Raw genomic sequence first — 60,948 nt, 5'->3', positions numbered from 1 at the left:
AATTTATATGCTTGTTTCGGCTTACTATGTTTGTTGCAAAGTTTTTCAAAGATGTACAACTCTCGTAAAACTAGAGGTCTATATATCATCCGTCGGTGCTCGTATCGATCCTTCAAAGATCTGAAATGCTTGTCGAAATGTCAAACGAACTTGATGATAGTTTGAAATCGCCATATTATCAATAATTCAATGTTTAAATAATTTTACAATTAATTTTAATATTTTGTAACCATTTATACATATTTTTTAACGATATGTTATATACTTTTACGCAATTATATTTTTTAGTTATTATCATTCATGCGCGTTTGGCTTATAGCTTCTTACTTGACGCAGTTTATCAAGAGGACGTCACAGTACGGGAAGAGTCGTTGCTCATCGACGATGAGATTATTATAAATACCAATCCAGAAGTCTCGGATATAATTTATTAAAGATTTTATATTATATCAACTATCGATATAAAATTTTCAACTATACCTAAATAATAACTGAATTTTTAACAATCACAAGAATTTTCATAAAATTGTCGGTAATATCTTATTGAGTTACTTTCTCAACTCTTATTGATGATTTTATCAACAGTGCTGCGAGATTCTACAAAACAGAAACCAACCTAGGTGACGTTTCACACAAGCAAATACACCGTTTTAGAATCTCAAATTTTTGCAAATGTATTTCTGAAATTTTTCAAATACAAGAAAAACGCTGAAAGGACGAATAATAGAAAAAACATTATATTTTTTTTAAAGAATATGTATTCAAAAAAGGAAAGGAAAAAAGAAGCTAGTGAGAATAATAACGATAATAATAACGAAGATAATAATGAAGATAATGATAATTAAAAAGAAGATATTTTTTCTGCAGCATTATTGAGATGCGTTAACGTCTAACGGAGCAAAAACGAGCATATGTCTATAGGACTTTTTTTCTTAGTTTTTTACTCCTCTACACGCTCCCGAAGTTTTGCCATTTAATTTGGAAACACCCTGTATATATATATATATAACGCTTACTCCTCTTCATGTGAATCTCTCCACAGAGACTCACGGGAGAGCGACGATATCGATTTGCCCTCCTTCCTAGTTGCGTATTTCTCTTCCGCTGTGTCGATACAGATTAACGTAGCAAAGCTCATCACGGTATCTCGTAGAGGCAACTGTTCTCGAAACGAGAAAAAAAACTATAGCAGTATTATTTAATCAAACAAATATAAACTATTACTTAAATAAACAGTACATCCGGCTCAAATACAATTTATTTAATATATAATCTATTCGCTTTATCTATTTATTATTTTTAAAAAATTTCTTTAAAAAATATTTTAAAAAATGATCGTTTATTTCGTATAATCATATCTCTTCTTCTTCTTTTGCGCTGAGACAATTGCATTCGAAAGATGTACAAAAGAGATTAAATTCTATTCGAGCAAAAAATAATTTGGCGACAGTGGACGATGGTTACAGAGAGAGAGGCGTAGGTGGGTCTATGGTAAACGGCGCGGAATGGTGCTGGTAGGTCAAAGTTTAAATTGACACACACACTCGGCGTCCCGACAGACAGCCGTTGTCGGGCAAAACCGATCGGAAACAACGGCCAGTTCTCTCGTTATCTAACGCAGCCACACTTGTGGACGTTAAGTAGTAACAACGTAGGCAGGATAATGGCATTCAAAGGGCTGTTTGCAGTTCAGTGGAGGGATGTGCGTTCTATGGAGTTACGTGGACGGGTGGAGTGGTATTTATACGCGTCCCTCGACGCGAATGAAAGAATAGATTTATACGGGAACTGGTACACAACGAAATACGGTCCTAAAGGGTCCTGGTGGACGGCTAGTAAAAGATATCTCCGGATGGTTTTGAATGTTCAAACTTTATTCACATATAAAAGAGAGACAAACATATCGAATATATATCAAACAATTAATAGTTCGCTCATATCACGCATTCACTCGCACTAAACGAATGGTTTTTTTATTCAATAGTTTGAAGTATAATGCGAAGAAATTTTACCTCTATCTATTCAGTTAATGTTCATCAATTATTTAGTTAAATTTTTACAGATATTGTTTAAATTTCCTACACATGATTAAAGAAAAGGAGATTAAAAGAGGAAAACTTAATTTAAAATTGACACACATAGTAATAAAATATCATCCATCACGCTTTTTAGATATAGTTTACATGATATATGTATAAACAAAAATCAAACTAAAAGCAGCTGTCAGATAAACGATTGAAATTACGGAGAAGCCTTCGAAGCGAGAAGCAAATGTTTCGCTCCAGTTCCCAATCATCCGGCGCGACGAGCTGGGCTTCGCGTATTTTATATGAAAAATACAAAGTTTATCTCATACAACTTACGAAAACAGTATATGCAAAAACGAACACAGCCGATAGAAACAAAAACCGGGAACAAACTGAAAGAAAAACGCGAATTATTCAAATCAATAACGATCTGCAAGTTTAGTTCCTAAGTTTTTACATACAAAATTTCTAGTTTAAATGAATAAGAAAAAGAACAAAAAGAAAAACGAGATCTAAATTTCTCTAAAACGTCATTTCATATTATCTAACTAACTTAATATTTTATTTAAATTTTATCTATATTACAGATATCTTCCATTAAATAACCTTTAAATCAGCTATATATAATATATAGTTAAAAGAAGATTTTGTTAGTTACACAGAAATCAATTAACTGTATTTCTAAATATTAATTTTTGCTTTGATAGTCGAAAATAAGTGTACATACATATTGAGACATTACCTTTCATTCTACTTAGGAAACGTGCAGCGGAATAACAGAGGATAAAGTAATAATCACTTTGTTATCTGCAGCTTGACAATTAACGGCCTATTGCTGTAACATATAGTAACATCATCCGATTAACCTGCAAACGGCTAATTTTCCTAACAAATCACGTTATAAAAGGAGATCAATAAATTGCTTCAAATTCAAAGAGAACTACAAACCTGTATTACATAGAGCGACATGTTTTCATATTTAGGCTGTGAAAAGACCAGTAAAAAATGTAATTAAAATTAATAAAAATATAAATAATAAAAGTACAAAATTTGTTTCAAAAATATTTAACCTATAAAAAATATAAATTATGAAATGATTGTGAAAAAGTATTGTCAACCTCTACACATCTATTTTATTTTCTACGAAGAGGAGTCGAAATACATACTATATACGTATTAACTTTAAAAGTAATTTACATTTATCTAAATAATTGTTTAATAATTACTTGTCGTGTGAATATTAATTTATGACATGCCATGATTAGCAGAATGTTATCTGTTATCGCGAGTCGTTATCATAAAACATTAAAAATTATTAAAGTGCGAACAGTATTTCATAATTAAACATATTTATTGAATTTTGTATTGGTACGAGTAATACATCGCCGCATCGACCAGCGCGAGACGAATATACAACATATGTAGGTATTTGGTTACGCATTTAACTGCATATAGACATTTACATACAATCTATAATTTCATCCATACCGTCATGCACGCAAAAAACTTGCACGACTGGTGAAAATGATCGAAAATTCTGTTTACCAATTAGTAAGTTGCTCAAGATACACGATTGACTAAGCTATTTCGTGTATATTTTAACAGTAATAATCATACTTCTTTAAATAATTGTCATTTTTAACAAACTCGGACTTCTTTTATCATTTAACAATTTGTACTCCAATTTTTTTTTATACCTGCTGCATATGTATAATTACAGTATCGATTACGTAATTACTAGGCAATTAGTCAATTGATATGTAAATAAAATTATATTACAAGTATAATCTTTCATCGTTAATTTTTAATCAGTGAAAGTAACAATCTTAAAGATTTATATATGGTAATCGCAATTAAATATCTTTGTGTTTTATCAGTTTGCTTTCATCAATTCATCGACACATAAAAAGAAAGTTTTCGCCAATATTATATAAATACAATTACAATTTATATCTTCTGCTTTTATAATTAATTGTTCAAAGCATTTGGCGTCTATAATTATTATAGTCGTAGACATTGGAGTAGAAGACGGTTATCGATTTCTTTACGCAAATGTTAGATAACATAATTAACGTTGCATAATCAGTTTCGAAAAGGCTACTAATAAACGGCACTAACAATCTGCCATTTACAAATGTGAAAGCAAACAAGTTTTTCAACAACATAATGTACAATATGCTTTGGATTTTAATTTAAAACTTTGTTAGAAAAATATCGAAAGCTTAAAAAGCGTCCAATATAATTTCTGTTTAATTCAACCGAAAATTTTTAATTTTAAATCATGTTAATTCCTAAATCTTGTTTAAGTTCTTTAAAAAATCGTTTATAATAAATTATTATATACATATAGCACGTAAGAATTTAGAATACAGATGTTTCTTTCACTATTCACTCAGTCTATTTTATATAATATTGAGCGGAAAAGTTTGATTTTTTTTAATTGATGTAAAATATTCTGTTATATGTCTAGATAAAAATTTACACAATTGTAATTAATTATCTGTATTGAAATTGGAAAATGATTTAAAATTCATATCTTGAAGAAAATGATTAGATTCAGGTCTTCGATTGATCATAGAATTCTGTGAAGAAAAATAAGCTTTTCCTTTTATTTTACTCTTAAAGGAACGCGCAAGTTCCGTCTTATCCAATGACGGTATCGTAAATGCGCGTGTAGTAACGTAAAAGGAACATATCGGATTCTTCGATCGTGAGCATCATACTGATAGGCGTTTGAACAGACTTCGACCTTTCTCTCAGGCGCTTGCGACAGGTCAACCGTAAACGACAAAAAGTATGATATAGTCATATAAACAACATCCCACGGGCCAAAATCCACGGGCCCGGCTAGAAAAATATAGGTATAGATACAGGGTGGTCCAATAGACTTTCAACAGCAGCGGGCATTATAGATCGGCTATAGACATGGTCGACCTCATTCTTGTCTTTATTAGAAAATGAAAAACTTTTTAAGAGTACATGAAAGCTTCTGCAATCTTCTTGTCGTCCAACTTCTCCCTCATAAAATAATATTGTTAAAAGATTGCTAAAATTAAAACGACTTCTTTGTTCATTTTGATCAATGTTATTTTAATTTAGTTCTAACATGTTCACAATTAATCTTGTTCGCTTAATTTGAGAAAATAATAACCGAATCAAGTTTTTAGGTTTATTTATTATTTTCTTCTATGCACACGTATGTGCAAAATTACGCTAATATTTTCCAACAAATAATAATATTTTCTACTTTTTTCTAACATGAGCATGAAGATATTATCAGAAGTAAAATATTTGATTTCTACTTTTTTAAAATTCCTTATTTATCTTTACATCTTATCAATCTAGTTGCTATATTCTTTTCTTAAAGAAGTCGAACTAGACTGGAGGAATTTTATGAACACCCGATACCGTCGCCCGATGCCGTTTTACCTAATCTAAACTTGGTCGCCGCTTTCGCGACGAGATTAAAACTTTTTATGACTTGCTCATCCAACTTTTGTCCAATTTTTATTCTTTTGTTCGAATAAAGCTTCAATCTCAACTTCACGAAAGAATCTCCTGACAAATACCATCCAAAAATTATGAAAGATTAGAGATATTAAAAATCCATTTTAGATATTTTTGTTACGTCAGCCATTATGGCAAATTACCAATAGAATATTTCAATTTATATATTTTGTATAAATAGCATACAAGTGCAGTATTTAAAAAATGGATCAAAACTGTAATACAGAATCTTTTTTTACTCTTTCATTATTCCAAATAGATAAATTCAGATATACGATAGATTCAACAGTGTCGGTTTGTAGCGTAATCAAACGTGATCCACTTGTCGCAGATATGTCATTAAATCTAACTGTGCATCCGTCGTCTCGTAAGAGATATGTAGAGAAGGATCGATCACGTGGCAAATCCTATGAAGCGCGAGCAGACACTTATATATGTTCGACTAATTCGATTGACCGCGCACTAACGTCAGACTTGCACAGAGCCGATAGGGAAACAAGTCGAGCAGCAAGATATTTTCTTAGGTCTCTCAACAAAGGATCTAAGAAAAGTAAAAAGAGAATGGAAGCGATAGCAAAAGAAAGCAGAAGGTTTTCGAGTCCACATTTCAAAAAATATCCATATGTGACATGTAAGTTGCAATTTCATATTTTCCTTATCTGTTCCTGTTATATTCTCTCTCTCTCTCTCTCTCTCCCCCCCTCTCCCTTTTTCTCCCTCCCTCTTCCCCCCCTCAAAGTTTAGATCTTTTTCATTATTTATTTTTTCGCTTTTGTATTCCATTTTCTATTTTTCGGTTCTAAAAATATATCCTTTTCGGAAACGTTTGATCAGAATAGAAATTCAATACTCGACAAGGTAAACAAGTAATGACTTGACCTATTTCCTTACTCTGGCTCTGCGTATTTGTAACATTAAGAATTAGTTGCAGTCAACAACGAAATCCTTTCACGGATCTAACATTTAGGATTAAATTAGGAAGATTGAAATCTTTGAGGAAGAGATACGAATAATGTTTTTTCGATAATTTAATTTTATCATTCAGACATCACTGTGTACTCGCTCAGAAAGGATTTATAGAAAAAAGTAACGTAATTATATCACCGAAGCGATATCCTTTCCATCGGAAGAATTTATACCTAAAAAAAAATTAACCTGGTAGCCTAAAGTAGAAAAATGTCATTGGATTCGTTGCTGATATTGATTTTGTCTTCCTACACTGACATTTACTAGTAGTTTGTTAACCATTTCTACTGCGCTTGTGTGATGCAAGATTAGTCCTCGATTTATTCAACGACTTTGGCAAGACGAAATGGACGATATGTTTTGGACTTTGACGAAGGATGCGAAAACTCACATTTTTGTGAGGTGGAAAATTGATCGAGTCAGGCAAGATGTACATTAACGTCATTAACGTCTTGCAGTTCCATTCATTCAAACATTTCCAGATCGAACACATTATATCTGAACATTCTCACTGAACTGTATTTTCATCGGTTACTTATTTCTTTTACTTTATTTCATCTTTTACGCGTGTCAAAAATTTAATAATGTCGAACTGTTAAACGTAGTAGCTCGAATTTATAATGCGTGGATATCTAAATACAACGCGCTCGACTAGGAAATACCTAAAGCGAAACTGAAAGGCATTATTAACTCGGTCATTAATTTAAATGAGGGATAAGCTTCCTTGAGAAAACGTTTCGCATTATTCTAAGATTATACACATCGACACATCCAGGATTAACTGCCATTAAGTTATTATATTCATTATCTATTATAAATAGGCATTCTCAATTATATGTCAAACGCAACTCACCGACGAATTGTCTCGACTGCCGCATCGAACGTAAAGACGCAAATGCGTCGGAATGTAAAAATACTATGTGGAATTTTCGTGAACATCCACTGAGAATGTTATCGTTTTTCTCAGAAGTTCAAACCGAAATAATTTCAGGCAAGTTCACGTTTCGACATTGTGAACGCACAAAAATAACTTTCTTTTATTTTTGTATCATCATTATGCCGAAAAATGAATCGCCAAAACCACATCAGTTTCAACTCTCGATTTTAAAGAGGTAAAACGCGGCTAATTCGCACGCGCGTATCGTCATTTAACGGAATGAAGAAGAGCCGTCGCAATTGGTCAGATGAGAATGATGTATCTTGCGTTTGACATTGGACACAGGTACAAGTGCGCCATCGTCGATCTGTTCCATTATGGAAAGAAATACTTACGCTTATTCTACGAAACGTTAATCTAATGTTTCGTGGAATTAGATAAATCCCTGAATTAATACCGTAGCGCTCGAATAAATCTTTGGAGAGAAACGTTGGAAACGTCAATATCTAGGACAGTTTCACAGAATCGATAGCAACACTTACAAAATATATACTAATATATAGACATTTCATTTTAGATAACAGTTTAGATATAACAGTTTAATATAAACTATTCTACTTTTATATGTTATGTATTTTTATCTTACATTTTGATAGAGCTATATATTTAGTTACGTCTTTCCATTAAAACATCATATTTAATAAATTCGACGTTTGCAATGTTTGTGGTCCGGGATTTCAATCACTTTACAATTTCACCGTCCCAATCTTGTAACATTTTGAATATGTGACGTTTAAAGTCGGTATTTTTAGCCAATAAAGACGCGCGTAAGTTACATCGAAAGCAACGACTATCCGATGGAAACCAATTATATATTAATTAATATTTAAATTACGTTGATAATCGTAACAATGAAATTCCGTTATTGTGAATGATAGATTCACAAATAGCGTTTTTCTTTAATAGACGCTTAAGTATTTCCTTCCAGTGTGTTTACGATTGAAACGACCAATTAACCACTAGCGGAAAATTCATTCGCGGGATCACAGATAAAACTATATACTGCCCTTGACACTACATCGTTTAACTCTTGTCGCTAAACATCTCGTAAGATCAAGAGACACACATAGAATGCGCGATCGAGAGAAGCTCGATTTATAATATTTAGTCGGACGTTTAAACGGGAGATTTCAGAAAGGGAATTTAAATGATACCAAACGTCCTTCACTCGCATTCCTCGATCCTTTCCTCTCGTCGTGCTTAGTATAACAAAATATAAATCTGAAGGCGATACATACGTACGCACAATCGCGAGCACGTACATACACGTGTACCAAGGTGGTTTGTTGCATCGAGTTGGCATGCATCCTTGAACGACGAAAAAACAATTCACGAAGCGTATGACCCAAAATAGAAAATTGTACAATAGAAAGATTTATTGCTTCCGCGAAGTCTTCTCGAAAAAATATCTTCGATCATTTTGTCGACTTTATATCAATGATAGACCATCACGTCCGCAGCTTAATAAGAGTGACGTAACAACAATAAAAGTCTCTTGATTGCAAGATCGCATGTAAACGGGGTAGAAAGAAACGTGACGAATTGTTCGATGACGAGCGATGAAACTCATGCGTTTCTCTCAACTCGCCATTTTATGAGGAATGTGGATGTATGTACACGCCAACACGATCCGACTAACGCCTCGTACACTCATATACAGGTAGATATTTGTCTAATGCAACATGTTCCTGTTGTCATAAGGGCATCCGGTATAATGGAATCGGTACTGAGAATTACGTTGGAGACTTTTTAAATCTCGTAATTGCGAAACTTACTGACAACCTCGTTGGACTCCTGATAGAACGGGACACCATGGCCCGAACGGTAGTAGAGATTCATGGCACCACCCTCTGAAGCCCTCCTGTGCGCATTTGTAGGGTGACCTTTGACGTGAGCTGGTGAACCACCTGCCTCTTCGGTCGTATCCGGCAGCATTCTGTCCTTTGTTTTCGGTGTGCTCCAATGCATAGTCTACAAATAGAAGAAGATCCGGTTAACTTCAAGGCAGTAGCATAGAACGTGAAATTAAAGGCCTTTGGTCCTTTATTGCTGTTACAGATCGCTCCTCCATTTTCAGTGAGAGAGAAAGTAGTCAAAATTGATAAAACAATCTACAATTCGAAGAAGAAAGTTTAGAAAAAGACTGGAGATTCATATAAAATCACTTCTTCTATTATATACAAAACAGTCGAGATATAAATTACTATACTTTCGATATAAAAATTATTAAAATATATCCAAAAATTCTCTTTTTAATGTACTTTCTTAATATAAATGGCTATTTAATATCTATAATTTATGACTTTTCTACATCTTGAATGAGAATTTTATAACAGCTGTTTTGCAAATTTAAAATTATAAATTTGCAAAAAAGAATTGACACGTTTCACAAAGACTCGCTCCATTAAAGACTGACTGATAAAAAAAATTAATTTTTTTCAACGTATATTAAAAACAAACAAATTATATTGTAACGAACTGCAATTTACCGTCCAAAATAAACAATAGGTGCATTAATTATTGCCCCTCACCTGCTGCACATGCTCCTTCATGCCGACCCATTGTTTGTAACTGATTTTGATACCACTATTCCGCCATTTATCATAATTGCTTCTCTTTTCGGGATCGCATAGAACCTCTTTCGCATACTACGATATAAAATGAAAAATGTCAAAGTTCTCTCTTTGCTTATGCGCTTAAAGAAATCGATTATACTACAAACCGATTAAAATTAATTAACTTTTTCCTGTGTAAGAGGCGTACCTTTAGTTGTTGAAATTTCTTTTCGGCCTCCTTGTCACCATCGTTCTTGTCCGGATGATACTGAAGAGCTAATACCTTGTATTCCGCTGTAATCTGCTCGACCTAATTTTTTAAATCGAATAAAAACTATCTACATTTATCCGATTGCAAAAATGAAAATTAATTTATTTTTACTTCGAGATTATATATTTTCCTGTGTCGGTCTTTTTTTTTTATCGCGTATTTAATACGCATATATTTAATACGCATTAAATGAAAAGGATACAAAACGTATCAAATTTATTAAAGAGTATATAATTATTTGATTCTTATAATGAGATTTTACAGAATAAACTTTGAACTTTAATTATACAAATATAAAGCTTTTACAGAAGAAAATTTCGACATTTTTAATTTAAATATTTTCGTTGTAATATATGATGATATTGAATTGTGATTTGTAAACACATAAATTGTCTGGATATCTCAATTGTATGTAGTAATGTCACATTCGTAGTGTCTCGTTGATGAAAATAAAGTGTCATGAACACGCTTACGTGATATATCGATTGAGAACGAAATTCTTATCGAAAATTTTCGATCAAGATAATAAAATGTAAACTGGAGAGTTGAAAGGCAAGCAACCTTTCCATCGTATATCTCTATTAAATCTTTTAATATCTACTACTATTGCTATAAAATGCACAATCAAATAAATATTGTAAGTAGATGTAAAAATTTATAATCTGTTTTAAATACGATCGAATTACATTATATCGTACCGTGGTACCTAATATCGTAACAAATATGATTTTTTTGTGCATCACCAAAATTTTTTTGTTGGATAAAACGGCGTATGAAATAACGAAAGCGTTTAAATCTATCAAGATAATTTCGCACTCGATATGACACAAGATTGATTTGATTTCAGCACGAATATTGTTGTGCACAACTGCAACATACCGTAAACTAGGAGCAGATGCAACTACACATAATTGTGTTGATCGAGAATTCAATTAATGGCGAGTTTAAATTGCAATTTCCTTCTGGGATCTAATTATTACAGAAGCAACTCGACATTTAATTTAATCATTACAGTACAGATGTAGAAAATTAATTTTATATACGTATCGTTAAATGTCTCAGTATAAATGCGTTATAATAAATAAAATTATCAGATTATATTGTGTGTTTACGAATTTTATACTTTAATGACCAAATTTTAAACTTTCATGAATTAAGCTATAATAGAATTTGTAATATAATAGATAAATAAAATATAACAGTTATAATTCAAAATTAAATTCCTATTAATAAATAAGCAAACTGAGAAACTGTTGCACAACGCAGAGTTCAAGAATCAAATTTTAATTAAAATTAATTATTAGTTCAATAATTAAATTAAAATTAATTATTAATTGACTTTTCTAATCATTTGAATTAATTAAGATAATGATTAGATAAGTGATTAAATAGATAATAATTATAGATAAATGATTGAACAGTATGTTTCTAAGGTCTTTACATCCTTTTTTACTTCATATTTTATTTCATTAACTTTAAAAGATGATATCTTTTTAACTTAATTAATACAATTTTCATGATGGACTCGTTTCTTAACACGAATATTTCAAACATGAAAACTTCATTAGGTGACGCCTACATTACAAATGATTTAATAGACGGAAATAATAACTGCGTTCATTTCATAATGAATTAAAAAATGAAAATTATCTTCAGTTCTCTGAAAGGCAGACATAATTCACCTAAAATAATAGTTCAAATAGCAACATATAATAGCCTGAATGCACTAATATTGACGGTCACTAATTAATTTAAAGAAAATTTCTTGTTAAACGTAAGGAAGGAAACAGAAAATAATTAACTTGACTTAATTATCCAAAACCCACGCGACGTGGCCTGAATAATTCGAAAGCAAACATTTCTCACAAGACAACAAGTCGCTTCAGAAAATACGCTGATTTAATTTATGATTGATCTAATCTAACAGGTCCAATAGTTCCATAACAGAAAGATAGAAATAAATATAAATAATAACAGAAAGATAGAAAAAAAAGAGCTTTAATTTTTAGAAATGTAATTTCGCTTTCATAGTGAGTAACTCTTAGTTTTTCAAGATTTACTTTTTTTATTTATGAATATGTATCGGTCAACATGGCATAGAATTCAAATGCTGCACTAGTAACGATCAGTCCATAACAAAGACACAGATTTCATAAGGCGCAATAAAAATTCCTTTCAACTGGGTCTCACCGTGGAAGACTCGTCGCAAGATAACAGAGCGTAATAGTCCTCCTCCTCACTGGGCGAGTAATTGATGGCGTCCTCGACACTCATTTCGCGACTCTTTCCGAAATCCCCTGACGCTCTTACCACCCTACTTCCTTAGAGAGTAATTCCACGAGGGCGTTTGCACGCGGAAAAAGGTCGCAGCCGCTACCCGGACTTCTCGTTGAAGATCTCTCGTCGCTTTTTAAACCCAATCAGTCGAGATTCCGTCACCTGTTGCGAGAGCGAGCAAGTTAATCCGTGAACGTCGCCGTCGCGTCGTCGACTACCTCGGACGCCAAAGTGAACCGAGTCAAGGGAAAACCGTGTCGCAGACCCGGAAAGACCCGATTCCCGGGGAATCCCGCGCGACTGCGTACTCGCCATCCCGAGCCGGCACCCTCGTTACAAAACGCGCAATTCGCACCATTGCGCAGTTGCGGCTTGCTATTCACCCTTGCGTCCCGTTGCCTTGTCTCGAAATGAGACTAAAATCGTATTTATCCTCTTTAAAATTTTTATGTAATTCATTATTCTTCAAATTTATATCTCGTTATTTGAACTGAAAATATCGAATTAAATTTTAAGCGAAATTTTCGAGCATGAGTTTCCCAGTCGCAATTATTATACAAAATTATGATGTTAGGAAAGCAATAAAATTACCGCGAGAAATTGTGGAATCTTTTGCTCAATGTACATTGAAATAAGGCTTCTTGCTACCAGTTTCTTCGAATTAAACCAGAATCTCGAAGGATATAAAGCAAAACTCATTTTCCTCTCAATATTGAGTTAAGAGTGCGATTTAATTCTGCGCCTTTTCTTGCGCCACGCACCTAGCCATCCGCAGAACGAAGGTCATTTCGTAGAACGAGTAAATGCATAAATTTACAAAAAGTAATTATAAACTTTACGACGATACAATCGCAGTTGTCCATTGCGTCATTTTTCGTCAAAAGTTTTTAAAATTTCCAAAAGTATTTTCCAATATACAGGGTCATCGAAAAGTATCGGACCCCCCTAATATCTTCAGTTAGAATGCATTTTGGAGAAAATGTCCAATAGCAAAGTTGTATGGTTTCAAGCGAGGAGTAAGATGATGACCTTGACTTTGATCTTGACCATGTCCTTTAAGGTCATTTCAAGGTCAACCTTATTTTTTTAAATGGAACCCCTTACATTTTATTGCATATTTTTATAGCTTATCTCGAGAGCTTTCCAAAACACTATAATAAAACATTTTTTCATTAAGTACTTTTTGAGTTATAAAGGTTTGAAGTTAACAATTTGTTAAGTAACTTACTGAAAATATTAGGGGGATCCGACACTTTTTAATTAATGTATTTTCTTTAAACCAATTAATTGGTCTCATTATTCCGCGCACAAAAGGTATTAAGGTTATGATTACTGAAAACTAAATAATATTTTTACAAGATTTACATTTTGTGTCAAAAAATTGTTAACTTCAAACCTTTATAACTCAAAAAGTACTTAATGAAAAAATGTTTTATTATAGTGTTTTGGAAAGCTCTCGAGATAAGCTATAAAAATATGCAATAAAATGTAGGGGGTTCCATTTAAAAAAATAAGGTTGACCTTGAAATGACCTTAATGGACATGGTCAAGATCAAAGTCAAGGTCATCATCTTACTCCTCGCTTGAAACCATACAACTTTGCTATTAGACATTTTCTCCAAAATGCATTCTAACTGAAGATATTAGGGGGGTCCGATACTTTTCGATGACCCTGTATGAATTATCTCTAAAGATTTTTTAGTGTTTTATTATGAACTGCAATATATTACGTTGTCACTTCGTGAAAGTGATCATTGTGATATTAATATTGGTAGAGAGGGACTTCCAGGAACTTCCATTTAAAATAGCAGTAAAAAAACGTGTGATATGAGAAATTTAATTAATAATTTTTTGCCTCCATTTTCATGAGAAAACGAGAGGAAAAGAGAAAGTAAGACGGAGAGAGTCCCAGGAAATTACGTTAATGCACGCATATTTGTTTGAGTACATTTTAAATGCCAAATCGAAATAAAACGCGTTTATCAATGCTTGTCAATAAATGATGCCGACAATATAACGATCATACATTTGTTTGCTCTTACGTAAGCACCGTTATCGCTGAGAGTCTTGAGGTCGCTTTTGAGGCTATAACGTTCTACAAAATCACTTCTTCTTTCGAGAAGCCGCGTGTGGAGACTGTGGAGGAGCACTTACGGACATGAAGACCAGTCCCGCTGATCGAAGATTCTCCGCAATAAGACAGCACGTTACCACGTTTCGCTTCGGAGTACACACGGTCGTACGTTGTTGCAAGGAGCACCATGGAACATTGAGCTCCGCAAGACTCTAGAGATCCGCGTCCCGCCACAAGACTCTGGAGACTCGCGGCTTTCACTCGCGGTTAAATAACCTTGAATCTCTGTATGTATATTGCTACTTTACCGACCGTGGAAGCGAGATTAAGTAGTGCGTCTTATTCATTCTCTGATATTTCTATAATGGAAAATCAATTGTTCATTGAGATTGAATTTTATCGAGCGTCATCGAGCCAGTGGAAGTAGGGAGACATATCTCACCGACGCTGCATTGAATCGTATGACTTTAACTTGTCATAGAAAAATATAAGACTATTAAATGTGTCATTGCTGTCTGATAGACTGTTATATATATATATTTTTCTACTATTTATATATTTGTCACCCCAAAGAAATTCGATTTATATGCGAGACACGCTAAGCACGAATGTTTGTCGTTGAGACGCGGAAACTTGATTGGAAATTCAAATTCTTTGAAGAATCGCAAGAAGAGGCAAACGGGAGAGACACGTCGAAACGTGAATGAATGTATGGATCAATTATGCATTCTTGCTTCTGCACGAAGACGAGAAAACAGTCGCCTGCACTTTCATTTACAACTACTAATGCTACTCTTTCAAATTCTCTGGCGCATTCTCTGCAGTTAACGATAAATAATAAAGTTCAGCAATTTTACATACGTAAAAATAGAAAATAAATTTATAATATAATGTTTATTTCAATATTTATTTACAAATAAATCTTCTTGTATTCAATAAATATTTATTCGCGAGATAGTTGCATTATGTTAAAAAATATATTAAAATTATATTATATATAAAATATTATATATGATATATATATTAATGTTACAAAAGATATACATATGTATATCTCAAGCTACGCAGGCCATACCATGAAAATGCGCAATAAATATAATGTGAAAAAGAAAAATAGAGGTGGACAGCATTCACAATAGTTTGAAGAAACCATTTGGTTGACACGTGTCAGGCGCCTATGTCATGAAGCTATAGTTATATACCTAAAGTTGCTCAAAGATAAAACGGTCAAATTCAGGAAAAATTTTTTGTGACGAACTTTTCTCGATTTACAATTTCTCCATGACGGAATAAAAATATTTCTTAATAAAGTAGCAAATATTGCCAACAAAAAAATATGTGTCAATTAAAAAAAATTCTTTTTTTCTGTTTGAAGAGTTTAAGGATTTTTTTCGACGAACACGAGCTTATAAATCGATGGTATAAAGTTTGACTCTTGCTGGCAGAAGATCACGGCAATTGCGGAATTAATTTCCGGCTTTATGAATATCATTAATTTGATTAGATCCGATGAAAATGCTGCAACACGTGTTCCTTGCGTCGCGGTTAAATCGAGCAATCACTGACTCTGTCGGTGAGTTACGGTACGGTAATCACTCAAAGGATTACGAGACATGGCTGCGAGAAATGTGTCGAAAGGGTCGAACCCTTTCGCTGCTCAAGGAGATGCGTATGCTTTCCGAGGGCAGGAAATACATGCTCCGCTCGGCTTCCGCACGCATATGCGTGACAGACACGCAAGCGTGCACGCGTGGCGCTATTCTTACCTCAATAGAAATTAAGGTGATCACCGAGAGATACACACGTATACGTATGTTTTGTAGGTATCACAAAAACATTCATGATCTTTTTGAACTATTGACTGTTGAACGACGATATCTTTCAAGGAAAAATGTTATTGAATTCTTATCGGAAAAAGAAATGAAATTTTATATCAATTTTCGGAGAAACGTGCGCTAATCTATTTTCCAGAAAGAGTGCCTCAGTCATTATTTTTCTTTTTTCAATATTTCAAGAAAATATAAGAAATTTTTTATTAATTTTTTATACGTTGCATGATAATAGTTTTACATTCATACCTCGATAGATCTATATATACGATGTTATTGATGACAAATCTACCGAATATACAGCATGTGTACAAACGTGAGATTTGATTAGATTTTGCTTTCAAATACCAGGGAAAAACTCATGCGAGGAGGGTCAAGATGCACGTGAATTCGTTTTTCTTTACCGTTGACGAACCGTCCTTCGGCGTCTCAGTTTTGCCGTCCTTGTCTATCCCGAAATAACGTTTCGTACGAAGTATGGGCGTTCCTTCGCACTACTGCCAGATGCGTGGGTGGTGGCAGTGAAGAAGAGAAGGAGAACGTGAAGCGAGCGAGCGAGCGAGCGAGGGAGCGAGCAATCATATGGTAGCACCGACGATAGACCTTCCTCCTGGTCTGGCTTGTCAGTGCTTCATGAAGTGTTGTGCAGTACCCGTGCACGATCCCTGACCGAGCATGACCCTGACAGAGTCCGAAACCTTCGAATCCCTAAGTGATAACTGAAAAGTCCTGAAAAAGACCACGAGATCTCTTCTAGCGATCTCCTCTTCGCGATATGGCTACGACGGAGGTGATAACAGTGCCCGAAACGTGAGGAAGAAGAGAAAGCTGCTATCATAATGTTTCTATCTTAATTGCTGCATGATCGAATAGACCAGAATTGAGATCTTGATGATCGGTCGTCGTCAATGATCTCATGAATCATGACTGACTATGTTAATTAAGTGTCAAACGGACGCGGATACGTTCTTATCAATAAAAGACACTTTAAGTCTGCAATGCAATTATCGATCATCCTAGGAAATAAAATAATTTGTGTATAATTTGTAGACTGTCTTATTCTGATCAATGAATAAGATGCTTATCTCTACAATCTTCATAAAGAAATATTTTTTTAATATATGATGACACATTTTTGTGTGGAGAATATTAAAGTCCTGAAAAAGTATAAAGATGCGTGAAATAATTACGGATTATAAAATACAGATGAGCTATGCAAAGAAGATATTATGAGTTATGTACAGTTTAGAAGAAAAACAAGAAGAAATAAATTGGCAATCTCTTATGAAAGATACATCGTTTATTCGGTAGTGTCAAACTAACATGGCTTGAAGTTCATCATAAATGTCTTCTCTTTTAAATATCGTTCCTTAAGGATCATCTTAAGTAAATTATAGAACGAACAAAAATTGAATAATGAAAGGCTGTATTAACGATGAGACATTGAAGGTGAGTTTGTAAGCCGCGTGATAAATCGATTAGACTTATATTTGCATACTCGTACTCTCCAGCGTACTATACAAAATTGACTTACGTCGAAAGAGTAAATCTGTCTCACGAAAATTCTACTTTTATACCGACTATTTCCATTTTACATTTCCACAATGAATATTTTCAGGGCCTGTAAAGAACGGTTTTTATATAAACGGATATTCCATTACTGATATATAAAGCAATCTACATATATTATATTTGATAAATCGATAGTACATATAGCGTATATTAAAATGCCTCTTCTATCTTTCTGCTCTTTCTTTCTATTATTTAACATTTAACGATATATGTTATTATGATTAACAAGCTATTTTTGATTAATTTGTTCATTAACTATGTCGGTTGATATGGTTTATAAAACTAGAAACATTAAAGGTTGTTTTAATGAAATGAAATTAAGAAAAAGAACGTAAACTTGAATTATTTTAAATAAAAATCGTCTTCCAAAAGTTCTAATCTAAAAATAGGTGTAGATATCTTAGATCCCAACAATAATTTTCTCCTTCCATCCATTTATATACTTATATATAATTTTCTTATATATTTTTCCTCGCTTTATTATCCTAGGAATTATTAGAACCAATCTTGGATAGCAAATAAATTTATCTTTCCTTTAAAAGACAAAAAATTCGAGAAATATAAGTAACAACGGGATGAATTAGATGTAAAAAGTAAGCAAAGAGGGAGAGTCGAGTCGTTTTTCCAAGCAAGAACCTCTCGATTGTGCTCGCGTTAAGCTACATCTTTATAGCCTCGAACAACGCGCTACATTCTGGATATAGCGTGTGCCACACATGTGCGCGTTTACAGGGGCACGTGCACATCGCCGGATACAGGCTTCTTTTTATCGGACCATGCGTCGCTGCAGGTGCAGATGCAAGGCGCGACGCAGCGCGGCGTGCACCGCGACGCTCGCAGGAACAGACCTCTATTAATAGCAACGAATGTGCGTGATTTGTTCGGGAAAGCGCGTTTAACTTTGGAAGCGGTACTATTCGACTTTCTGCAAAATATGACAAACATTCGGTATTTTCGAGAATTTTGTGAGTCAAGTGAATGCGATACAAAAAAAAATATTTACGAAGATGCGGAATATCTGAAGTATTTTTGTGAAACGATCGATACGAGGAACAATCGAAATAAAAGACATTGTCACGCTTAATAGATTTCTTATTTGCGAGGTACGTCATTACCTACACACGTAGCAATCATTAATGTAATATATTATTTCCGTTTAAAATTATCTCTTTCAGAATAAACAGACTGTAAAATGCAATTAATTATATCTTCTGATGGCAATCTATGAGTGTATAATTTTTATTAACTTTTTTATTGTCGCTTTCCCGACATTTAGTAAGTAAATTTTTAATATAATTAATAATTCGTATCTCGAATCTTTAATTCTATTATATTAATTTAAAAATGTACATTTTTACAATAATTAATTAATAATGGATCCTCACGTTATTTCACTATGTTACAAATTAATATCTGATTCTGTTAAAAATGAATATTATAAAATTTCCGTTTTTTTAAATTTTATAGACACATAATAACAAAATTATTGCCTTTATCTTAAAAAAAGTTACATCCTGATAATCCACAGTATTGTGTATATTAATGTACCTATACTGATCATAATATATATCGCATATTTCATTCCTTTAAACGCATAATTCGGCAAAAAGTGTTTATATCAAAACATTCGACTTTTCATGGGTACAATCACCCTATTTCCCTCTCTTTCTCTCTCTTTCCCTCTTTCTATTTATCTCTACCTCTACCAGGCACACGTTCTGCCTCTCCTGGTCGTACGAAAATAGTAACCGTTGCGGCAACTATGAGAGCAGAAAATTGTCGCTGCATCGCATATTTGCTGAACTAAATTCGAGGAAAGGCAGATTCCCAGCTAATATCATTAATCACAATTACGTGAATTGACAAAAATAATTGTAATGTATGTCTAATAAAACGCGGGAAAAAGTAGACTATAATTTGACATGAAAATAAGCTCCTTATACGTTAAAGATATCGAAATTATGAATTTTACGAAGTTCGTAAACTTTGGAAGAAATAACTCAAGTGAAAAGATAAATTGTGTCAATTAACAGATACTAGGATTTTAATTATTACGACGTGCTTGCGCATGGGAAGAAATCTTTTCATAAAGAAGAGATTCCCTCGTAAAGCAGCTTGATAGGTAGATGCTATTATACGAATAATAACGGCGGATGCGAGATACGGGGGACAACGTGATAATGTCGCGTGTATATAACACGTGAATGAATCGTATTTGCACTCGACCCCCATTTCTTCGTTCTCCACCCCCTTCTGCAGACAAGTGTAAACGGGTCGTGTCCCCCGTGCGCGCAATGCGCGCCTCTCACCATGCTAAATATAATATTCGCGTGTATTTTCAGCGATGAATGAAAGTGTCCGGCGAACACTTGCACTTTCCCGCGTGTGATTTTCTGAATTAGCAGAGAGATAATTCGCGATCGCGGTAACGAGCTCTTTCATCGAAACTTCAGCATGAGTTTTCGGTAGCAAGCGCCGCGGGATCAAACGCGTAGGGAACGTACTAATAGAATCTGTATCTGAAAAGCAGAAGATTCTAAAAATTCGGTATTAAGAGAAATCTGCAAAGAAGTTATACAGAATACCTCTTTTTAATTAAATTAAATAATTTTTAATTAAAACAATGAAAAATAGATGTCTTCGTGAACTAGTTATAAATTATTTGTCAAATAATCTTAAAAATATCTTATATCTAAACTTTTTTCGCGTAAATTTTTCTTCTTGTCAGATACAGAAATATTTGTGTAATAAAATAGTATAAAAATAAATTATAATATAACATTTTATATTGCAGATATCCTTGGCATTCAACTAAGTCCTTTTATAAAGAAAGTTATCATGGCAATCGGTGAGTTTTATTCTTTCTTGATACAATCGCAACGGAGATCGCAGAGATCGCATACAGATTTCAGAATTGTATTCGGCACGCGGGACACGTCGTTCACGCACAATTGTGCATCCTTCACATCTCTCATTTTCACTCGCAGACAAACAGTAGCCTGCTCGTAACATTTGTCAGTCGAAATCGCAAATGTAATTCGTAATGTGATTTTGGCACATTTTTACTAGATTTAAATATGCAAAACATAAACCATAATATAATTCGAATATTTTTTTGCTCTTTATATTAATGATAAAATTTTTCAGTTACTAAAATAAAAAATAAACGTATATATTTTTAAACACTTTACTTAAAATTTTGAGGCTTACGTCATTTATGCGGACAAAAAAAAGAACGTGCTAGTGACGAGAGATAAATAATGTAATTAATGGATAAAATTTTATCCGAATAGCGAGCTAGACAAATTTATCCCGATAATGCCCACCGGACTCAGCGAAACGGCTCACACATCAAGGTGCATTTCCGGCGCAGCTACCGCGTATTTCTGCCGGTTTATCGAGTGGGGGAACAATACAACGTCCGGTCCGATGTATCCCCCCACTATGGCCGAACCCAATGGTCGTTGTAAGACTCGTCCATGGTGTCCCATGAACGTAACACGAGTCTCACAGTCACAGGTGGACTCGCTATTAGCCTAGTCGTGGCTGTAGCATTAACTCGGGCCTCAATAAGAGCAAATGTTACTTTAAATGACATTTTAATCTCAAATTAAACGAAACGTTTCCTTTAAATCACATGTGCGATGCCAATATTGCAACGGTCGGCAGATCTTGTTAAAAAAAAACAAAAATTAAAAAAATTAAAAATACGGCATTTAATATCTAAATCTTCATTTAGATTGTAATTCATTTAGGTTGTAATTCGCGATGTGAGTGAATCAAAGATCAGATTCTGTGATTCAATGAGACATTAAAGAATGCTACATTAGACTAATTACTTAGACTAATAATTATCCCTTGCTGTTGATGATTTAAACGCGGTTAAAGTGATTGCGCGTGTAAGTGAGAGATTTGTTAATTAATATAACGATATTAATTATACAAAACACATAGAATCCTTGTGTTAATTATAAGCTAATGGTAGACATCTCATGAGGATGTATACCATCTCATGTTTTTTCCAACGCCGATTTACCTTAACATAGCGTTCGCTGTAGCAACATGTACGAAGATCACATCACAACAATGATTCAATAATTCTTCGTAAACGACCGAAGAAGAAAATATTCAGTGCGTGAGTTAAGGTCGTGACCTGGATCCGTTCGATACATATGTTTACAGATAATCCATCGTACTTTTCACTATCTGGTGGGGCATCGTCGTCGAAAGCGGCAACGACGACGACGTCGGCATCCCCGACGTCGCCCAGGAGTTTTTCCGCCTTATTTCGTCGAAGGATCTGCAAGATGGGCGCGGCGACTTCATCCCAGAGTAGCGTCCTGATCTCGGAATTTACGTCTAACGTGCATCATGAGGGTCGCGGCAACGCAACAGGCACGTCAACACCGTCGACACCAACGGAGGAGCGCGTTCCGATGCTGTCGCAAAACGGCGCGATCCATCCCGGATGCGGCAAAAGGAGGAGCTTCCGCAATCTCTTCCGGTCCGTGAGCGCGAATGCGGAACATGAACGTACGCAAAAGTTCCTCAAAGGCGACCCGAGGCCGTCCGATGTTGCGCCACCGTCACCGTATTTACCTCACAGGTAAAATCATTTTTTTTTCTCATGAATATCGAGAAACACACAATCTAAATTAATTTAATTTAATTTGTTCAGCTATTTATGTTTTAATTTAGTTATATACATTTTGTTATTAGGAGTACGAATTTTGAATTGTCTTCTCGACGCAGGTCACATTCGCACTCCGAGAAGGATCGCCGTCATCCAGGTCGGACCAGACGAGTCTTGAAATCTGCCAGCGAACTTCTGTCTAATGATATGATTTATTGCGGTGTAGAGAGTAATTCCAAAAATCAAAATGATGGCGATAATGATAACAGCAACGACGATGATGATACTGCAGAAGTTTTCTTCAGTATGGATGATGCCAGGTTAATAAGACAATTATTACTTTATTTTTCTGAAGGAAGTCGTCTTTTAATTTAACGATTTAACCAGTTTTAATATAATTAATTTATATCTTTGTAATTAAGCTCCAAGTTTTATTCGTTACATCTTCAGTTTTATTACCAAATAATTTGCCGTTAAAAAATAATTTATAAAAACTGAAACATCCTGTATATCCTAAATATAGAATAGATGTTTCAAAAAAAGGAAAGCTATAGAATAATGAAAAATATTTTACAGATATTACAATGTTTCCTCTACTCTTCCTACAACGACCAGTCGAAGAAGGCATTCGATTGGCACTTTTCTCGGAAAAGAAACAGGAACATCCGGTAATATTGTGACTCCTGAACGACAAACGGGAGGATCCAGAAATCTGTTGGAAGCAGATACAGTGGCAGCTTCAGTACCACTCGACGATATCGATGGTGTACATTGCAACAAGGACAAGCAACCGTCTTGCAACAGGACCAAGCGAAGAAGACACAAGAGCTCCAATAAGGGTGAGTACCAATCGAATATAGATCTCAATTCTTCGTGAAGCTCTCGTTATTAAACCTCGCTATTCTGCTGTTCAACATATATTAATAATGTTTATAGATTGTCACTATTGTTAGAATTATAATTAGAAACAGAACAAAGTTTAACATAAATCCGATTCAATTTCAATTTCAGTCCAGGTTTCATTTGAAAGTATTTTATTTCTTATAAAAAATTTGTAGCTATCTTTAGACTTCGACATAATAAAAGCGGAAATATTTCCGCTTTTTGAAATTATCGTGAAAAGTCAAATCTCTCTGTGAGATATTCAATTCTATCTTTAGCAATCTCCTATAGCAATAATCCTATTACCAACAATCAAGTAAGTTTCTCTTCCTAGCATTTTTCTTCGAATTGAAGACGCCCTTTGATATTCAAATGCCATAGAATCGCTGAGAAAATCACCAAGTTGCGCGAGTCGCACGAATTCTTTCTCTATCATGAACATTGATTGCTATTCCTATTCGAGAATAGCGCACTCGTTTGAAGAGTTCTCGCATTCCCACGTTCCATTTGTCGCACGCCCGCATAAAGGCGCGAATCACGCCTGCTGTGTCATAAAAGTCGGAGCACTACGATACAATTTCGATCGTTCCATCGATTGTTCTCCAATTTCTATTCATATGACACTTTCGGATCACTCTGGCTTTAATTACGGCGCTGTGAAGTGACAATTGTAGACAGTATTAAATTTATTGGACAACTTTTATAAAAGAGCTAAGTACCTCTATATGAAAAGAATAAAATGACCTTTATTGCATTTAAATTGATTTCACTAATCAATCTCAACTTTCTGTTAATATCAAGTACATCAAATCTCTTACTCAATGAAAAAATTAATATTATAGAAAATATTATTTCAATAAGTAAGTAACTTCTAAATATTTTAGACAAAATAAAAAATTTCTTTTAAAAAAGATTTTCCTATTATAAAAATTATTTACAATTATCTAATATACTATAAATCTATTTACATTTATACTAATTTTCAAATTATATTCAGAAAATCTAAAAAAAAACGCGTATTTTGTTGACGATTATATTATTAAATTTAATCGTACATATTTTATCTAAGAATAGATATCGTACACGCGACGTCAGTATAAATTACTTTATTAGTTAATTCAATTTGCCTTTAAAATTCAAAGTGAAGTTAACATAAATAGCATATAAAGGATATCCGGCGATCTCGCGATCACGTAACGGATAAAATCCGGGACCGGTTCGCAGATGAACGCGCACATAAGTCAGATGAAGTCCGCCCCGGAAGTTTAAAATCTTTAGTATTCGGCGAACAACTTCATTGTTTTCCAATGGTCGATCGTGCCGGTCGACACACACGCGATAATAAAACTCCAAAATTTACGATGTTACGTGAGTAAAGAATTTTCCAATGCATATAAAACGTTCTTCTAACAAACAAGTCGAGACCTTAACTTTGTAATAAATGATATATATATATATGGTATATATTTTGTAATAAATAAACAATTATAAACGTGAATAAATTTATAAACCAAGCTTTTAAACACCGATAAAACGAAAAATCTCATTATTAACTTTAATCCCAATAAACTTAACTTTCTCAAAGTTTAATACCAAAATATGATAGAATAAAAAAAAACCTAAATGTATTAAATATTAATGTTAAAGAAAACTTAAGAAAAGTAGTGCGATTTACATTATTTCACCGTAAATCTATTAATTTTAACGAATCATGTTGTGCAATATAAGAAGTTTACAAAACTTTTTAATAATTATCCAGGATTAATATTTCGATTAGAAGAGAAGAACATCGTATAAAGAATATCTAATAAAAGCATGAGCTACTGAACCATCTCTTAATTAAGAAAGTCAAGCGGGCGAGGTTGTAGCACATGTGCATTTAACAGCGAAAATATGATCTTAACCAGCATCCGGCCGCGCTTTAATTACAACCGGAAATGAATTGTAGATATTCACGCAACAGTCAAAATTAACAATTCCATCTGCGATACCGGCAATAAAATATGTATAAATAGATAAGACAAAGACATTCTATGAATTAAATATAATATTCGAAACTATTCTTATATGATATAAAGATATAAAGATAAAAAGTTCTGATTTAATATAAAGAAACTTTTGTAGCGCAAGAGGAATAATTAAAATTCATCTTTGTAAAATTGTTTTCTACGACTATTCTCGAAAGTTGTGTCAACAAGCGTTGTATACTTTCGAGAAATAACATTTTGCACAAATATCCCACGAGAGCAATTTGTCCATAAACGGTCGAGCGTTAATTTGTTCTTTCAATAAATCTGTCGTTTACGATGTGTCGTGGAAGGTGCGGAGGATAGATAACCGAACGTGTTTGTGAAGTTTAGATTCGTTTCGGAATGTGTTTTCACGTGTCTTCCGTTATAAGCGTTGCGCAGTGTGTCGTTGCTAGCACGAAACGGAAATATCCGTCCATATGTTGACACGAGGTTGCAGACGGTTGTATTGGCGCACATCCTACGGCTTCATCGAAAGAATACGTTCCCCCATGCCATAAATTCTTCCCTCTCGTCAAGAGAAAAGACCATTCCAGAAGGAAAATCACATCTTGCCTTGCAGTTACAAACAGACATTGACAAACGTTAGTCAATATTATTTAAAAAAAACCGTATGAATTATTTGATTAACTTCCTTTAGACAAAGCCCCGCACAAAACGACTTTATTTTTTGTTTTTGTCTTATTTTTTATGTAGAATTATCTATTGGCTTGTCATCAATAATACGAACCACTTTATATTATATAAGAAAACGAGAGTCAGGTTATGCAACGTATTTTACTTCTATTTGCGTAAATCTACGGAAATGAGTATGTTAAAAAGATCAACTTGCAGCACATGATATCAACAAACTGGGTATGTCAAGCGATAAACTCAGCTCACATAAATCTACTGAAAGACGGAGGTCAGTAACCGCGGGATTAAGCATTCTGTCTGCATGTTCGATTCTATCCTCATATTATTTACCGGTCGTACTTCCTGGTGTTACACCAGCACAGATCTAGCGCTTCCGGCGCTGACAGTTAGTTTCCGTGAGGCATCTCGATCTCCCCAACATAATAATAAATCAAGAAGCATCAGAAAGAGTTAAGAGCAGCTAGTCTTAAGTCTTAACTACTCAACTAGTCAAATTGTAACAATTAAACAAATCCTTCGTTATTTATCGAAAGGATATAATGAAAGATGAAACATTTTTCACATTAGAAAGGATTATATAGCACATTTTAATAAGCAATATTGCGGTCTTGAACAGAATTTACACACATTTGTGTTTATTTCCATTTTTAATAAATACTTAGAAATAATAATGTATCTTTGTGCAATTAAGCGTTAATAATTATTCTTTCTCTCGAGCTCGAGTTCTAAAGTTGTTTTGATGTTGCGTTTGAATTGTAACAGAGTAATTAAGTAGTAGCCGAGTCTGTGCATATTGAACCGCGTTCCACTTGCATCCATGCGTGCTTCTACTTTGTTCAGATTTACTACAGATTATCATGGAAGCAGTCATGCACCGTAAAAGAAACGACAAAAACATCCGGAAGAAAAAAGGGATATCCTCCTGCTTCGATATTTACCCGTGCTATAAATGTTTACGCTTTGAGATTTTATCCAGAAACCGGAGTAAAACGAAGCTTTTGTAAACTAATGGAAAGCTTGCAACTGTTAGTTGCTTACACCTTTCATATCCCGATATATAATATGATAAATATTTTAAGATCTTTAAATATTCATGTTATGATAAAAAAGAGATTAGTGGAATTAATTTTTAAAAAATTTATATGAATAACTTTTTCAAATATATTTGTATCAAAATATAAAATTATTTATATATCGTTTATTAATGATTTGTTATATAATAAATTATTTATTAAAATTATTTAATTTTACCATTAACAAGCAATAAATTTAGTGTAAATATTTTAAAATATTAATTTCAAATAAATGAGATTGTTAATATTGCCTCATAATCAAGTTAGATTATGACACCAAGTTATAGGCCAATATAAAACTATTTTTATAATTTTTTAGAAACATCAGAATTATTAAAATAATGCCTAAAATCGGAAAGGTTCAAAAACTATTAGTGTAACTTGTTTTGGAAGATCAACGAAAATTTTTCTCATGAAAATACATATTGATTTTACTTGATTCGAATCGTCAATTTAGATTCGTGCTCGAAAAAGGATTCGAGAGCCGCGATCGGAGTTGGAACGACCATCAAGTACATAAACGAGCTTTGATTGGTCAATACGCGATGTCCGGTATAACTACGATTTATCCAGCGAACCAAAAGTCGCGTGTCCGCTTCTCTTCGATAATTCTCTCTCGCTTATCGATCCCGTGGATCATCTGCAAATAGACTGAACTGCATTTATCGTTGAACTAGATATATGTATCTCGGTATTGCCAAATGAATTTTCTCTCAAACTCCATTGTATGTATTTTATGAATTTTTACTTTTTTTACTGAAATAATTGAAATAAGAATCAGACTATACAGATATCATTATTATATGATAGATCCATTATTGATATCCTGCACAAAAAAGAAGTACGATTTTTATATCTTTGCAAAATAAGGATAGTCTAATTTATAATTTATTAACAATAATAAGATTGAAAGACCGCTAATATTAAACATAATACTTTAAATTAAGAAGCGCCATAACGGTCAGAACGTTAAGATGTTGAACTTATAATTTATTATTATTATTATTAACTTTATTGAGTATTAAAAAAACAATTCTTTAATCATTTCTAACTTAAACCAATTCACATCTAATCTAATTAACTTTTAATTTTCAAGAAATTTTTCTTCTAAAACGCCGCATGAAATAAAAATTTATGAAAAATTTCTACCCACGATATTTTGCATGTAACAGGATCCATAAATCTGAGTTACCGTTTCGTAAGTAACGTTGTTTACAAGATATATCGGTAATATAACGTATGTATACATGTGCACTTATGATAATGCAATAACAGTAAATAGCTTAGTGATATTTCTTCTCACATTTATATTCATAATCCCTTAAAAATATGTAAAAAAATTGAAGAAATCTGAAAAAATCTTGTCATCTTAATATTAAATATAATATATGGAATTTTGAAGAAGACACATCGTCATCGTACTTTATTGTAGGATTTTAAACATTTCTCTACTGGCTTTCGCAGTATCCGATAACGTATTATGTTTCTTTTTTATTATTTAATTCTTTTCACTTTCAATATATATAATAATTAAAATCTTATTTAAAAATTTTACTATATTTTTGTATTTTGTATTTTAGTAAATATGACATTTAAATACAGTAAGATAAATAAAAAATGTTTCATTTTGACTTTTCGAGACTAACCATCTGAGACAATTTTCTGTTATGATGTAAGTATGGCAGAGACTGAAAAGCAATATGGATGGAACATATTTATCTTGTGTAGCTTAAAATGAAATACGCGTTCCGTTATATAGTGAGACACTATTTGCTTTAAGAAAAAATATCATAGCGTATCGTGGCATGACAGTTATATCTACGAATTATACTCTTATGAGAAGCTTCTCGCATATTCAAGTAAAAAAAGAAAAAACCTTAAAATTACTTTCAAATAAATTTCTTCCTTAAAGCACTCTTTATCCACGCGAATCTTTTAGCGTAAATTTTTCCTTGATAGAAATATCGAAAAATATGGATAATTTATAAATTACAAGAAAAATTACTTTAAAAAAAAGATATTTTTTTAAATTCTTCAAGGGTGTAATATTTATGTCTTACAACAATAGCATTAAAATAATTTTCAGGGGTAAATTTGAAGAGATTATCTATAGAAATGTCTGAATCATTCTGGCGCCGGATATATCTAGCTTACAGGATATTTGAGAGAGGATTTCTAGGAAGTTCTAATGAGCTTACTGAGATTTAATCTTTCAATAGACTTGGCATGGTCCAAAACAATGATGCAGCAGAAGCCGAGAAGAATAGCTTATTATCCCTGACCACAAATTGAAATTGTACTTTTATCGTTTCGACTTTCTTTATTAATGTACGTATTTATTAATCTGATGCGTGTAAGTCTTTCGTAAAAACTGAGATTTTTATTTAATTTTCATTACTTTTAACTTAGAAATTATCTGTCCCTCAATATTTTTGATAAAGAAAAATTTACTTCAAGTCAATATCCATAAATAAAAGATAGCTCGACGAATTTGGAACGTCCTATATAAATCGCAAATTGTATTCCAACAAAAAAATTTTATCACTCATTATTTTCCGTAATGGCTAATGATTCTCTTGTCAGCTAAGATTTCCGAGAAAGCGGAGAACCTATAAACGCCGCTGACTTATCATCTTCTGTCCCTCCAAGAAATTTATAAACAGCACATATGCGCCGAATGCAACCGTTATGTGCGTTGGTGTATATAAGCGATTTCTTACCCGTTTTGCATTCCCGCAATATCCGTCGTGTTTCTCGCGACAGAAATATCCTCAACATTCGTTCTTTTACATTGTTATTTCTAGGATCGAGGATAAATGCACTCATAAATAATCAGTTAAAAATATTATTAGATAATTCGATCTTTTGGTTCAATAGAAGCGTCATTTTCGGCCCTTTTAACTTGCACGGATCGCGTAATGTGTTATCGTAGCTAATACTAATTAATCTGAATTTTTTCTTCTTTATAACATTAACGTTACAAAATGTTCTTGACTTATAAATAACCACAAAGATTGTAGCTAAAGAAAGTTTTAATTTTAATTCTCTAGTTTCGTCAGATTTAGAATGAGACATTGTCCGTTCTAGTCTCAACGTATCAGTGGACCGTGCCCAACGTGATATGCAAGTGCGATAGAGATAGTTGCCTCGAGTAAGATACGGGGAACTGCTCTCGTGAACCTCAAGAGACAGTCAAGACGATTATTATTCCCTCGTCCAAGGGGTCGAGTGACTCAGTCTCCTCTTGTAATCGGATTAATTGAAGCAGCCTAATTTCTGTATCAAATGTGCGGTTAAATATGCGGTTAAATATGTGGCGTGTACTAGAAATAAACGAATTAATGTGAAATATTGTGACTTTATATATAATATATATTGTTTTCAAGCATATATTAAAAAATATATATGTATAGAATATCTTAAAAATATTTTCCATATACAATTTATAGTTAAAAATCAATATGTATTTGCAAGGGTGAGAGCTCAGTTGCAAAGAAAGAACGAAAGTAATAAATTAATGATAACCGAAAGAATGATATGCAGCGAAATAAAATATTTTTTTTTAAGATAAAAATACTAAAATTTAATTTTATTATAAAAAAAATCATCAATACATACATATAGTAAAAGGATTAATTATTGACTAGAATGATAGCGATTTAGGGATTAAAGGGCAGTGAAAATAAAAGACTTGATAAATGGCCGGCACTTTCTTTAAAAGCTGCGTTATGCCAGTGGAATTTCGATTCATCACTGAATGGACCCCCTGTTTTATGTCTCCACTTTTAGAAAACTATGAGATCCAGGATAAACGGACAATAAAAATGTTGAAAGCAGACAAACTTCACAGATAAAAAAAATTCTTCCTATTTCAATTAATTATTTTTTTAAATTTAATAATTATTAATAAAAGATTTTTATTTTAAACTATTGAGAATTATCCCGTTAAGTAATATAAATCTTTATACAATTTAATTTAAAAAATGAACAAACCCACAGGACATAAGAGATGTCAAAAATACAATTTCTGTTTAGCCGCGGGACACGCTTTAGTACGTTCTGCGCGACAATTATAAAAATTATGTTCTTATAATTATAAAAACTTTTTTGTTGATTACATCGGCATGATAATAATCAATGGATCGCCACGTGGTTCCAGAAAATCTCTCGCTACGAGCGATGCTGTCTTAGCGACGCGCCTGCGCCAGACATGAACGTCGAGACACGATGGTCGGGTATCCTCGAGAAATATTCGAATGTCAGCTCAGTTCCATCGCGCCTTACGCTAGAGATCGGTTTTACCCTTGTCAACTCCAATATACTCTTCTCTTTTTAATTTTTTTCAACTAAATATCAGCATAAAATTGATGAATTTAATCTCGCGAATGCAAAGAAATAATATCTCTCTCTCTCTCTCTCTCTTTCGTATTTTTATTAAAAAATATTTTTTATATTTTTTATATTAAAAAGTGTTAAATATATAAAATTTAAAATTCTTACGCTTAATTTAATTTATGTTTTTAACATAAACGTCTCAACAAATCAGTCATTGAGTGATCATTAACTTCAACTGTGAATAGTAAATTTACTACTTTTTAGTGGTTCGAGATGAATGGATGGAGTCGATGAGTGCATAGATTTTAGTAGTGAAGTGAAAATGAGAATAAAAACGGAAGATTATTACGCCAAACGGAGCGCCGAATATTTCGGTAATTATCTTCCGATATTATTTTTTCAGTTGTGATGATAACTTTAAGTGCTTGATTTAAGAGAAAAAATATAACAAATCAATTTCTAATAAAAAGTTAATTCGGAAATTGCTGCTGCAAATAAATAAAAATAAAATTGATACAATATTATTATATACAAATTTTGAAACATTTCACATATTACATAATTATATAATAATATTTATTATAATAGAGAAATAAAAAAATAGAATGTTTCTTCGACGCACACGTGTTTGCATCTTTCACAAATTCTTTATGAAGACGTGAGCTATCGCATCCCGATGCATTCAATGCAGGATACGTGATATGTTAATGAAATGCAAAACTAACTGTGTGTGAGTCGAATGCAGATGAGATTGAAGTAGCATCAGATTTACATAGACTATTTGTCAATTCTTTGTTCAAAAACTGCCGTGTTCTTGTATTTTAATCTTAAAATTAATTTAATTATTTATTAACTTATTTTCCTCCTAATGTAAAATTTTGTAAATTAAATAAAAGATTAAATTTTTATTGGAGTTAAAATTTTTAAAAACCAATAAATTGGGAAAACCGGCTTTTCATTCAAAAAACATTAATATAAGTTACATGATCAATAATAATAAATATACATATTAATTTTTATGTCTGTAATTTTTATTTTTATTTTTTTCTTTACTAAAAGAATGTTTATTTAAATTTTCATATTTAATATAAATAAAATTAAATTAAAAATAATAAAAAATATCCTCAGAACCTTTTTATAAGAAATAGGTTATTTATAAAATTGTGATTAAAAATCTTATTTCAAAACGATTCAAAATATTGTATGATTATAACATAAAGTAATCTAGACCAATAAATTATATTTTGAACAAATCCAAACAGTGCAAACGAATTATATTGGGGAAGATAATGAAGATTTAATTCAGTCTATCGCCACATATTTGGCCTATGGTTGTATAATACCGTCATTGTTTGATATAGTCAGCGTTAGAAACGGACGATTCGGATGGAGAACTCAGAACTTAACATGCACCATACGTACAGAAAAAATTATAGGCATCGCCTAATTCGTCTTGCCGAAGCCGAGCGTGAAAACAATGTGCGCGGGGTGGGGCCTCGAAAACGGTACGATTTCCTTTCGAGAGTGACTTTGAGCAGTCGCACTTCGACATCCGCGGGGTCGTCTTCGTTAGAAGAGGCAAAGATTTTTTCCAAAAAAGAAATGTTATCTAAGTGCGCGAGAATTGCACAACTGCCGGTGACATTCAATTGTGATCACGAGTAGAAGATTGGAATTTAAACTCAATTAAAACGAAGGGTGTGACAAGAAACGGGGATAGTGAATTTTTCAACGACTTGTCTTCTGAATCAAGAGCGTTCACAAGAAACGATGGTCGATATCTGCGCTAGTCCTCGACTGCAAAGACGAAACCGGCCAAACTTTTTAGATCTTTCCACAATAACACGTAAGTCGAAGTGAGAGGACGTGAACTCTCGAAAAATGCAAATGCATTGCGTGTATCAAGTTGCGAAAGAGCGAATCATTGCGTCTTGGTGTAATCTGACATGCGTCTCTTCGAGTGCATTGATCTTTTTACAGCAATTATCATCATTCAGGAGCGATTCGCGACCCACGTGCGTTACAAATCGACTGTATCTCCCGCGATATTATCATTATGGTTGCTAAGTACTACTGATAGTTAAAGTTAAAATAAAATCCACAAAACACGAAATTATAATAATACAAAAAATAATTATAATGATATAAAATGATAGTAACGTAATAATTATATGTAAGTATTTAATATAAAATGTTTCGATAATATAAAAAAAACAAATTTGAAGAATAAGTTTGAGATGATCTTAAAATTATTTTTTGTTACGATCAAGATAAGAAAAATACTAGAACTTTTATTTAAAAAAAAACATACAAACAGTTATAATAAATAACTTTCTGGTAAATATAAGTAAATAAGATAAAAAGAATGCGCGTTGCGTGCAAAAAATGTTAAAGAAAGTAACATTAACGCAATTAAGTAATTAAAATTCTATGTAGGGGCTATGTGATATATATGAAATTTACTTTGTGTCTAAAATGAATTTAACTTAGCCTCGCGAATAATAAATCCAATTTAAAACCGGAAATACCGAAAACGGAAGCCACGCGTCTTCCATAGCGGGAGTAAAAGTTGTTGCGACAGTTCGTTAGTAGAATAAAAACTATAGAATTTTTTTTTCCTTCGTCACTGTTATGAGATATTTACATTGACTATAACTTTTATTAGTTATTTTTATAAAATATTCTATAAAAATGTGCGGGAAATCAAAAAAAGGTTGTATATTTTTAATAACATTTTTTTGAATCCATCAAAAACAATTTTTTTTAAATCCTTTCTTAAAATTTCTTAAAATATTTTTTTGAATGTATATGTCAGAATATTTTTCACAAAAATGTTCTAATTAAATAAATAGAAAAATGACATGTAAATATTAATATAAATGATTATTTGCTTCTATCGACATTCAATGGGAGCGAGATTGGCACACGTATTCTGTATCCGTGTTATGTATCAAGAATATCACGTTAAATTCATTCAATTGATTCAAGTCACCAGCTGCATGGTGTACTAATTCCGCGTTAGAATTTTATGAAACCGTTTCATCATTTTATAGTCATTATTCTCACGTGTAGCACGAAGTAGTCGCGTTATTTATGATATTATTTCACCCACATTGTATTACAACCATATTGCGTGTTCTGTGATGTGTGTCACAGAAAATTAAATGCATTCCCGCGCGTCACGACAAAGCTAAATCAAGGTTGATTGTGACACATATACAACATTTCGAAAATTCAAGAACTGTCAAATAGGACAGCAAATTAATACATAAAGAAAAATCCGAATAAATCATTAATTGATTTGTTGTAAATAAATAAAATTAAATAATTAAACCTCAATATTATTTTAATACTATCGTCTATCAATAAAACTGTCCAATCATTTCTACTTCCAGAAAAATATTTTTTCTGGACACACTATCTGTGTTTTTTTTATCTAAAGTTATTTGTAAACTTTTTTTGTATGTCCCCATATGAAAAGCAATCTTACAGATACTTGAGCCAATTAATTTGATGTTTCAATTGCAATTGTTTCAGGGTCGCATTCAGCTACAGTCTTATCAAGAGACGGACACGCAGAGGACGATGTCGTCTTCGTCTCTAGCAAGGAAAGCGAGGCTTCTAATCTGTGGGTTAACTACCTCACCGCATGTTTCGAGCAAATCAGCCGTCAACAAGGACGACCGCCGTTCAAGTAAATATAAAGCGAAATGTTTTTTTTTTCGTGTCACATTTCGAATAAAATTTCAACCAAAAACATTTCTCAGAGTACGTCACATCGCGATTGAGGAACCGATAGCACCGAAAACAGAACAGAAGATCCGATCTTCTCGCCTTCAGATCGTCGTCGTGTGCCCGGTATTGCTAGAACGCGTACGGACCAACCCCGAGCACGTTGTCCATCTGACCAATCATCTGGTCCCCGAAAAAGTACTAGCGATGATGTTGGGTGTTCATGACAGTCACATCAACGACACTTATAGATCCAGCCTAGTTTCCTGTGATCAGTGGCGAAAATTTTTCGTGAAGGACCAGGACGAGACATTCGTCGGAGAATTGTTGGGTGCCGCGGTTGCCATTCTAGGCACTATGCCGCCGCCAGCCCTCAGAAGCGACAAAACTGCATTTTCCGTGCACCCAAAGAAGGTCAAATTGGTGGGTTTCATTTATTATATGTCTACAAAGAGAATTCTAAAATGTTTTAAGATTGCAGAAGATATTATATATACAAAAAAAACATAGCAAATCACGAAAAATTTATCATTGATTAAAGGACATTCAATCCTTTTGAAATATATTGACTTCATAAATAAAATAGCTAAAAGACTTGTTAAAAAATAATAATGCTCGAATAATAGGGAAATATCAACTTTACATATTTGTATATTTTTATCATTTGCTCATAGAACATATGATGATTAAATAAAACTTTACATAAAAAACGTTGAAACACTACAAAATAAAAGAATATGTGCACTGTTCGCAGGGACAGAATAGAATAATCGTTTTATTAAACGATCCGTTGAGTCCCAGAGATAATGTCTCTGTGGTCGTTGATCGTTGCGGCGACGCGATCGACATTAGCAATGTGAAAAGAAGAAATCCTTACGCGCTACAATTTTCAATACCCGAAAGATGTCTCGAAGTCTCTATGTTGGTCGGCGTGAGAATAACGAAGAATGGATGTTCGCTCGGCGTTAGACAAGTCAAATGCGAAAGTAGACTCAGGGAATTAGATCAGATTCTCAGGGCGCACGACAATCCTCTTGAATTTATGTGCCAGGTAATTTGATTCGAAGATTTATACAAGAATTAATTTAATTTAATATTGGATTTTAACGATAATCTATAAACTCAGCTATTTTATAAAAGAAATATCAAAGAATTCATTTTTAGTTCCATCATTTTATCATTATTGTTGTAAATAAATGATCAACAAAATGTTCAAATATTTAATTCACTATTGCCTCTTTTCTATTTATTATAGACTTTCGGCTTCAGTTCTACTGACCGGGAAAAATTTGACAATTGGATGGTCCATGCATTTCAAAAAAATATGCCTCCTCATTTCAATCTTTTATCCACTCCGAACGGTATAGTGCCCACCCATAAAAGTTGTACGAGTAAGTAGCCTCTATATAATTGAATAAAAGTCATATACTCTATATACTCGGTAGATACTTTTATGTCATTGATTCATTTTTTATTATTTTTTATTATTTTACGATAATAGAGAGGATAAAAATATAAAATAGTGTGCGAACTTTTTGAGACAACACTTTAAGCGATCACGATTCGAGAAAAAGAGAGAGCTTTCCGGGTTCGTTTTAGGTCCAGAAGAGAATCCAACGTTGCTACATTTCGCCGCTCGTTTTGGCCTGGAAAAACTAGCGTGGCAATTATTGGAATGTCCTGGTGGCGATCTGGCTTGCGACTTGAAGAACGTTTCCGAGCTGACACCGGCTGATCTTGCTGAGCAAGCTGGACACGCGAGACTAGCCCATCAACTACGGGGCTACATGGTACAAAAACTTCACCTTTAGACCAACGTCGCAAATAATCGAACACAATCGGTACTACCGCGATATTTTATTCTTTTCTCGAGGCATCCGCTTTATAAATTTTCAAAATGTAAAACGCACACCTCGAAAAAGAAAATACAAATTTTATTTAATTAATACGTATATTAAATGAAAGTTACTTCTCATTTATTTATTTATTTAATCTCGAAAGATTCAAACATTTATTTTATTGTAATAGCAAAATTTTGACGAATTCTTGAATCCCTATTTGGAGATTAAATGAAAAAAATGTAAGAAGTAAATTTTATTTTGATATATTAAATAGAAATTAACTTTTCTTTTTTGAAGTCTATCTTACTTTTCTGGGAACTTCTTTTGCTTATTTCAAAGCAGAAATATCTTGGAGAAAAAATTCGCGCGAATTTGCATGTCACTTAATTTAATATAATCTTTGAACCATAAATGGTCGATAAGTTAAATTAATGAATTAATTCTACATTGCATGTTTCAATCGTAACTTTGGATTCCCCTGGGCAAAACTTCAGCAAATGAACGAGTTCACCAACATGTACAGCTATCTCAAAGTTATGAGCCAGACGAATCGATCAGCAGGTATGAAGAAACATATCGCTACAATAATATTATGAAAATACGATGATTCTGCTGTTCCTTGAGAATTTCGAAGTTTTCTTTAGCTAGAATATTTAAAATTTATATTATGGTTTTATGTATAATAGGTACAAGTTATTTAACGCAAACAGAAAAATATAATTTTACATTGAAGAAGAAATTGAAATCCATGAAATAAAATTTTTATATACAAAGATTCGTTTTCAAAACTATAAATTAATAAGACCTATTTGCTTCAAATTCGTATAACTTTCAGTAATACTATAATATACGTGTATAAATGCCTCATAAATTAAAAAAGAATCTATGCTTTTTATGTGACTTCTATACTTTTTATGTGGCTTTTTGCATAAAATATCTCTGGTACAAAAAATACTGATTCGCCCTATATTTAAAGATGCTCAATAAAAAATTTAAAAAGAAGTCGGTCTCAATAGTTTTGAGAGGAACTCGAGAGTAATACAAATGTATATTTAGAAACGAATTCAACCACTGACATCTCCTCGACGACGGTCACAAACGAAATCAATAACGAAAAAGAAGATTATTGTCGACCAAGGCCTTTAAGCGAGGCTTATTCAGTACCACCGATCGCAAGACCGGTAACAATTCTACTACCGAATCTGCAAACAGCGAGTACCTCCAGTACGACCACACACCCCTTAGCCGCAAATTATTCGATCGTACCAACACCCACGCTAGTAATTAATAACCAGCTGCCGTCCACACCCACATCCACAACCTCAGTCACGTCAAACGGATTGAATACGCCTTTCCAGGACTACATGAAAATGCATGCTGCTGGTAAATATCTTGGACTGTCGTACACATAATTCACTGCAGACGATTATTATATAATAATTATATATATATGTATATAATTTATAGATGGCTCTTTTACCACGAATTCTTTTCATCATAACGTAATTGGCAAGTATTTAAATATTAATATATATTTTATTTATATCGGTGTTATATTCTTAAATGTATAATTTAAAAAATTCAATAATTCTACATAAAATTAGAACAATTATTTTGTCACAATTTTTATCTAATCACTTTCAAAAGTAAATATATAAAATTATAATTAAAGGTCCAAAAACAATTACAACGAATACAACGAATTATCCGCCGTCCCGAACAGACACACCTACTCGCCAAGAATGTCTTCAGGAAAGTTCCTCAGGAACACGAGAGGATAATTGCGGTCAGAAAATATGTCAGAATCTTTCCTACGGCAGAACATCTTCCAACAGCAGTACCAGATCTAGAGAACCGTCAGGCCCCCAAGACGAGCTCCTAGAAATCATAAACGATTTCAAAAACAATGTCTTTACGATATCCGAAGTAGAGAGGCTCGTCGAAAATTGGCAAAAGCGAAATGATGTTCAACAAAGTTTTAAGGACAAGCAACGACAGCTTATGGCAATGCGAGAGGAATACGACAAAATACAAAAACGAATGAAAGAAGAAATGAAGACCCCAACGCCCTTCGACAAGATACGAAAGTTCTTCTCCAAGGGAAAGAAAGGTCGCTTTTAGAATTTATAATTGTGATTTCCGAAACAGAATAACTGAAAAATTTTTCGTTTAATTTTTATTATAGAAACAAAAGAGTCTGCTGGAGTTGCCACCGATTCTTCTACGAACAAATCCGAAAGTATTAACGGCGGATTAGCTGATCGCAGGCCTGTCAGCAGTTTGAGTCTTCGTAGCGTCTCCAGTAAGTAAATATATAACGTAATAAATTACATTATCTAATTATATTAAATAATAATTCAGAATATTTGTAAAAGCGTTTTTTTAAAGATGAGCTCAAGTTCTAAAAGAGTCTTACAAAATATTTAGAAAATGATTCAGAGAATTGTATGTACTTAAAAATCTTTTAAATATTTTGTACAACTTATAATGTTGTTGTGTAAATAATTGGATACATTGTGCTTTGTACAATTCTACAAAATTTTTTAGGTTCATCATCATCTGGTAGAATGAGCACCGTCAGCGGTTGCAGCGGTGCAAGCTTAGGCGACAGTGGAACTCATTCCGATTCCGAAGACAGAAGAGTACGTGAAATATTACAAATCAGACAAACAATTTAGCTAAATAATTATCAATCAACAGTCTAGAAAAAAAATTACAATCACTAAGTCGCATGTTTGAAGTTTTAATTTTCGATTCAAAAACTCTATGTTCTCCATACCTAGAAGTCGTGTTAATTATTAAAAATAGAATTACAGAACATCGTAATCACATTAGACACAATACGTCTGCCCGTTCTGTCATAACCGAACACAGATTGCAGTATGATCACGATTTTCAATGGGACAACATAAAAATTCTAGATGAAGAGCCTTGTTATAGAAAACACTTAATTTCTGAGATGCTCAATATTAAAAAGCAGAAAAATAGCCTTAATTTACAAACCGACACCGAAGGTCTCCACAAAGCTTACATACCTATTGTAAATAAAGTATAACTTTAGTCTGTCTTATCTCTCAGTCTGTGCTGATCCGTCTTAGCGAACACATAGTTTAGTTTCATATAAGTTTTATACATACGAAACACAAATGTTTTATATCTGCGATTTTGAACCATGGTTGTTATTTATTCCAACATACTTGTTAATTAATTATGTTGCACACGACCTTGGTGAGTTTTTATTATTAGAATTTCGACAAGCTATTTGACCTGATTGGATTATAAGAAAAAATATCTTCTTGTCCTCTTGATTAGATACTTCAAGAGATATTGAACACACTCGGTCATCCAATCGTTTGTGAGCAATGTCGGTTTCTAGATGAAGACTCATTTAAGGTTTATTATAATGAATATGCAGGCACTTGTATTGATTATTGTAAGACACTCATATCTGAAGAGGGCTCAATCTAATAGCCGAAACATGTTATCATATTTTCTAAGTAAATTTATATATATATCTCTTGTTATCATATTTTCTAAGTAATTTTATATATATATCTTGTTATATTCGAACTTACGTTGAAATTCTAGAAAATTATATATATGTTTTACATTTACAATACTAAACGTTAATTTTATTTGAATATTGACTCTTACTTTGCCTTTGTTTATGTATTTATTAATTTTATATGAAGAGTCCTTTTACCTATCTTTTAAAAATTATTAAAAATAGTATTAATATCTCTCTCTCTCTCTCTCTCTCTCTCTCTCTCTCTCTCTCTCATCCAAAATCGAGTATTAATTTTATATTTGAACAAAATATAATCTTCAGAAGATATTACATATTTAAAAGAATATAAAATAACAATAAGTTTTTATTTTATTAAGTTAGATCTACAATTTATTTTTAGCTCCAAAATGTGAGGGATGAGAAAACTAGCATGACGTCCTACGAAATACCACCTGCGCCTAAACCTTTCACAGGCAGGTCCTCACCGGCATCTGGGTATTCCCCATCACCGAGTCTTTCTATCGCGTGCGATCTTGATCTCCGACAAACACAGTCACCATCCAAAGCCAATGATAACGAGTATTACATTGCGTTTCCACCGTCGGGATTACCTGTTCATGGTAAATTAATAAAATCTAATATTCTCATTCCTATTTATTTCAAACGTTATTTCTAATTATTCTGAGCAGTATAGCAATTGAAAAAGAATATCCAAAAACTCGAGCATTGTTCAGATGTCTCAACAGTATCTTATAAATATCCTTTAGTTATTAAAGATGCACTTAGTCACTTAGACAACTACATTTACAGAAATAATTAAGATCTCAAAAATAAATAATTTTCAATTCAACTTTCACAGCGTTTAAAACGGACGGTTCTCCGAGGGAACCAGGTACGCCAAGTTCACCATGTGAACATCCAATGAATAACAATTACGATTTCGTCCAAAACGTCGCCGTCTCATCGGATAAACGCCAGGAAGAAATCGAAACGACGAAACTTGCTAGTAACAATAGCTACACGAATATCGATCCGACAGCATTGATTTTCACTCCAATCGCACCGCCGGGAATGTGCATCCCAGACTACACTGGTAACGAATCGACGTCCAACGATTCTGTTCACGTGGATCGGGAAACCGTGGAAGAACACATTAATGATACCGTCGAGGCGTGTCCCAACACCGCGAAAGTGAAGCCGCCGTTCGTTCAATCTGCCGTTGACGAGGTTGACTCTGCGCTCGCTGTTCGAGGTCAAGAGACTGCAGAGACAGTACGCAATGAGGAACACGTACCGACGAACTCAGCAAACATTTCGAAAAACATGAATGAGGTCACCGAGACTAAAATGCCAGAATACATGAACCTTGCTGTTAATATGAGTCACGATGCTGTCAAGGTTCTCGGCGCCATACCAAAGAAGTTGCCTGCACCACCCGTGCCACCGCGAGGTGCAACTTTTCATACCGTATAATTTCACACGACTTTTATAATGCGAAGGCAAAACTAACCGATCAAGTCAATAAAAGTATATAAAGATATTAAAATGTGAGACATAACAACATTCTTCTGTTTTTATTACTTTTTCTAAATTTCTCTTGTTTCATTCTTGCAATGAAAGAAATCACAAATTTTATTTTAAATAAAATTTATTTAAAATAAAATTTGTAATAAAATTTTATAAATAATTGCGCATTAACACAGTTATTAAGAATAAATGAAATTAATTAAGCTCTTTTTCTAAACTGATATTTGTATTCAATCTAAGATTAGCATATTTAAATAAGCTTTAAAGCTTTTGAAATGTGTAAAATAAATCATTGAACCGTTGCAACAAATTTCAATACTGTCCTTTAGGAATTATTTCTTGCAAATTAAAGATCAAGAAAAAAGATTACGGGAATTTCTGATGAGTCGTAATTGAAAAACATATTAGTGACTCATACGAATGTAACTGCGAGAGAAAAATCCTTATTTAGTGACTTTATCCTCAAAGCATTTGGAAAACTGCAAAGTTATTTATATATCACACATTAACATATAGACTAATCAAATCATTTGTTAGAATACGAATTCTATCAATTTTCTTAATGCTATAATATACAATGCACCATTTTATAATTTTGAAAAATAATGAATAAAAAAGTTATACATTTCAATTACGATGTATAAACATACACGTAATAATCTCAACGTAAAAATATTATAATTAAAATAGAGAATACATATAAAAAATAAATATAATTACACATGTACGCAAGTTTTTTTTCATAATTATAGATTATTTTATACCAAATCCGTTTTCGATGAATTTTTACTACCTATTGTAATTACGACTGAGAAGTAAAAATCAGAAATTGAAACGTACATATAAATATTTGTTGATAAATTTTTATGAACATTATATATCATGTCTTTTATGCTTAAAAAATCACAACAAATAATAATAAAATATCATTATGATTTTTTAGACATAAAAGACCTGATATATATATATAATGTTTATAAAAACTTATCAAATATTTATATATACGTACGTTTTAATTTCTGATTTTTACCTCTCAGTTGCAATTACAATAGATAGTAAAATTCATCGAAAACGGATATGATATAAAATAATCTATAATTATAAAAAAATTTGAATATTTATTTATAACCAAAATTTATAAGTGTCTTATAATACTCGCAATAATTGTATGCGGCATAATATACGTATGTACCTATACAGAAAGAACATTTAAATCTAAAAATTTAGCTAAATACAGATCTGAAAATAATTTTATTGGGTCATCAAAATAATTATATAGAACACTTAAGAGTTGATGATAATGCTGCAAAAAAGTTCAACGTTCTCAGCAATCAGTTTGAACATTCTATAGAATTATTTTGATGGAATTATTTGATTTAAATAAAATTATTTAGAAGTGTTGATTTATATTTAGTTAAATTTTTAGATACTTCAGCGTAAAACTGTTCTTTTCGTGTATAAAAGTATAATCATGTTAAGAGCGAGACAATGGTTATCGCTATTACCGTTGATAAATCTTATTTTTATTATATATGCAGTGAGAATTCATATTCTCAAAAACATATCCACCCGTCCGATATTAATCATGCAAGCTAATAATGTTAATTCGATTACTCTCTTCAAAGATTAAAATATATCAGAGTTAATTATATAATACGTCCATTAATTTCGGGATACATGACGTGATTCAAACTAAGATCGTAAGCTGTATAATAAAACGAGTATTCTTAAATCCTACGTACACAAGGAACATGATAGATATAAAAAAAAGATTAAGTAACCAGGAACGTAAATGAAATTTAATACAAGGGTATCAATCGTTAATATAGAAAAGAGAAAACAAAGAATACAGACGAGCATAAAAATTTATGATATGCTTCTTTATTTATTATTACGCATTGTATATACGGTGTAATATATACGATGTGTACGTATAAATCGACAACGTGTCATGCTTGTCTTACTATTCGTTTGCATAACAATAGTAGAATGCCACAAGTTGCAAACGTTTGCAGATTACAGATGTATCTTTATACTCTCCCTGGTTTACTTCCCTTTAATTATGTCCGTACAAACATGGAATTCAAATTTCAAAAATATCGTACTATTTGTGTATAGCACAAGAATGATATTATAGATAGATAATTAATTAGAATTAAATCGATTACATATACTCTTTATATTGTCTCGACTTCTCAGATACAGAGAAGCTTGAGTACCAAGGATGCATTTATCATTAATTTTTAAGACTGGTGCGTAATCATAAATATATTTGATACTGTATGTATTTTTTATTACACCCGCCGAATGTTTTATTTTATATTTATGTATGTGTACTAGTAAAACGATAAAAAAATATAAGAATATTCTGAAACCTAGTTTTTATTAATTCACACATGCATTTCTGTTGCTTTTCAAAAGACATGCAACAATAATAAATACGAGGCTGGAATGACGACACTTGTTAATACAAATTGCTCTCTTTATACGTATAATATAATCAAGTTCCTTATGATGTAATGTCAGATAATAATCAGACTAACATACAATGCTACCTTTAATATTTACTACAAACGTTAAAGAATGTGGTTAAGAATTTAAATTTTGAAGATCATCCTCGATTCAGATCTTCTTCTGGAAAACCGCTTCCTTTTATTTTATTAATATTAAAGTTTTATTAAAATTAAACAAATATAAAGTTTGCTTTATTATTAAAATTAAACGAATACGATTTTATCGTCTATTTGCAGCATAGATTTACAATTTGTTAAAATTTAGCCTTTTTTAAATTAGTCAAGCGTATTCATCTAATAACAATTAAAACATGGACAATTGGGAGCTTTAATACGCGGTAATTAGTGCGATTATATTTTCATAGTGTTTTAATTGTTATTAGTTTAATATCTCGAGAGCTCAACTTATATATTTTTGTTTTCCTTTTATTTATACGCTTTATTTAAGTGTATTCATGTCTATTAATATCTCGATATTTTTATCAAGAAAAGAAAAAAGGATTCGTTTTAACTTTAGACTAAAAACGTGTCTAACATTCTGTGTAATAATAAATTGAAACAAAAGTAACTTAAAATAGTATCCTTTATCAAAAAGGAAATTTCATCATGAAGGAAACGGTCTCGACCAAAACCGCGTCCTTCCGTTCGATTGAATTGGGACCCTCATTAATTAGAGCTTTAATTACATTTGCGGTTATGGTTCACCACCGATGCTTTCCAATTATAGCAGTCACATTCAAAGGCGTAACTATACGCATATTACGAAGAAATAATAATTTCTAAAACAGAAGCAGTTCTACAGGATAATTACAAGAAATATTAAATGTAAGAAAATGCATCTAATTTTTAAAAAACCATATCGAAAAAAAGAAATAGTAAAATTGTTCAAAAATAATTAATAATTGTTTTATATTATGGTAATTAAAAAATACGTATATATAGCGTTATAAAGTTGCGGGCAGGAATAAGTGGTGAGATGTTTAATGTTCGTTGTGGAAGGGGAAAGACGAAGCTGACGAGCATATATATCGGAGGTACCATTCTATTGAGTGGCAAAAACGTGAAAGCATTGATCACCTTTGCTACCAGTTATATTCCTCAAGTATAAAAGTACGACATAAACAAATTGCATTACTTCAAGTGTACGTTTTATATGAAAAGTATAGTTTCTTTCGTCCGTAAAGTTCTTGTACGAACAGTGTATTACGCATTATCATAAAATAGTGAAACACGAATGTCGAAGATCAGATGAATAGAAGAAGATAAACCAGTATAAGCGATCTCTTAGTGTTGTTTTGTGTACCAGTCTATGAACGTGAATCATTTAATATTCTTTCATTCACTGTTTTCCCGTAAATTAGTATTATATAAAGGAATACATAAAGAAAAAAGGGCAATGAATATTTTACTAATAGGATTAATTATTCTACATTCGTTGAGAAGTATAAAAGACTAAAAAGAGAAACATTACAAAGATGATATTCTGAAAAATGCATTTAAAATATTTATTTCATCCTGGAGAAAAAATAAAGCATACACACAATTCAATGTATTGCTAATACAATTGTAGTTACTTCCGAAAATATTACAAGACAAAAAATTTTAAATGCATTTTTTTCAAAATGAGTTTTTTTGTTTATATTCTCTTTTCTACTACCGTTGAAATTAATTATTAAAATTATGTCATAAAACAATTATTAAAATTTATCTTTTTATAATACCTTCAACTAAAATATAACTTTATACAAGTTTACTACTTAACATCTATAGCAGATCAAATTATCGAACTCCTCAACTTGTTCTCATTCCAATAAAAAATGAAATATTTGTCATGCATAGCTCCTAATACGCAAGATCACAAGTGCTATAGTGTCCGGCAAAAAAATGAGGTTGCTAGTCGTATCTCTAGTCTTTGTGGCGATGATCACTATTGCGAAAACACAAAACGGATATGCAACCAAACCAGGTTCGTGTCCACCTGCCTTACCTGTGCAGTTCTGCGGACAATCCTGCTACTTTGACGCACATTGCGCGGGAATCGGCAAATGTTGTCAAACTCGATGTGGCGGTTCCATTTGCTCCATGCCTGTCACGATGACGCAATCCCGGACAGGTGAGTAATTTCTTCGATACATTGTGTCCAATTTGTTAATCTGAGACAGAAACATTGATCCGACATTTTTAAACAATTATTATTATGTTTACTACAAAATTTAATATTGTACTAATTGTAAACTTTATAATAAAACAAAATTTAATGTAATTTTATCAACAACATATTTTTAAGAAATATTTGGCTCTAATGTGTGTAATTTTCTCTGTTTCCATTGCAACTTATAAAAAAAAACTTTTAGATAGCAAACTATCTAAAAGTTCTCCTGAACAATTACAATTTTAACAATTTTTTATTGTCGCTGTCATAATTATTGTGTTGTATATTATAATATAACTAGAATATTGTAATAATATTTATAGAGAAGCACAATAAATTAATCATGAAATTCACAAGTTTGTGATTGAAAAATTGAATAATCTGTTGAGCAGAGAAACCAGGATCTTGTCCGTCGAAACCGACAGGAAGATGGGTATGCACATCGACTTGTAATGGCGACAACGATTGCAAAGGGACATTTAAATGTTGCAAAAATAGATGTGGAGCCCTAGCCTGTCAAAAGCCAGAAATACAAGTACCCGAATTCATCGAAAATCCAGTTGAACCGGTTGTTTCGCGATTCGGAAACGATTATATTGATTATTATCCCTAATCTCGATTTTTATATGCCTATTACATTTATATAATAATTAATAAATCTAGCACTGATTTCATAATGATTATTTCATTACATAATAAAATAATTTTTAGTAATAATTTTATTTCTTATTAGCTTAACGTGTTTACAATTTTATATACATTTTATTAATAATTAATTTTTATACAATCTATTAATGATCTTCTTGTCTGCAATTTGATACAGCGCGATAAGAAAGCATATTTGGATCGTAATTATCGCAATTATATTTTTGTCATCTAAAATTTAAGTTAGCAGAAATAATTAAATTATCATGTACACAATTAAGAAAATAATTTGTATTTTTATTTCTTAATTTGTATCTGTCGCATCTCCAGATAAATTTATTACAAACATTAACAAAATAAAATAATAAAATTTATGTAATTAAAATTACAAAAATCTAGTGAAGCATCCCAGAGGATCATTTAATACATCTTTACTAATCGATAGATAATTCTAATAAACAGACTGATATAAGGAAAGACCAAGGTTATGCAAAAAATAATATCAAAAAAGAGAAAAACGCATTTATTATAAGAGACAGATCTATTAGTATGATTCAGACTCGTAAAATATCACTTCAGTATATAAATATATGTCGACATAATACATTTAATTATATTAACCTTCATTTTTAAGTAAATATTTTAGTAGCTAAAAAATTTGGTAAACAAAACGAACTGCGAGTCTACATCAACTCTATGTAATTACCACATAATTATAGCCTTGATTTATTTTACTAATTGATTCGAGATTCGAGACAATAAACAAAGATTGAACGATTATAAGTATTAAATTAGAATACACTAAACAGCTATTTATGAAGCATGAAAATTCTAAATAACGAGATTTATGAAGACAATTCTATAATTACACCTTCAATCAGTAACTGAAAATAATTCGTGATTACTACTAAGATATCATCATGTATCTTATCTAAAAAAGATATCAGGATTTTTTGTTACTGCTCGATTTTAAAAAGAACAAATATATTTCGTTGTTATTACAACGTTGATAGTTAAAACTGTAATGCCAATTATGTGATTAAGACGCTTAATGGTGCATAATATCATACAACATCACGATGTAACATGTGGAGAAAGAAAGAAAAAGCGCTCGAGTTCAAGTAAACGGTATCGTGAAAAGAACTTTCCTGAATCCACGCTATAGACGAGCTACTAAGGCACGAATTATGATTTATTCGTTATATATATTCTTCTTTCGTCACATACTCGATCAATATCAGAGAGGTGGAAAGCGTTATAAAAGCTGATGTTTTTATCATTGTGCGTTTAGAAGTCTCGTCGGAACCTCACCGCGAAGTTTTAATCAAGTATCCAAGAAACCAACGCCGGCCTGTAAAATGAATCGTGAGTATTTAAACTGTGCAGCCTTGAAAGTTACAGATGCTACGCACTTCTCGAGAATATAATACATGACTTCCATGTAATATCATTAACATAAGTCAAAATCAGAATACGCTTTAAAGTGTTTAGCAATTCGTTGAACAAAAGTACCAGGTCAATTCTATTAAATAAATTATATAAATGAATAATTGGGCTATTATTAAACAATTATGTGATACTGCGATTAATTTCTGTGAATGACACGTATATATGGTCTCTCTTTTAAGGTCGCTCATATAAATTGAGTTATAATCTTACATTCTCTGAAATTAACATAGAGTTTGTATAATATTTACTTTCCAGGAAGTTTATTACTGTTCACGGTATTGCTAGTTCTGCTGATCGCCAACACGTTCTCTCAGTCGTTTTGTAAGTAAACACTATCATTTACGTACAGAAAACTGATTGGAAACGTACGCAATTGTATTTTGGTTTCACGTAATGGGAATACCTGTTCTATTTTCAACTTATGTTCTTTCTCTCGCTCTCTTTCTCTTGTTCTGACTTAATTAATTATATCAGAAGTGAAATAAATGCATCATTTTTTAGATATTTATGTCTTATCGGAAAGTAAAAATTCTAAAGTAGAATCCGTTTCCTTTCTCACAAATTGGATATAGTCGTTTATCTCTTAAAATTTTTATTTTTAACAGCTTATAATATTAAAATTATTAGCACCTTAAACTTTTCGTCAGTAATAATCGACTCCGAACTTTTTACAAGGAAGATTATAGGCCTGTTCTTTTTGGCTGAACTTTTGCACCAGTTCATCTTTCTTGCTCTTCTTTCCTCCTGGAAAGAAAAGGAAGAAAGATGAACTGGTGCAAAAGTTCAGCTAAAAAGAACAGGCCTTATATCTACACTTTCTCAATTCTAAGATGTTTTATGATGTACGTAGAAATTTCATAGCTTAGATTTTAGATTTAGATTTAGTTTTGCAAGACGTATATCTGCGTAATAGGAAAAAAGAATGACGAATGCGACACATTAATAACTAAGCTACGTAATATTCAATTATAGTATCCTCACGAATGTGCACGTCAGCGAAATAAACGTGTCAATTATGACTCTACTACTCTCGGTTAACTTACAGAGTGATACTATCACTTAATCAAAGTGTCAAAACGTTCTATGTAAAGAAAGATAAGATAATTATTTCTTAATAATGTAAAAAAATAATTCTTAAAAAAATAATGACGATGCAATGAACGATTACATTTACAACACTAATAATTTCAGATGCTAATTACTAATAGTATTGACAAACAACCGCGAGAATCGTAAGGACTAAATAAAACAAACGCGCTATAAATTAATCCGAAGAAAATCACGGAGTGGGTCCTATTTGTTATAACCATCAATCATTTTATAGACAAAAGTGGCAACTGTCCGATGAGGAATACCGTGACCAATTGCGCTCCCAGATGTATAGGAGATGCACAGTGTTCGTATAATCAGAAATGCTGTCCAAACAAATGCGGCCACACGTCATGTGCCGACACAAGCCCAGTCAATACCGGCAGCGATGGCGGATACAAAGGCTCAAGCAGTATGTACATATGAAAACGCATATGTTTTTATAATAAAAATAGAATTAATCCTTTGCGGTCCTTCGCATTAAGCTGAACATACTTCGACATACTTCGCGGTCACCTGTCGCAATTGAAATCGGCAAACCATATTTTTGCCATTTTTAGAATCTCTATAAATTCCTCCAGACAATAAAAATTCCTCATGAATCATGTTAGATTCACTGATCAGGTGAAATCGAAGACAAAATATCTGATCTTCGCTCATTTGTAAGAGAGAAATTCAATCGCAAAGGATTAAAGTAGATTTATATGTATTTAAAAAGAAGAAATCTTGCGAATCTTATTGGTTTGAGAAATCAAAATTGAGAAGTGTCTTGAACTATCGGGACATTCCATTACGTTTTTTTACAGATCAGGCCGTTTACTGCAATGGAGTGAGGTGCGCCGCATACGAAAAGTGCCAATATGACCGCAACACCAGGCGTGACAAGTGCACGCGTGTCTAGATCCATGAATTCTCGATCATTGTTACTATAATATGACAAATATACGTTTATTTCCCTTCAACTTATTGCATTGTGTGCACCAATTCGGAGAGTGCAGGAATAAAAAACAGATCTCATCCCGGTAAAAAATTTATCATACATGAATATGTATAATTATGTATAAACATATATAAACATGTATAAATATTCATAAACATACATAATTTTATATGAAATATGTCCATACATCCTTTTTTCTCTTGTAAAATTATTTTTTAGTGTGACAGAAATAATAATAGCAATGTGAAAACATTAAAAATAATTAAAAGGGTAATTTTCGCACTATAATTGTTTTAGAAAAAATCGAGTTTAAAGAAATGTAAAAAAATTTTTTACACTAAAAAGTAATTTTACAAAAGAAAAAGGGATGTATGAATATGTATGGACATATTTTCATATATAATTATACATGTTTATGAATATTTATACGTATTTGTGTATATTTAGACATATTATACATATTCATGCATGAAAAATTTTTTACCAGGATGTATTCTTTTAAATCTAAAAGTCTCTATTTGGAAAAATACATTAATAATATAGCGAGCGTTCACTCAACTTTTAGGTTCCCTAAATGCAATCAATGTTTTAAATGGAATTCATCTATTAATGTCGTGTTTTGCATGATATAGGCTGAGTTAATTGTTTCACTTTTCGATAAACTTCAGCTTACTCTCCCTAATTTTCTTATGACCGTATATTCATAGTCAGATCTTATTATACTTAAGGCTTTCTTAAATTCATCTTCAGATGCTCTACAAATTATTTCATTGGTTACTGAGTATCTAAAGATAAATTTAAGGAAGCTTTAAGTATGTATTACAAGGTCTGACTATGAATACGGGCATTATCTACTACTCTCTTATGCTTTTACTTTTTTACTCTTTTATTTATTCATTAGATAAATTATCACATAGTTTATCCGAAGATGGAACCGGCCTATAGAGATATAATAATAATATACATAATAAAGTGATAGTAAATATTTCAATAACGCATAAGACATTTTAGAACTGTCTGAGAACTTAAAAGCGATAGGTTCTTAAAATATTTCTCGCATCGCGTGTAACAATATTAATAATTTAATATTGTTAATTTAATATTGTTTATTAATTATTCATTACCTTGATAAATACCCAATAAACGAGAATGGATTAAAATGGATTGAAATTTTTTCTGTCCGAATGCGTATTTTAAATAGCGAATACTTTTTTTTATTTATATAATTGGATTCAATTAGATTCAATTGGATGCAATTGGATTGAAAAACTGCATTTCCTATTCAAAATTTTGAATTGAACAGTATTCACACAATGCACAGAAAAAGCTGATATTATTTTTAGATTGAAAGGCATAGAGATATGCTCCATGCAATTCCTATGAATGAATAAAAATGCATTCAGAATTGAAAAGCATTCGTTTTAACATTCATGAATCCATATTTCTGAAAATCTGAATCCATTTCAATCCATTTCAATCTATTCTCGTTTACTGGGTAAATCCAACAATTCTTTCGTGCCGTTTTTCATCGTTTTGTTTTCTGATAGAGATTGTTTGCACGTGTTAGAATATTATACTTATGAGGAAAATAATAATTGATTTGAAGCCAGGGTTGCAAACTTTTCCAAAATTAAGATGTACGTAAAATTAACTTTCCACACTTTTGGGGGAATATAAAACATACTTTTTTTCATACCTTTGATGGGTGTCCAAATAACTTTTTAACTGATTGAATAGTGTATCACACGATTCACGAAATTGACCGTCGTTTTTTTTTTTTTGTCAAATTCTTTCGTTTTGAGAAAACGCATCGAATGAGTACATTTTTATTAATTAGGGGGAAACCCGTATTCTAAATAATTACCTAATTTTTCTTTAAATTATTTATCTCGATCGCGTCGTTCGACATTAACTGCATTCTATTATTTAATGCAAGTATTAGAGCATGTTGAAGCTTGCGATGCAAACAAACCTCTGAAAAGTATACATTACAGTAGATTGATTTTCAGTGTGAAGTGAATAATGGAATGCATATTATCGAAAGATCGTTTAATATCGAGTAATCGATCTGTCGACCGATAGCGAAACGTCACAATCATCCGGGAAGGGATATAGGTTATGTACGTCCTAAGCAGACTTGAATGTTCTTCGGTTTACTACTAACTTCATATTTCGTGCAAGAAGAACGCGAGACGATGTAAGGGAGAATCGACGACGTCGTCTTGTCTTGCAAGATGGATCGCCGATGCCGCGTCCGCGCCAGGTAGACCACGTAAACGTCCGTCTTCCGGCTCCGGAGGAGAGGTTAGCTCTCCGTCCAAGCCGACCGTGCCGAAAATGGCTGTGGAATTTTTGATGAATCGGCTTAAAGCCTTGTTCGTACTGCTCTTCGGAATATTTAAGCGCGCGATGTGCTGCCTCCGACGTCGAAGACGATCGTCCTGCGACTCTGTGCCCTTGTCCACCGTCGGCGTGGTGCCGAATGTTCTCACTAGCTCGACGGTACATACTTCTCATTTATACAATATCTCCCATGTAAAAAATTAATCTATTTTTTATGCAATTTATAAATAGGTTCTTGTTTTGATAAAAATACTGTACTATCTTAAGATATCGAAGCAAGCTAAAAAATGTACGATCATTGTATCACGGATCTGTGGGTACACTTTTGAAACTTAAAGTGAGATAGGTATATATTTAATATTTAGCGAAAGCGAGAGAGAGTTCTAACGTAGGAATATAAAACAGACCTATATAATTTTTATAGATTATACTAAGGTCCAGTTCCACAACTCACGGTTAACTCTTAACCGAGATTCAACTTGTTTCTCATCTTTTTCCAATTCTAGAATGTAGCTTTGTAACTTTTTCTCTAGAGTAGAAACATGAAAAATGAAAATTTTTATACATGTATGTATATATGTAGGTTTTATAACAATACTTATCAAGTGTATGCTTATTTAAGGAATTGGAGCAGTGGGATAAGTGGGAAGAAAATCCAGTTGTTGTTATACCAGATAAGCCAGTTAATACGGTACAAGCTAAGATAGAGCAGTATCGACAACAAGTGATTAAGCCTCCTGAAACACCCACTGAAGAACAGCTTAACTTTTTTGAGGTACTCAGGCTAATTCTGAAACAGTTAGATACTTTAATAACAACAGATTAAAGATTTTACTTTTGCATCTTGTGTAGGATATGACTCCAAAAATCACTAGGCAGGCAAAGATTCTAATAAAGGACAAGCATGCAGATGGCTCGTCTCGTAACATTGCAAAATTCACAGCCATGGATCCTGTTCCGACTGTAAGTCTGTACTTGCAAACTCGTAACACTTCAGAGATTTACATTCCTGTCATCTGTTCAGAATGAATTAGGAGAATGGGAAGAAAACTCCGTTGGTTGGGAAGTAGATGACTTCAATGATCCTACCAAAGTGCTGCGAGAGCAAAGAAGGAGAGAGCGGGAGCAGCGATTAATGGAACAGCATCAGAAAAGGCTGGAACGTACTGCAAAACCGCAACCCTTAGGTGCAAAACTGTGTTCCTGATGCGAGACCACAAATGCGTGGGAATTAATATCAAAATACACAATAATGTACAATTTAATGGGATACATGCCGGATATTTTTAATATAGAAATTGGCATGTTCGTATAACTCTTTACTACTCGACTAACTTTCAGTATCACATGTCAATTTTATCTTGCGTTTTTTATTATTGTGCATCAGTTATTACAAGTTTAAAAATGTGACGCGAAAATTCCTTCTTTAAATATTGCATCTTCAAAGAAATGCAGATTCGTTATATTTTATTCCCTATATATCATATATTAAATATTTTTAATCTTCCAAAAGGGTACTAGAGAATTAATCATGAGAGAAAATGCAATACATTTACTTGAAACAGAGTGATGAAATTGCATGAATGTAAAGTATTATGCATTGTATTATCTCAAAAGATTGACTGTTTTGTTACGTCATCTTATTCAAGTGTGTAAATGTACTCACTAGCATTTTTCAGTATTTAAATCACATTATTTCTCTTAATACTTTGTAAATGGAAAAATAACGTGTAAACAACATCAATATGATTATCCCTTCGAAAAATAATAGTATTTGTAGACATTCCATATAAATTTTGTACAATATCGAATGTGATGCGTCTGGACTTCTGCATGAGCGGAATAATCGTTTGTAAGTTTATAATAAGTTGATGTATAATAACCAGGAATTTTTGTCACTTCACAAATGTTTGTTACATTTATGAGTCTATAATCTTGATGGATTTTATTAGAAGCTAAAATCTCGGAGGCTGTGTAGGAAACGAGAGAGACTTTAGTGCGATGCTTCGACTTGTTATATTTTTTCCTTTTGTTATTCATGCACAATTGCAAAAAAATGGCATGGATCATGGATTTTAAAGTGTTTCATAATAAAAAAAGGAATTCGTTTACGTTTGGATTTGGCAATACCTGACTCTCAAACATTCTACCAATTAAGTACGTAAAGTGTGTCTTCGCTCATTTCATGACCTCAGAAACTGCATTAATATGATGCAAAATTGTATTTAAAGTCCCACGTCACTATGAAAGAAATCGAATTAGAAAGACCTATGAAAGGAATACCTATAGTGGATAAAAAAATGATCAAATAATTTCGATCAAACTTCAGTTAACTTATCAGGCAATACCTACACTATTTTGTTCACAGAATTATTCATTTTTTATTATAATATATATGGAAAAAAAGATCAGACATAACAAAATATACAATTCGAAATTTTACTTTTAGACATTCCAACGGTTAAATTAATCGCCGATTTCCTCAATCTCGTCAGAAGTTCGTCAGAAAGATTCATTCCATCTACGGATGGACCAACGCATATCTCAAACGTATGCATGATTCATGTCAATTCGATTCTCGTCTCATGCACATCAACGTCAATATAAAAAAAGAGGTGAGTTGTTCATCAGTCTTCGATCCCGTAGAAGACTCAAGGAAGGGGAACTGGAGTAATCTGATCGGAAGCGCGCGTCGCGCCACACGCCACCACACGTACGATCTCGCCGAAGACAGCTGGAGGACAGCTCAGGACAGCTGGGGGCTATTGACGATCGGCCGTTACGTGTCCGAAATAGAGACATTAGAAAATTCCTCGAGAAAATTGTGAAACGCTCGGAGCATCGAGCCCGGATATATCGACGGTGGATCGCCACTGAATTCCAGTGGAAGGAGAGAGACGGCAGGAAATTGACGGTCGCGCGACGAGATAACCAAGTTGATAGCGGGTCGACGATAGGTTCGGCTCGTGTAAACACAGCCTCGTAGACGCGATCATGAACGATTGCGGGCTTTGCGGCTCAATCGAGCTCTGCGGACGATCGCTCGTCCGGTGAGAGAGCGAGAGGGTAAATTTCTGTTTCTCGGAGCGGGACAGTCGGGCGCGCGGACGGGGACACGCGAGACGCATACGGACTCCCGTGGTAACGCGAAGGATTGATTTCCAGGTACCGCGGTACCCGCCTTATCTGAACACGATGTGCCGCACAATAAGACCTGCAGCTTAATTGGGAAATCTCTGTGACTCATTTTGCTGTAAGATAGATCTAAAATCATGTAAAGTGAAGTGGAGGAACATCATCGTCGCAGTATAGTTTGTTTAGTCGCGAAAAAGACGCAACAATGGGTTCCATCGCTCTGGAGGAGTACGAGTTGATGAAGGACTCCAAGTATCGGGTGTAAGTAGAAGATAGATTAGCACATTTAGCATCACTGACATATACGACTCGGTAAACATCACACAACGTTATAGTAATTTATATTTCATAGCTTGATATTTGTACAGTTTCTCGTTAAGAAACTTGATGCTATACGTTGTATTTATCACATAGCTATGTGTCTGCTGTCGACAAGGCCCTGAAGAGTTTCGAGTACACGAGCGAATGGGCAGATTTAATCTCTGCCCTAGGAAAGCTCAATAAGGTGTTACTGAGCCATATGAAGTTTCCTGTTATTCCAAGGAGAATTAAAATATCGAAGAGATTAGCCCAATGCATGCATCCAGCATTACCTTCTGGTGTTCACTTGAAAGCTTTAGAAACGTACGATATTATTTTTAAGTGTATGGGCACTAATAGGCTTAGTCATGAGCTCTTTATCTATAGTGCAGGTGAGTTACGCGTTGAATAAGAGAAATAATTATAGGTTATTTTGACACGTTCTTTATATTCATCCTCATTTAGGACTATTTCCATTGTTGGGTCATGCTGCAATGAATGTCAGACCATCATTGTTAACGGTATACGAAACACACTTTGTACCACTCGGCGAAAGATTGAGACCAGGATTAAGTGGTTTTTTAAGTGGCGTTCTCTTGGGCCTAGAAGATGGATCTGATCATTTTGACAGGTGCAATCTACGTTATCTTTGTATCTCTTGTGTATATTCATAAATAATAATTCGTAAATGGATATGTGCATAAGTAATATATAAATTTATGGGACATTATTTTACACTAGAACTAATTCCTTACTGGAAAAAGTGTGTGAGGGTGTGGGTGCGGAACATTTTTATGCGTGCCTCTGGGACTGCTTGGCTTCAAATTCTGTCATTCGATTGCCTGCAATATCATTCGTGCTAGCACATTTCAACAAAAAAATGTCGATGGAGGAGCAAAAATATATTATGGGTACTAATATCAAAATTATGGTAAGAAAAATTTTAACGCTATAAATTTATCTTAAGATTTCATTCTCTAATGTATCAATTTAAAAAGATTTCAGCCTTGTGTGCTGGAGTACAAGATACTTCGGTGCTAGTGCAAAGAAGTGCACTGGATTTTCTATTGATAGGTTTTCCTATGCACAACAGTCAATTGACACATCCAGATATGATACTGTTAATAAAAGCTGCTTTAGTTACTATATTGCGAAGGGATATGAGCTTAAACAGGTAAAGGAAGCTACAATGTGTAACAGTCTTTTTCATATCTTTATTTTATATATGTTTTTTTTATCATGTAATTATAGACGTTTGTTTGCTTGGCTGTTGGGCACTGAAGTAAGCACATCGATTTTAAAGAAGAAGAACCATGCAATTGCAGACACTAAAGAGAGTGTAACATACTTTGATATGTATTCGAAGGAAATGCTAGTTGAAGCGATAAAATATCTACTTAAAGAAGTGTGTGAAGAAAATTCGCAAGATCTGAAGCCATATAGGATACTTGTCTCGTTACTCGATAAGGTGGATATTGGACCAATAATTTTAGATGATATTCTGTTTGAAGTGTTTAGGTAAGATCGTTTATGCTATGTAAATATAAAATAAAACCTTTTGAAATTGAAACCATTTATCAACATATTTTTTAATAACCTTGCATTGCTCATTTTAGGACATTTTATAATGCATGCAGACAATTTATGCCAAGTCATGCCCCGAAATCGAATGAAGTGGTGAAGTCTGCGAATCTGTTATTCTCGACTTTGGAACCGTCTTATATCTGGATACATTGTGGGCATCTATTTGAGAAAGCCTGTAATACTAGAGCAAAGTCGTGCTAACAGAATTTTTACTTGAGACTGTGTCGTTGGATGCGTTTATAGACACGCCATCTGAACATCTTCCTGGCTTATTTTACGAAATAATCAGCAAACTTTTACATCACAGTAATATCCTGTCCCCAACAGAGATCTCAAAAAGTCTCAAATTATGCGCCAAGATCTTATCGAAGGTGCAACCAACGTCTCATGCGGATAAGTGTGAAATAGATGCCAAGTTGGACATGTCTCTGAATAACATTACAGTTCCCAGCGATAATTCCCTGATGGCAATCCCTTTAGAGAAAAGTCAGTCAGATAGTAAATTGAATAAGCCCGATACATCCAATATCTCCTTCACAGAGAAAAGCCCAAGTACAAGAAGAAGAGCCAATTCCGGTGGTGCTGCTAAAAGGAGCGAGAAGAAGTCGAAGAAAAAGGGAAGTAAAAGCACTCCCAAATTAAACGACACGTACACAATACAGGCTGATGGCAGCAGCATATCCGTTGTAGTGAGCGAAGATACGAAACCTTTACCTAGAAATAAAAGTATGGACGATATTAAAGCAAGCTGCGTTGAAATTGATGATATTTCTTCATCAATGATTCAATCTTCAGACAGTCGGCTGTCCATGTTAAAACATTTTAAGAATGTTACTCCAATGGGATCGACGGGATCCTTATGTAGGGGACCATCTCCAGCGTTTCAGGCACAGCATTCCATGTTGGAAAAGTGTCTCCGGCAATACGAGATATTTTACGTTAAATTAATTAGCAACCGGATACTTAGCAAAGAGAGAACAGTGCAGGATATGTTTGATCATTTGGTGGTGTCTTCTCCGAGAAAGAGTTTCGATGAGAGAATGCGTTACTTGGAATTCATGTTAAATTCGAGATTAAGCATAGATGACTCCGGATTCTTTAGTCAAGACTCATCCGTAACTGAAGATACCAAGTGCCTGGATATTTTTCACCTATTCCTCGATTTGGCGACGTACTCAGAATGGATCGAAGCCATGAAAATAGCGTCCAGCTTATTCGTCGAACTGTCCACATTTCCTAAATACTTTTTGTCCGGCGACGATGTACTCGTAGAAGAGGAACCGAAATTTGAGCACGTTCTTCCGGATTGGTTGAAAATTTTAATAGTCTGTTCTTGCTGGTTGCAGAAGCAACCCGCATTACAGTTAACGAGTATTGCTACGTTATTGGACTTAGTTGCATTGTTAAAAGCACATAACGACGTCGAGACACATCCGAAAAGTGGAGAGGGTGTGACGACGGTTATTATCGTTCCCCTGTTGAAACAATGGCACATAACTTATTTGATGCAGTATACTAATGTATTTCAGGTAGGTTCTGTAGTATTTCTACATTCAATATTTGATTAAAAATACATGAGATATTAAACAAAATTATTTTTAATACAAAGGTACTGGCACATTCCTTGTGGCATCATTTGGGCGAACTTCCCGCCCATAAATTCAGGATGCGTTGTGTAGAATTATTGCACGAATTACATCATGCTTTATACGATTCTTGTGATGCGGTTGAGAACCTAATAGGATCCGCACTTACCTCTGAAAATCCCGAGAAGAAGATCGAAGCCTTCAGTAGATTTGCTACTTTGTGGCACTTAGGACGAGAAATTGAAATGAATCCAAGATTGCGTGGCTGTCTTAGAACTTTTGACCAGTAAGTTTTTACAGTATCTATCCAGTTAGTATTTACCCAGTTAGTATCTACCCAGTTATAATTACAGTTTTTACAAAGCTTTTGTCTTCTGTTGTGTTGAATAGATCTTTGTTGAAAATATTGGACAATCTTCAGCTTGCGGACAATTCGCCGTTAAAGCTGCAGGCCCAATCGTGGCTGTTACATTCCTTAATGCGTGGCGACATATCACGCGTAATAGATCCTCTGCTGATAATACTATTAGATCCATCCACATGCCGTATGAGCGTTCTTCACGTGAGTATACAACACAGTAATACCGTCCTAACGAAGAATGATCCTGTGGAGGAGAAATCAGAGGTTCAAGACGACACTGAGGGCGCCGCGAAAATTTACGCAATCAGTTCAGTCGATGGTAATGTAATATATCACGTGAGCGATAACGTAGATGAAGATAAAAAATGGAAAAAGGGTAAAAAAAAGAAGCATACGATAAATCCTGTGAAGATAAAACGAATCTTTGCGGTGACAACGCTGGCGACTGGAGATAATTGCAATCACTATGTTACCGAGAGAAATCAGTTTATGAAGGAACTTGAAGTACCGCCCAGTATATCCGGCAACAGAAAGATTTCTGTGTTCGTAAATCCTCTCTCGATCAATTGTAATGAAAATTCAAATGACTCCTTTACGGAGGACGATTCGCTGCCCAGTATGCGCAAGACGAATTTAACA

The 60,948-nt window shown here is 33.1% G+C and overlaps 6 protein-coding genes across 14 annotated transcripts in view; 5 read left to right on the top strand and 1 right to left on the bottom strand.

Annotated features, from left to right (window-relative positions):
- Positions 1-1,067: 1,067 nt before the first annotated feature.
- jdp (DnaJ domain-containing protein) lies at positions 1,068-14,831 on the bottom strand. 4 transcript variants are annotated; one of them, XM_018446774.1, is made up of 6 exons: positions 14,695-14,831; positions 12,454-12,702; positions 10,201-10,302; positions 9,969-10,085; positions 9,213-9,408; positions 1,068-1,159 (listed from the first exon to the last, which is right to left on the bottom strand). In XM_018446774.1, exons 2-6 carry the CDS (start codon positions 12,535-12,537, stop codon positions 1,083-1,085), a joined length of 576 nt encoding a protein of 191 aa, XP_018302276.1. In that variant the 5' UTR covers positions 12,538-12,702; positions 14,695-14,831; the 3' UTR covers positions 1,068-1,082. The 4 variants fall into 4 exon arrangements, with proteins under 4 accessions (XP_018302276.1, XP_018302275.1, XP_018302278.1 ...); XM_018446773.1 differs by lacking the exon at positions 14,695-14,831 and having other exon boundaries at positions 12,454-12,781; XM_018446776.1 differs by lacking the exons at positions 1,068-1,159; positions 14,695-14,831 and adding an exon at positions 2,730-2,862 and having other exon boundaries at positions 12,454-12,781.
- A 2,253-nt stretch (positions 14,832-17,084) lies between these two features.
- Positions 17,085-42,197, top strand: stumps (DBB domain-containing protein stumps). Of its 2 annotated transcripts, XM_018446782.1 has the most exons (18): positions 17,085-17,892; positions 20,810-20,863; positions 22,198-22,621; positions 22,735-22,968; positions 23,225-23,487; positions 35,142-35,298; positions 35,372-35,759; positions 36,091-36,387; positions 36,592-36,727; positions 36,936-37,126; positions 37,672-37,738; positions 38,234-38,560; positions 38,645-38,686; positions 38,850-39,287; positions 39,363-39,479; positions 39,725-39,819; positions 41,086-41,305; positions 41,545-42,197. In XM_018446782.1, the coding sequence occupies exons 2-18, from the start codon at positions 20,854-20,856 to the stop codon at positions 42,156-42,158; spliced, it is 4,020 nt and encodes a 1,339-aa protein (XP_018302284.1). In that variant the 5' UTR covers positions 17,085-17,892; positions 20,810-20,853; the 3' UTR covers positions 42,159-42,197. The 2 variants fall into 2 exon arrangements, with proteins under 2 accessions (XP_018302284.1, XP_018302285.1); XM_018446783.1 differs by lacking the exons at positions 17,085-17,892; positions 20,810-20,863 and having other exon boundaries at positions 22,188-22,621; positions 22,768-22,968.
- A 3,586-nt stretch (positions 42,198-45,783) lies between these two features.
- On the top strand, positions 45,784-47,548 carry LOC108721905 (WAP four-disulfide core domain protein 2). 3 transcript variants are annotated; one of them, XM_018446706.1, is made up of 3 exons: positions 45,784-45,835; positions 46,565-46,838; positions 47,270-47,548. In XM_018446706.1, exons 2-3 carry the CDS (start codon positions 46,610-46,612, stop codon positions 47,488-47,490), a joined length of 450 nt encoding a protein of 149 aa, XP_018302208.1. In that variant the 5' UTR covers positions 45,784-45,835; positions 46,565-46,609; the 3' UTR covers positions 47,491-47,548. The 3 variants fall into 3 exon arrangements, with proteins under 3 accessions (XP_018302208.1, XP_018302207.1, XP_018302209.1); XM_018446705.1 differs by having other exon boundaries at positions 45,792-45,867; XM_018446707.1 differs by lacking the exon at positions 45,784-45,835 and adding an exon at positions 45,874-46,022.
- A 1,065-nt stretch (positions 47,549-48,613) lies between these two features.
- Positions 48,614-54,920, top strand: LOC108721888 (waprin-Phi2). Of its 3 annotated transcripts, XM_018446674.1 has the most exons (5): positions 48,614-48,887; positions 49,227-49,292; positions 50,296-50,472; positions 50,867-51,006; positions 54,911-54,920. In XM_018446674.1, exons 1-4 carry the CDS (start codon positions 48,881-48,883, stop codon positions 50,959-50,961), a joined length of 345 nt encoding a protein of 114 aa, XP_018302176.1. In that variant the 5' UTR covers positions 48,614-48,880; the 3' UTR covers positions 50,962-51,006; positions 54,911-54,920. The 3 variants fall into 3 exon arrangements, with proteins under 3 accessions (XP_018302176.1, XP_018302175.1, XP_018302178.1); XM_018446673.1 differs by lacking the exon at positions 54,911-54,920 and having other exon boundaries at positions 50,867-51,022; XM_018446676.1 differs by lacking the exons at positions 49,227-49,292; positions 54,911-54,920 and having other exon boundaries at positions 48,620-48,887; positions 50,867-51,022.
- LOC108721887 (receptor-binding cancer antigen expressed on SiSo cells) lies at positions 53,086-54,754 on the top strand. The gene is made up of 4 exons (XM_018446672.1): positions 53,086-53,502; positions 53,966-54,118; positions 54,196-54,306; positions 54,368-54,754. The coding sequence occupies exons 1-4, from the start codon at positions 53,338-53,340 to the stop codon at positions 54,548-54,550; spliced, it is 612 nt and encodes a 203-aa protein (XP_018302174.1). The 5' UTR covers positions 53,086-53,337; the 3' UTR covers positions 54,551-54,754.
- A 1,127-nt stretch (positions 54,921-56,047) lies between the features above and the next one.
- LOC108721936 (protein dopey-1 homolog) overlaps positions 56,048-60,948 on the top strand; it is a 13,697-nt gene continuing 8,796 nt past the window's right edge. Inside the window, 11 exon segments of the mRNA XM_018446763.1 lie at positions 56,048-56,409; positions 56,509-56,739; positions 56,893-57,170; positions 57,244-57,409; positions 57,520-57,709; positions 57,777-57,952; positions 58,030-58,296; positions 58,395-58,554; positions 58,557-59,891; positions 59,972-60,234; positions 60,339-60,948. The exon segment at positions 60,339-60,948 is cut by the window's right edge and continues 525 nt beyond it. Coding sequence (XP_018302265.1) covers positions 56,684-56,739; positions 56,893-57,170; positions 57,244-57,409; positions 57,520-57,709; positions 57,777-57,952; positions 58,030-58,296; positions 58,395-58,554; positions 58,557-59,891; positions 59,972-60,234; positions 60,339-60,948 — 3,501 coding nt within the window. The 5' untranslated portion in view covers positions 56,048-56,409; positions 56,509-56,683.

Source organism: Mycetomoellerius zeteki, unplaced genomic scaffold (assembly GCF_001594055.1).
Source record: "Mycetomoellerius zeteki isolate Tzet28-1 unplaced genomic scaffold, Tzet1.0 scaffold188, whole genome shotgun sequence".
Taxonomy (NCBI): domain Eukaryota; kingdom Metazoa; phylum Arthropoda; class Insecta; order Hymenoptera; family Formicidae; genus Mycetomoellerius; species Mycetomoellerius zeteki.
The sequence above is the reverse complement of the archived record's forward strand: the minus strand, read 5'-3'. Positions and strand labels throughout refer to the sequence as shown.

Bases quoted from the DNA above. Each gene is read 5' to 3' on its own strand.
- LOC108721888 (XM_018446674.1), top strand. The intron at 49,293-50,295 runs GTAAGTAAACAC...ATCATTTTATAG, and splicing joins CACGTTCTCTCAGTCGTTTT to ACAAAAGTGGCAACTGTCCG. The intron at 50,473-50,866 runs GTATGTACATAT...GTTTTTTTACAG, and splicing joins CGGATACAAAGGCTCAAGCA to ATCAGGCCGTTTACTGCAAT.
- stumps (XM_018446782.1), top strand. The intron at 23,488-35,141 runs GTGAGTACCAAT...CAATTGTTTCAG, and splicing joins ACACAAGAGCTCCAATAAGG to GGTCGCATTCAGCTACAGTC. The intron at 38,687-38,849 runs GCAAGTATTTAA...TTATAATTAAAG, and splicing joins TTTTCATCATAACGTAATTG to GTCCAAAAACAATTACAACG.
- jdp (XM_018446774.1), bottom strand. From the start codon at position 12,537: ATGAGTGTCGAGGACGCCATCAATTACTCGCCCAGTGAGGAGGAGGAC. The intron at 10,086-10,200 runs GTACGCCTCTTA...TTTATATCGTAG, and splicing joins AGAAATTTCAACAACTAAAG to TATGCGAAAGAGGTTCTATG. The intron at 1,160-9,212 runs GTAAGTTTCGCA...TTTCGAGAACAG, and splicing joins GGAGTCCAACGAGGTTGTCA to TTGCCTCTACGAGATACCGT.
- LOC108721905 (XM_018446706.1), top strand. From the start codon at position 46,610: ATGAGGTTGCTAGTCGTATCTCTAGTCTTTGTGGCGATGATCACTATT. The intron at 46,839-47,269 runs GTGAGTAATTTC...TCTGTTGAGCAG, and splicing joins GATGACGCAATCCCGGACAG to AGAAACCAGGATCTTGTCCG.
- LOC108721887 (XM_018446672.1), top strand. From the start codon at position 53,338: ATGGCTGTGGAATTTTTGATGAATCGGCTTAAAGCCTTGTTCGTACTG. The intron at 54,119-54,195 runs GTACTCAGGCTA...CATCTTGTGTAG, and splicing joins AACAGCTTAACTTTTTTGAG to GATATGACTCCAAAAATCAC. The intron at 54,307-54,367 runs GTAAGTCTGTAC...TCATCTGTTCAG, and splicing joins CCATGGATCCTGTTCCGACT to AATGAATTAGGAGAATGGGA.